The sequence below is a fragment of the Hyla sarda genome, chromosome 13 (genome assembly GCF_029499605.1).
Source record: "Hyla sarda isolate aHylSar1 chromosome 13, aHylSar1.hap1, whole genome shotgun sequence".
NCBI lineage: Eukaryota > Metazoa > Chordata > Amphibia > Anura > Hylidae > Hyla > Hyla sarda.
This window is the reverse complement of record NC_079201.1, coordinates 26,957,848-27,021,405: the sequence shown is the minus strand read 5'-3', so window position 1 is coordinate 27,021,405 and position 63,558 is coordinate 26,957,848. Positions and strand designations below refer to the sequence as shown.

The 63,558-nt window shown below is 44.5% G+C and overlaps 2 protein-coding genes across 2 annotated transcripts; both read left to right on the top strand.

Moving 5' to 3' along the window:
- Nucleotides 1–4,652: 4,652 nt before the first annotated feature.
- On the top strand, nt 4,653–5,558 carry MYADML2 (myeloid associated differentiation marker like 2). The gene has a single exon (XM_056550133.1). It carries the CDS (start codon nt 4,653–4,655, stop codon nt 5,556–5,558), a length of 906 nt encoding a protein of 301 aa, XP_056406108.1.
- Nucleotides 5,559–18,972: 13,414 nt separating this feature from the next.
- On the top strand, nt 18,973–32,735 carry PYCR1 (pyrroline-5-carboxylate reductase 1). Its single transcript, XM_056550588.1, has 8 exons — nt 18,973–19,286; nt 21,484–21,593; nt 25,541–25,611; nt 27,901–28,080; nt 28,724–28,945; nt 29,842–29,934; nt 30,496–30,659; nt 31,894–32,735. The coding sequence occupies exons 2-8, from the start codon at nt 21,527–21,529 to the stop codon at nt 32,054–32,056; spliced, it is 960 nt and encodes a 319-aa protein (XP_056406563.1). The 5' UTR covers nt 18,973–19,286; nt 21,484–21,526; the 3' UTR covers nt 32,057–32,735.
- The last annotated feature ends 30,823 nt before the right edge of the window (nt 32,736–63,558 follow it).

Genomic DNA, 63,558 nt, shown 5'->3' with positions numbered 1-63,558 from the left:
TTTTTTCCTGGATAACCCCTTTAAAGAGGTTATCCAGCCCAAAAAAAAAAAAGTATCTCCTATCCACAGGACAATTTTTAGAACAGGACCCCAGTGCGTTCTGGTGCTGCAGATGGCACGTTATTAATTCATTTCTATGGAAGTGCTGGACATAACCAAGTAGGGGTCCTAATTGATATTTTTACACCATAATTAATAACATGAAAACACATGGATATCCAATCACAATCAAGGCTCCAACCCCCAAAGAAACCTATTTAACCATTAAGAATAGAGTAATGTGACTTTAACTGATACAATAAACCGCAAAACATTCCATGACCTTTAGATAGACAAGCTCCTGACATAAATCTTACAGTGCATGGAGGAAATAAAGTAAACCACAAGCCACAAACAGAGGTCAAGATAAGCATAACCATCTATGTCTGCAGATGTTCTAACAGAAGAGACAATTGTTTGCTTCCCCTAGTTGCTTCCAATAGGCTCTAAATAATCCCTGCATGGTAAAACTTTTGCTAATAGATAGCAGCCTCAACACCAATGACGTGCGGCTTTGACTATGCACAGAACCTGTGAATCACGGCGGCGCAGAGGGGAAGGGAAGCCTGCGTGCGCTCCATCCGGCCTGCGGTCACCACCCTTCTGACCACCCCCCAATCTACACCCCTATAACCAATGTCCAACCCCCACTATTTACCCCTCTGTCCCTTTCCACCCCTCTTTCACCCCCTACGCCCCCTGTCACCCATGTACACTCTTCTACACCCCTCTGTCACCCATGTACACCCCCAATACCCCTCGTCACTCATGTGCACCCCTCTTTCACCCATGCACACTCCTTTACACCCCCAACACCCTTCTTATACCCATGCACACCCCTCTGTCAACCATGTACACCCCTCGGTCAACCATGTACACCCCTCGGTCACTCCTCTACACCCCGAACACCCATCTGTCACCCATGTGCACCCCATCTGTCACTCATGTATACCCATCTGTCACTCATGTATACCCATCTGTCACCCATGTACACCCCTCTGTAACTCATGTACACCCATGTATACTCCTCTACACCCCCAACACCCATCTGTCACCCATGTACACCACATCTGTCACTCATGTATACCCATCTGTCACCCATGTACACCCATCTGTCACCCATGTACACCCCTCTGTCACTCATGTACACCCCTCTGTCACGCATGTACACCCCTCTGTCACTCATGTACACCCATCTGTTACCCATGTACACCCCTCTACATCCTTCTGTTACCCATGTACACCCCTCTACACACCTGTCACCCATGTACACCCCTCTACACACCTGTCACCCATGTACAACTTTCTGCACCCCTCTGTTACCCCTGTACACCTATACGCCCCTGTATTCCTCCTCACTTGTAAAAGGGGAATCTGGAGGCTGATGCTTTAAAAGTGCTGAGCCTAATAGGTTTATTTTGCATGTTTAAAGGGGTACTCCGGTGAAAACCTTTTTTCTTTTAAATCAACTGGTGCCAGAAAGTTAAACATATTTGTAAATTACTTCTATTAAAAAATCTTAATCCCTCCTGTACTTAATAGCTGCTGAATACTACAGAGGAAATTCTTTTCTTTTTGGAATGCTCTCTGATGACATCACGAGCACAGTTCTCTGTGCTGACATTATTATAATAAAAATAACGCCTTATTTATTGTTGTCCTTAGTGGGATTTGAACTCAAGTTCCCAGCCCTGCAAGGCAGCAGTGCTAACCACTGAGCCAGCATGCTGCCATTAGCATATATCTGCTATGCATCTGCTATGCATCTGCTATGCATGGTTGCTAACATGGACAGAGATGTCAGCAGAGAGCACTGTGCTCGTGATGTCATCAGTGTTCCAAAAAGAAAGGAATTTCCTCTGTAGCATTCAGCAGCTAATAAGTACTGGAAGCATTAAGATTTTTTTAATAGAAGTAATTTACAATTATGTTTAACTTTCTGCCACCAGTTGATTTAAAAGAAAAAAGGTTTTCACCGGAGTACAACTTTAACAGAGAAGTATTGTGGCTGGAAGATATTGTCATGATGTCCCGGACCAGATGGAGAAGAGAAGGGAACAACGCAGATTATTTATTCATTCATTTATTTATTTTTGCTCGTCAACTTCGGTAGGGGTTCCCCGCAAACTTTTTTTTTTTTTTACAAGGGGTTCCCCGAGCCCGAAAAAGGTTGGGAAACATTGTCCTAGAGTCTGTGAAGATCTTTTTTTATATTATATTTCATGTTTTTTTTGAGTATTAAGTACCAAATGCCGCTCCACAGAGAATTTCAGTCACTAAAAATGTTAGGGCTAGAATAAGGTGGCGCAGGTCTCCCATGCAGCTGGGCTCCCATGGTAATTATGTGATGTCATTTAGTTTTGTGCTGCCCTAGGCCAACATGTACCTGATTGCCCACCCCCGCTTTCTCTGTGGAATGCACGACTGATGTACAGTATATGTACTGTATGCATGTATGTTAGATGTGTATGTGACTGATGTATGATAGATGTGTATATGACTGATGTGTGATAGATGTGTATATGACTGATGTGTGATAGATGTGTATATGACTGATGTGTGATAGATGTGTATATGACTGATGTATGATAGATGCGTATATGACTGATGTATGATAGATGCGTATATGACTGATGTATGATAGATGCGTATATGACTGATGTATGATAGATGCGTATATGACTGATGTATGATAGATGCGTATATGACTGATATAGGATAGATGTGTATATTGCTGATGTATGAGAGATGTGTATATGGCTGATGTAGGATAAATATGCATATGGGTGATGTATGATAGATGTGCATTTAAATGATGTATGATAGATGTGAATATGAATAGTGTGTGATAAATGTATAAAAATTGTGTGATAGATGTGTGTATGACTGGTGTATGATAGATGTATGATAGAGGTGTGTATTATACACACCTCTATCATACATACACACATTTATCATACATCGATCATACATGCATACATATACTGTACATCAGTCATGCATCCAACATACATACATATACTGTACATCAGTCATGCATCCAACATACATACATACATATACTGTACATCAGTAATACACAGTGTATGACTAATGTACAGTATACCTATGTATGATGAATGTATGACTGCTGTTCATGTACGGCAGTGAGGATGGAGCCTCCATGGCAGTGGTGACAATGAGGAGCACTGTATGGCAGCCATATACACAGCCAGAAGATAGCTGCACTGCCCCTGACGTGCCCTCATTGGGTGCCTGACCAGCTACACTGTTAGGCTATGTTCACACGGTGGAATGTCCACATGGATAATTTCTGTGCGGACATTCCACAGACAGCAAGCAGGGCACTGGCAAAACATGCCGGCGGTAGGACCGCTTGGAAAAGCACCGTCTCATAGACGGCAATGCATTTCTCAGCGGAATCCGCAAAAGCATTGAACAAGTTCATGGGCAGATGCTGCTGTCGCAGAAATTCTGCTGTGCGCACAGTGCAGCAGAATCCCATTGAAATCAATGGGACTCTGCTGCAGCGGAATGTCCATACAAAATTTTACTGCGGAATTCTGTACGGATATTCTGCCGTGTGAACATTCTTTTACATGGCATTTTTCTCCTTCCATGTCGTGATTATTTGACCAAGTGATTTAAGGAATGTGAGGAAAAAAATGCCAGAAAAAACTCTAACATACATTTACACATGTGTTTTTCTCCACATTTTATTTTTTATATTTTATCCTGTAGAGCTGTGTTTTCCGAACAATGGGAGAGATTTATCAAAACCTGTGTAGAGGAAAAGTGGTACAGTTGCCCATGGCAACCAATCATATCGCTTATTTGATTTTTCACAGGTCTTCTTAAAAATGAAAGAAGCGAGCTGATTGGTTGCCATGGGCAACTGCACCACTCTTTCTCTACACTGGTTTTGATAAATCTCCCCCAGTGTGTCTCCAGCTGTTGCAAAACTACAACTCCCAGTAGAGGTCTAGGGGGGGGGGGGGGGGGAAACACCCCAATCAGAGTGAACAAAACACTGTGGCCAAAGCATACTACGTTTCTTTAAATAAATAAAAAATACTTCTTACCCAAAAAGTGACAAAAAATTCCCAAACCAAAACTTCAGTGTAGGAATGGTGTTAGATATTTTCCACTTAACTCCCAGCTAACAATTGGCCTCAGGGTTTGTGCCACACAAAAAAATTCCACATAAAAAAAAGTAATGACTGGCAGGTAAAAAAAAAATTTTAACTGAAAAATTTGTGATGTCCCGGATTACAAGCGTTAATACAAAAACAATAAAATATTAGATTGCCTTTGTGATCATCTCTTACCCGCGGTGTAGACCTCATTGCTCAGTATTTGCGAGCAGTGACAGGTGGACCTCTGGAATGTATCTGTCTGTAAGCAAAACCATCTCATCCCATCAGAGCTGCACTTGGTCCAAAACTATAAATACTGCCTCCTATTTATACCCAGGACATGCCCGTCACTCTGAGCCACTGTCGAGGCTGAAAGAAGAGTCAGGACTACTCAGAGACGACTGACTACACGAGCGGTGACTGGTTTGTTGGTTCTGCAGCTGACACTCTACAGCTGATCTGCTGCTGCTCCAAGTCATGGATAACTCTGGAGGACCCTATCTGAACGTGAAGGCTCTGTGGTCGAAAGTGGGGATTGTACGCTTGTTCCAGCTTCTCTTTGGTTGTACCACTTTCAGCCTGGTTCTCCACAGAGCTGGGTTCAGCGCCGCCTATGGAACCTTCTGCGTCTTTGTTTGGAGCTTCTGTTTTGCTGTCACTGTACTTATAGTTGTGTGCGACCTGACTCGACTGCAGTCTTGCCTACAAAACCTGTCCTGGGGAAACTTCACGGCAGCCTTTGCAATGCTGGCATCCCTTATGACCCTCACCGCTGGTGTCATCTACCCCCTGTACTTCGTGAACTTGAACTGTTCACCGGACTGCATTACAAGGAACCACCGGTTGGCTGTCAGCGTCTGTGCGGGGCTTTTGTTCCTGGCCTATTCTTTGGAGGTGTTCCTGACACGTGCCAGGCCTGGGATGCCTTGTAGCTACATGGCAACAGCCGCCGGGCTGCTGAAGGTTGTCCAAGCCTTTGTTGCATGTATTATATTTGGAGCTCTGGCAACAGAAAGCCAATATAAGAAATATGTGGCCACTCAGTGGTGTGTGGCTGTGTACAGCTTCTGCTTTGTGGTGACCGTGCTGGTGATAGTGCTGAACATCACCGGACGGGCAGTCACCTTACGTTGCCCCTTTGAACGTTTTGTGGTCATCTACACAGTGGTGGCAATATTAATGTATATAAGCGCTTCTGTCATCTGGCCTGTATTTTGTTTCGATACAAAATATGGTTCACCCACAAGACCAACGCGTTGCTCATGGGGACGATGCCCATGGGACAGTCAACTGGTTGTCACCATTTTTACTCATGTCAACCTGTTGCTTTACATTGCAGACTTGGTGTACACTCAGAGACTGCGATTTGTGACTCAACGATAAGTTGGAATATTTATTTTTATGTCATGGACCTGGGGACCAGAGGGATTATTATATGTATTGTGTGCAAAAATGACACTATGTCAAACCCATAGCACCTAGTAATGTTATAATTATGTTGCATTATATTATAATGTTATTTCATTAATCTACCTATTTATACATAATATTGTTGTTGTATATGGGAAGTGCAAAATGAGCTGTCAATCATAACTTATATACAGAGTCTATTTTTAATAAATTGTGTCTGTCACTTCTACAAGTAAATGTACAATATTAAATAGAATAAAGAAATTGAGTGGCTGCACACTAAAATGAGTAATATTCGTGTCTGTACCGAGATACTGAGTTACACTATACCCAATAGTGCCATAAACATGTGTAATCAAAAATAGCTAAAAATCTGACCTCAGGGTACAGACAGAAATTATATATTATTTAGCCTATGTGGAATAAGACATAAAAAAGAATAGGATGTAGCTGGCTTCTCTATAAATGTATGTGTTTTTATTAAAAGTATAACCATATATAAAAAGCTGGAATCTGAGCAGGGCCCTTACTACAGATTCATTATGCATAGAATGACAATAAAACGATACAATTGGCCACTGTTATATTAACAAGAAATACAGTAATATTCACTGAACAGTATGGAATGCCACCTTGCTGCACTATAAGTAGCCTCTATTGGAATTGCATAGGAATGAATACAGGCAGTGTATAAGACTGCATAGTGAATGTCTCAGATAAGATCAAGTTCAGATAGTAACAGTCTTGGATTGTAAATAAGTTATAGAACCAAAGAATGAGTCTTAGTGGAAGAAATACCGCTGGGACAAAAACTAGTGTCCGTGACGTGAGTTCCCACGGGATGGCATGGGTGGCTCCCGGCCAATGGAAGCGTAATACCTGTGGTTCCAGAAGGTCAGCGGAGATCGTTGCTGTGAATCAGCGATATTGGAGATTGTTGCTAGCAGTAAGTATCGCTAGGTTGCGCTGGCTGTAAGTGCAGTGAGAAAGTGCCGGCTCTCTCGGCTGCTCGCTGGCACGGATCGGCGTCTGGCTGGAGGTGACGGAAGTCGGGCAGCTGAGGTAGCGCTGGCAATGATGTTCTAAGGCGTCCTCGTGCGGCAGTTAGAACTGTAAGCGCTCAAACACAGTGGTCCTGGTTAGCGGAGCCTGCAGCGCTTGCGAGGGATGGACTCAAAGGTGAGTATATGCAGTAAGGTGCAATACTGATCAAGGTAATAGGGTGAATAATTCCAGACGCGTTTCGGGGAGGTCCCCCTTTTGTCAATGGATTATTTTAAATTGGAATATATTAAAGGGTTACTCCGCTCCTCAGCGTCCGGAACATTGAGTTCCTTAATGCTGTGTGCGGGATTCCGTGTTCACGCCCGCCCCCTCGTGACGTCACGGCCTGCCCCCTCAATGAAAGTCTATGGTAAGGGGGCGCAATGTCCGTCACGCCCCCTCCCATAGACTTGCATTGAGGGGGCAGGAGGTCACGTCACATGACGGGGCGCGACGTCACGAGGGGGCGGGCGTGCACACGGAAGCCCGCACACAGCGTTCAGGAACTCAATGTTCTGGACGCTGGGGAGCGGAGTAACCCTTTAAGCTATTTATAAAGGGGGACCTCCCCGAAACACGTCTGGCATTATTCCCCCTATTACCTTGATCAGTATTGCGACCTACCTGCATATACTCACCTTTGAGTCCATTCCTCTCAAGCGCTGCAGGCTCCGCTTATCAGGACCACTGCCGGGTGTTTGAACGCTTACAGTTCTAACTGCCGAGCAGCCGAGAGAGCCGGCACTTTCTCGCTGCACTTACAGCCAGCGCAACCTAGCGATACTTACTGCTAGCAACAATCTCCAATATCGCTGATTCACAGCATCGATCTCCGCTGACCTTCTGGAACCACAGGTATTACGCTTCCATTGGCCGGGAGCCACCCGTGCCATCCCGTGGGAACTCACGTCACGGACACTAGTTTTTGTCCCAGCGGTATTTCTTCCACTAAGACTCATTCTTTGGTTCTATAACTTAAATACAATCCAAGACTGTTACTATCTGAACTTGATCTTATCTGAGACATTCACTATGCAGTCTTATACACTGCCTGTATTCATTCCTATGCAATTCCAATTGAGGCTACTTATAGTGCAGCAAGGTGGCATTCTATACTGTTCAGTGAATATTACTGTATTTCTTGTCACTATAACAGTGGCCAATTGTATCGTTTTATTGTCATTCTATGCATAATGAATCTGTAGTAAGGGCCCTGCTCAGATTCCAGCTTTTTATATATGGTTATACTTTTAATAAAAACACATAAATTTATAGAGAAACCAGCTATATCCTATTCTTTTTTATGTCTTATTCCACATAGGCAAATTAATATATCATTTCTGTCTGTACCCTGAGGTCAGATTTTTAGCTATTTTTGATTACACATGTTTATGGCACTATTGGCGCAATTTTTTATTACAAATGTACAGTACAGTGACCCCCGACCTACGATGGCCCGACATACGATAATTTCAACATGCGATGGCCTCTCAGTTGAAGGCAGCATCAACATACGATGCTTTTGTATGTCGGGGCCATCGCATAAACGGCTATCCGTTTACAGTGCCCCGTGTGCTCCGGTGATGGTCTCCTACCTGTCCTCGGGGCTCCGGCGCGTCCTCTTCGGGATCCCCTCCATCGCCGGCGCTCTTCATCGTCGTCATCATGTTGCGCGCACGCCATCCCGTCATCCAATAGGAGCGGCGTGCATGCGTAGTGACGTGATGACGGCGATGGAGAACGGAGAGCGAGGATCCCGGGGAAGCAGAGACGTCCGGAGCGTCGGGGACACCACAAGGACGCGGCGACAGCGATGGAGCGCAACATCCAGGGCAGCGGTGACGGTCCGGAGCGGTGGGGACAGGTGAGTACAACTTCCTATACTTTACATTGCACGGATCCCTCAACATACAATGGTTTTAACAAACGATGGTTCATTTGGAACGGATTACCATCGTATGTTGAGGGACCACTGTATTGCTGATTTATGTACAGGCGAATAACTAGTGTTCTACAGATGAGGGAAATCACAGATGATTGTGTATTTTTGTTGAACGTCATTACAATCGCCTTGACTTGTCAATGATCACATACAGGAGGGTCCTGAAGAAATGAGTCCTGACATTATTATTAGAGGATAGCCCTTCTGCAGCTCCAGTAGATTTCAGTCAGGAGAAATCTGCCAAAACCTACAATGTTTTCGAGCTGACATTTTGAGGTTATTCACAAAAATTGTTACTAGAAAAAGATGTTCTTGTTACATCAATGTTCAGAAAATGTATGAAGCTCCAGGTTATTACACATAATAGAACCATTTCCCTGTTGTCCTGTACAAAATCGATTTCAAGGGAATCTCTACTCAAATTTATTTCTAGAATTATATTCAAATAAAAAAAAAATGCTGAATGTTTGCTCATATTTTGTAATATATCTACCTTTTAGCCCCTAATAATGGACGATGTGTGGTTAGTGTATCCAAGACAAGGTCTGTGCTTATGGATCTCTGTAAATGCAAAAAGATGAAGAGTTAAAGGGGTTATCCAGGAAAAAAAAAAAAAAAAAAAAAAAAAATATATATATATATATATATATATATATATATATATAAATTCTAATTTTATATATATATATATATATATATATATATATATATATATATATAAAAATTCTAATTTTATATATATATATATATATATATATATATATATATATATATATATATATATAATCTAAACTGGCTCCAGAAAGTTAAACAGATTTGTAAATTACTTCTAATAAAAAAAATCTTAATACTTTCAGTACTTATGAGCTGCTGAAGTTGAGTTGTTATTTTCTGTCTAAGTGCTCTCTGATGACACCTATCTCAGGAACTGTCCAGAGTAGAAGCAAATTCTAATAGCAAACCTCATCAGTTCCCGAGACAAACAGAGATGTCAGCAGAGAGCACTGTTACCAGACAGAAATGAACAACTCAACTTCAGCAACTGATAATTATTGGAAGGATTAAGATTTTTTAATAGAAGTAATTTACAAATCTGTTTAACTTTCTGGAGCCAGTTGATATATATATATATATAAAATTTTTCCTGGAATACCCCTTTAAAGTGCAAATCCAATATTGCTTAGGGTCTTGTGCTGGGTACGGTTTAACAGGTGACCAGCGCGGGGCTGCAACACAGATCGCGCCTATAAGATACACCAGGACCGGCCGTAACAGCCACTACGAATAGGTATATAGAGTGTCATAAAAAAGACATTGTTATTGTGCTAAGAGCTACAAGATTGTTAAAAAAATGGATTTGGATTTGGCCATAGTTGATGCACAGAATTTGAAGCTGCAGATTTGAAGCTGTGTTCGGTCATTTAGTTGAATATGCAGCACAAAATCTACAGCTTTAATTCCTGCGTAGGATACTGTATGTGTGAATACATCCTAAGGGTACATTTACACGGGCGGATTACCTGCATAATTTCCGCCGTGTATTTGCTGCGGAAAATCCTCAGCGGATTTTGCTACTATTGACTTCAATGGGTCAGCAGAAAGGTAAAGGCAGATTTGCTGATTTTTCTTTGGACCCACTGGAGTCCACGTTAGCAAAATCCACAGGCAATCCGCCTGGGAGGACGTACCCTTAGGGTAGGGTCACATGTGCAGTATTTTGCTGCGTATATGCTGTTGCGCATTTTCCTACCCACTGAAGTCAATGGGGAGCAAAACCAGCTGCAGAAAATATGCAGCAAAATACTGCACATGTGACTGTACCCTAAAGGTATTTTGTGGCATAATAATGTTCTTGTATATTTTGCTGGCCCTGTTGTAAAAAAAAACAAAAAAAAAAACTAATGATATGATACCCTGGTGCTTCACAGCTCCCTCTCCAAGGACTTCTGGTCCCCTGTTACTCATGTCTTCTCCCTGCTGGGAATCCAGGAGTTGAAGTGGGAACCACAGGGGTGTCCCTTCTTGAAGCAGGGAGAAGAGACAAGCAGAAGGAGACCAGAAGTCCCTGAAACAGGATTTGTTGGGCAACAGGGTAGGTAAGTATCACCTGTTTTTTTTTTTTTTTTTTTTTTGTTTTTTTTTATACTGTACATGCCCAGCAACATACAAAACATTTATGATGTCAGATTACCCCTTTAGAGCTTCACATTTTTGTCTGCTCTGTTGGGAGCAGAAAAAGAAAATTACACTAATGTTAGATCTGGCAGCTTCATGGGAGCAAGCAAGGTAAGTGTGTGTTTTTTATAACTTTCAAAACGTTTCCTTCTTGGTGGCTGAATTTCAATTTATATCAGATAGACAGATATTAGATACAAAAGGATAGTATACCTACTAATATTACTTCTAGGAAATCTCAGTCTCATTCCTTTTATACTCATCTTTTACATCTTAAAGAGGCACTGTCATTGTTAAAAACTTTTCATATATTGCAGGACTCATTATAATATGACATTTCACAATATACACCTGTTAAAATTTTTTTACATTTTCACCTGAAATTCAAGCTCAAAATAGCCACCACTAGGGGTCGCCTGTCTTTTAGCCAGACACACTAGTCTAGATTTTACAGCATACTGGATACCGGCTGTTAAGCATACCGGTATCCAGTATAGGAGATTTCTATTGTGTATGCAAAACTACAGATAAAGGATGTGTGGACATGCTGGGAGCTATAGTTTTAAAACAGCTGGAGGCAACACTGCTCTAACACAGCTATTTACAAACATTGCAGCTTCAGTTGTTACTAAACTACAACTCCCAGCATGCTGAAATAGTCAAAGCTTTCTCGGACTCCTGAATGACAAAGAAGTTGATCAGACATTCAGGAGTCTGTGAAAGATTAATGACACACATAGTGACAGCTATGTGACACATAGTGACAGCTGATTAGCATCCAGCTTTACTAGGAGAAGATAAAACAGATAGAACATGTATTCATAAGAATACTGTACTTTTATCTAAAAAATCCTTGCACTAATTTTATAATGATATATTCTTATATTTATACATTATATCCTGTTATGAATTCACCATAATGTCTTCTGATTACTGCAGGCAAGCTCCAAGTATCTTCCTCCGACACATGACCCAGCATAAAACCAGAGAGGAAAGGGTTACAGAGTAGAGAGTACTGATTGGCTGACTGCACAGGCTTGCTCCTGTGAGGGAGACAGACTGACACGCCCCCTCCAGCCTGCACAATGAAAAAGTAACTCACCAGCAGATAAATGCTTATATCTCTGGATATATAGGTCCGAGACACATAAAAATTATATGCACATGATCAGGATTGGGTCCTGAGTAACATATTACTTTTTTCTTTTTTGCACTATGACAGGTACGCTTTAAGGTCTGTTCACACATACAGTATTCTGCCTATATGTGATGCTGCCTATTTAAAGGGGTACTCCGCTGCTCAGCGTTTGGAACAAACTGTTCCGAACGCTGGAGCCGGTGCCGGGAGATTGTGATATCATATCATGAGGGGGCGGTGCTATGACGCCACGAGCTCCCGGTGCCGGCTCCAGAATTTGGAACAGTTTGTTCCAAACACTGAGCTGCGGAGTACCCCTTTAATGCTGCTAACACTGAAGTCTGCATAAAATCTGCATCTTCAAATATGCGCAGTATGCTGTATGTGTGAATACACCCTTAGGGTAAGGTCACATGTGCCGTATTTTGCAGTGTATTTTGCTGCATATTTTCTGAAGCTGATTTTGTTACCCATTGACACAGCAAATACATGGCAAAATACAGCACATGTGACCCTACCCTTAGGATATATATATATATATATATATATATATATATATATTTCCTTTACTTTTATCTTTGTTGCATTACAGCACATTGTACGTTTTAAGGCAGGTCTATCAGTGGTGCTAAGTAATGCTATGTATCTATGGAATGTGGAGTGATATTTCTCCCAAATCACATCTCTTTAGACTATGAAGATATTGGCTAGAGAACACAACATGTCCTAGAATGTGATGTCCAGTCCGCAGCTGCCTCAGAAGCCCTTGAGGAATGCTTGGAATGGGCATCTGCCAAAAAAAAAGGAATGCCGTGTTTTCAATGGTGGGAGTGGGACACATTTTGTAATAGACATTCTAGCTCATAATTTTCTATACCCTACCATAACAGAGAACTGATAAATGGACTATATTTCAGGTTATTACAGAGGATATGCTGTATAATCACTATATACCCTTGGATTCTAACTCATAATAGTAGCATGTTTGGTGCAGATTTGCCCAAGGTTCTTGCCGCATTAGTCACATTCAAACGTACCCATTCTACCCGATACAGAATCTGTATGGATTCCAAAGAAGTGAAATGTCACTATGTCACTACTGCTTTACAGATTTCAAATCTGCATTGGAAAAAAATCTGTGCCAAAATTCACACCTCTTCCCCCTGCCTATCTGTGTGTCAGTCTTCATTGTAGTTCTGGAATTCTATTTATCATTTGGGAGGATCCAGATGTAAAACATTGTTACAAAGCGCAAAATAAGGTAAAATGAAAATGGTAAAATTAAGATTTTTTTTTAATATAAAATATAATTATTGCTAACAAGCAATACTGTAATGTAAGTGATCTCCTGGAATAGATCTTTGAGTCAGTAACTAAGACACATGACTCAGGGAATGAAGTACTAAAACTTATTCTGGGAATCAGCTGTGACTAAGAGATGGAAACAGAATATGTACAGTACAGTTTGCTATGTGACTGTATTATAATGTCTATGCTGATAACATACATGCACTTATTACTAGAATCGTCTTCCTTTAGGGACAGTTTTAAAGCGACTGCTGCCAAGGCACATAAAATCATGGGATGCATCAAAAGAGAGATACAATGGCCCTCATTTACTATTCTAAACCCGACTTCTTTTGTCGGGTTTTTTTGTCGCATCTTTGTCTGCGACATGTCGCAGACATCGTGCGCCAGTCTGCGACACGATGTGACATTTTTTCCCGACGGACCCGATGTGGATTCTCCCAAACCCGAAAAAGGGGCGTAACCCGACATTTCTGAGCTTTCCCACGTATTTATAAAGGTTTCCAACCCGAATTTGTTGAATTGTTGTGGATTTTTTCCCGACAACACAGAGGAGTTGGAAACCAAAACCAACAAAACCCTCGTGCGACAAACAGGATGCGACATAATAATAAATACCAGGGGAAAAAAGCAGTCGGGTAAGAAAGCAACATAGACTTACAACCCGATTTTCTAAGTAAATGAGGGCCAATGTGTTTGAAAGCTTTAAAGAACATTTTAGTTTGCTTAAAATTTTATTATTTTGCAGCCCTGTGCTAAAAAAAATAAAGTAAAGTTTCCCCCCGCATCATTTAGAGGTTTGCTTCTAAACTGGGCGTTTCCCGAGACAGGTGTCATCAGAGAGGATTTAGACAGAAAAGAACAACCTTAACTTCAGAAGCTCATAAGTAAGATTTTTTAATAGAAGTAATTTACAAATCTGTTTAACTTTCTGGAGCCAGTTGATATATAAAAAAAAGTTTTTTCCTGGAATACCCCTTTAAGGCTTAGGAGATTGTCTCTGTGTCTGTATTAATCGGTACTTACACCGAATGTTGCATCTCTACCCAGCAGAAGTAGAATTTGTGCACTTGTGGCCAGGGCTGGTATTTTGTTGGCCAAAGCCCTTACATAAGGATGATAAAGAGCAGCCTCTGGTGTAGGGATCTCCTCTCTCCATGTGGGCAATGGCATCTCCTGATTGCCCTTGAGAGAGGCTGCTATGAGTCCACTGGCGCTTCTCCCTGAGACCTCTGTAATGCCGCTACAAGACAGACATATGGAGCTGGAGAAGGTTCCAAGACAGGCAATACAGAGATATCTCCCATGACAATTTATACCCAAGGGGTTTCATCTACGTCTAGAGGAAAGAAGACAGAAAGGGATTCTTTACTGTAAGAGCAGTGAGACTATGGAACTCTTTGCCAGAGGAAGTGGTCATGGTGAAATCAATAAAAGAGATTATAAGGGGCCTGGATGCATTTTTGTAGGGTTATGATATTACAAGTCAAAGATGCTCGAATTATGAGAATAGAATGTTGATCCAGGAACTTCTTCTGATGCCATATTGTAGTTGGGAAATAATTTTTCCTCTTTTAAGAGGCAATTGGCAACAGCCTCATAAGGTGTATTTTTTTTTTTTTTTTTTTTTTACTTCTCTGGATATAGGTTGAACTTGATGGACTCTTGTCTTTTTTCAACCTTATAAACTATTGTATGTTTGTAATGCCGAGTTGACAAGTTGTGGCTCTGTAGTTTTGGTTGTCAAACCCTGTGAGTCCATTCTTAGTATGATCTCATCGGATGTCTCAGACATGGCTGTTCTCTCTAACATTAGATGGGAAATTGCTGGCTAAGTAGTGGTGATCACTTTATTTAAGGTGAACTGGTTAAGAGACATAAGTCTCATAGCACCACACAGGTATTCAGCCCAGGAGCTGGCCTAAACTTCATAGGTTTAGCCATGTGTATGTAAGGAGCTGTGACATCTTGCGCTCCGGCCGCACGTCCGGGCCGTGAGCGCATTGTCCCCTCTCCTCTGGCTGGCGGGGCTGGGATTCGCACTGCTGGATGCACCCGCATGTGAATCCCAGCCCGTCACTCACCTCGGTCCCCTGCTGTCTCCTCACAGCTCCGGCGCGTGTGTCCCCACCTCCCAGGGCGCGCGTGCGCCGAAGCTCTCAGATTTAAAGGGTCAGTGTGCCCGTACTTCTGTTTTGCACCTCCCCCCACTCTCTGCCGGATCTTTGTTTGCCTTTGTGCCTGAGAGAAAGCTGTATTCCGTGTTTCCCTGCTGTGTACCAGACCTTGTATTCCGTGACCTGACTGTGATTCCAGCCGCCTGCCTATTGACCTTCTGCTACCCTACTGTCTACGCTCCTGTGTCGCCAGCCCTGACCTCCCGCTAGCCTGACTTAGTCTTACTTCATCCCTTCTGTTCCACGCTTCTTCACCTCAGCCGCCTGTGTGGTCGAGTCGTACCAGGGGTAGCGACCTGGGTGCCGCCTTCCGCAGCAAATCCATCCAGCCTTGCGGCAGGCTCTGGTGAAAACCAGCGGCACCTTAGACTCCGCTCCCTGGTACGGCCCGCGTCATCTGCCACACAGGTCAAGCGGATCCACTACATCTCCAGCTCCAGACCACCATGGTGTCACGGATCTACTGAATGCCAGTCGACTACGGTGAGTCTTACAGGAGCTTTGCCGTTGTCAGGGGTCTTCAGGCTTGTTGGCATTTACAATTGAACCCGTGTACCTGTGTTTTGAGCTGGCTGAGTTGTAGGGGCTTGTAGGAAGAAGGATCAGGATAATGAGTGTTGTACTGACCTTGCATACGGGGTGCTGCCCTTAAATGTGCAATGAAAATAGTAGCTTCATGTTATGTCAGCCAGTCATATTGGGTGAGAATGTATTTAGCATCAAAAATTAGAAAAGAGGGACAGGGGAAAACGTGGGGTAAGAAAGGTGGGTCCCAGCATCCTCTTACCCTAATACAAGCTGTCTTCTAGATAACTGCTGGTAGGCTGGGGCAGTAATTCAAAAATGTCCAGTCAGCTCAGCCGTATTATCAGAACGCCACTAAATTTAACAATTACATGAATAACAATATCAGGTGTCTAATGTACTTCAGTTTGGAAAATTATATAAAAATATGCTTGCAAAAATGAGTTTTCTACAATTATTTCAAGATCACAGCAATTCCTGACGTCATCATATGGTAAGTGATAGGATAATAGAACTATTTCATATATGTCAGGAATGTGTCCCTATGGTCTGGACATAGATGCGTCTCCCCTTCACCCTATCTAAGGCAGACTTACAGCCTTCACTTACACTAGGGGCACATTCCAGCCGGCTTCAGCTGACTGCGTCTACAAGGGAGGCTCATAAGAATGGCTGGAATGGGACATCTGCCGCAGGAGGGAATGTGTGATTCCTGAAAGTTGGTAAACATTGCTGTCAATGGTCAGGGACAGCTCGAATTCTACCTCTATTTATATATATTTAGTAGCAGGGCCAGAGTAAGGGTGGTGGAGGTGTCTGGGAAAAAAAATCTAACATGGATCCTCCATAATTTACATTTAGGGTGTATTCACTCGAACAGTATCCTGAACATATTTGATGCACTGTATTTAAAGCTGCAGATTTAAAGCAGTGTTCAGTCAATTTACTAACATTGAAATCTGCAGCTTCAAATCCTGCACATCAAATATGCAGAGGATACGGTTTGTGTGAAAACACCCTTAAAGGTGTACTCCATCCCAAAACATTGTATCCCCTATCCAAAGGATGATTGGGGTGCCGGAGCGGAGATCGCTGCTGCAGCACCCCAGTCATCCGGTGCACAGAGCAAACTACGCTCCATGTTGGGTGACTGGTGGCTACAGCCGCCACGCCCCCCTACCTAATAGCCGTCACGCTGCCTCTCATAAGACATGAATGGAGAGGGCATGGCATGACGAACACGGAAGCTTGGAGCTGCCGTTGCCGGCTCGGAGACCGCGAGGGTCCCCTTTGGATAGGGGATAAGATATTTTCCGGCGGAGTACCCTTTTAAAGGTAGGGTGACACATGGCGTATTTTGCTGCGTATTTGCTGCCGTCTATTTTCTACTCATTTAAGTCAATGAATGTCAAAATCAGCTGCAGAAAATACACAGCAAAATATGGTACATGTGACCCTACCCTTATAAGGTTAATTTCAAAACATTTTACCAGTTTCCATAGGGGCTATTCTATGTAGAAATGCACAGACGTTGTAGAGAATGCCTTTGGCTCTACATAGTAGTAATAGTACCAACCTATGTGCCCCCACACAATATTAGTACTCCTTTGTGCCCCATATTTTGTCAAAGCCCTCTATTTATGTGGCATACAATTAAAATATGGATGAGTTCTTAGTGCTTCTGACAGAGAAAGGATGCTCCTCAGTACCTCCACACGGTAATGATGCCCCCTTTGTGCCTCCACACACCGGGCCGGAGTATCGTGATGTCACGGCTCCGCCCCCATGTGACGTCATGTTCAGCCCCTTATTGTAAGTCTATGGCAGGGGGCAAGACAGCTGTCTCGCCCCCTGCCATAGACTTGCATTGAGGGGCGGAGCGTGACGTCACACGGGGCAGAGCTGTGACGTCATGATCACCGGCCCCGTCATCAGACCCGGAGCGGATGTTCACTTCGGGGCCTGATGAGAGCGGGGTGCTGCGTGTGAGATCGCGGGGGTCCCCGGCGGCGGGACCCCGTGCGATCAGGCAACTTATCCCCTATCCTTTAGATAGGGTATAAGTTGTCAGCACGGTAGTACCCCTTTAAGGTACCCTTAGTGCTCCGCTTGCAGCAGCCTCCCATTATTTTCAGTCAGGCTATGCCCAGAGATTCTGCTGCAGCAGAGTTCCGTTGAATTCAACAGGATTCTGCTGCTCTGTGCATTCTTGGAAAATTCCATTTTCCGTGTCCGCACAAAGAATGAACACATTCATTCTTTGTGCGAAGTCCGCACGGAATGCATAGCCCCGCAGTGTCTGGAATGTCTGCACTGACATTCTCCGTGCGGACATTCCGATGTGTGAACATAGCCTTAGAGTTCCACTGCTCTGCTCACGGGAGTTCTTCAGCGCAATTTCTGACAAGGAATTGCATTCTGCCAGAAATTGAACACGTGAAATTTGTCAATTGGACAGATCCAGATGTCTATGGCAGATCCAGGCCACCTTCGAGGCAGGCAGGTCAAGTCCGTCCAACATCCTGACATTGTGTGCATCTCCATACATCGGGAGGAGCCAATAGGTGTGGTCTAGGGGCGGCAAAATAAGCTTACGTCTGAGATCCAGGCTTAAGCAATCGACCACAGAATATGAAGATAGAACCGGCACTGCTAGCTCTGTGAGAAAAGAATGTCTTTTACCATGTAAGAGTACTATTCACACAGTGTGATGTGGTGGTGCTCTAGCGTGGCAAGCAGATGTAAACAATTATCTAAGGAAACAAGACGAAGCACGTAACCCGTGCGAAACATCGGCTGCTGCTGTTGCTTTTGTACCCCCCCCCCGCATGTGAGTATAATGCGTCAATAAAGAAGACTTGAGAAGGATCGGTGAGTTGCCAGCAATTCTTGTTTCCTTAAGCAATCTACCGCTGATAACACTGATCAATGCAATGCTATGGCATAGCATTGAACAGTGCTGGCAATAAATGTACTGCATGTTATAGCCCCCTATAACATTGCAAAAAAATTGTTTTTATTTTTCTGCAGATCTGCTGCAGAATTGTCCCATACCACGTGTCCAGCAGACAGAGAAGCGCAGGCGGAAAACACATGGCAAGGCCCTGCGCGGACGCGTCAAGATGGTGAAATACGGTAAAGGGGCGGGGATAATAGAGGCCATGCTGCATGTGGGCGGTGGGCTGGACACTGGGCGTGTCTATGAAGATTTCCAGTAGGTAACTACTATGAGGGCGTGGTTTGAATAATCTAGCGACTGGGGGCGTGGCTGGTGCTGGCACCCGGTAATTCGGTACCGGCATTGTATTCTGCAGACGTGAAGGGAGGCAGCGGGGAAGACAAAGAACGTGGAGCTGACGGTGAAGGCAAGAACCGGAAATTATAGAGCGGAGGTAACGGGGAGAAGGGGCTGATGGGAGGACACGTGTCATGGAGTTGCATCAGACACGTCGCATATACACACTGGGATTTCTGACTGTGATGTCACCGCCGCCACGTCTTTAACGCTCCGTGTGACGTCAACAGATTGCGTCATCACTTACAAAGGGGCTTTGTGGTTACACCAGTGTTTCTCAACCAGTGTGCCTCCAGCTGTTGCAAAACTACAACTCCCAGCCTTCGGCTGTCTGGGCATGCTGGGAGTTGTAGTTACAGCTGGAGGCACCCTGGTTGGGAAACACTGGCTTACACTAGAATGACAGAACTAGACACATTAGTTAAAAGCAACCAGTGGCTCTCACACTTCTGTGAAACTACAACCCCCAGCATTCTCTGCAAGTTGTACAACGCTAAGTGTGGGGGTTGCAGGTCATTGGTGTAAGCTGCTGAATCTACTGTTCTCTAGTTTGCCTGTCCAGGGTATGTCTACAGGTTGTGCTGCTGAGTTTCCCAATTCATTTCAATAAGGAAGATAAAATCTGCAACAAATCCACAACGTGTAAAAATAGCCTAAATCAGGAAATACAGTAAAGGGCAGCTCTGCCTACAGGGTATGGAGGGGTTAATGAAGGAAACCTGCACCAGGGTATCAATGCTGTCTTAGATGCTGTGCACAGAGACCAAACCCTCCACACCTGGGAGAGGTAGGTAATCCAAGCTCCCATTAGGTAGAAGCCTCCAGTAAGTAGTAAGGGTATCCCCCCATATTAGGTAGAAGCCCCCAGTAGGCAGGTAGGTAGGTAATCCGATAATGAAACAAAAGAATTACAGTCCTCAAGAGCTACCTATATAAGATAATCTAGAAGCATAAGGAAGAATGGAAGGGGGAGAAATAGGTAGGTAACCCCACCTCCCATTAGGTAGAGGCCCCCAGTAAATGGTAAGGGTATCTCCGCCCCTCCCCCTATTAGGTAGAAGCCCCCAGTAAATAGTAAGGGTATCTCCGCGCCCCCCCACATTAGGTAGAAGCCTGTAGTAAGGGTATCTTCCCCCCCCCCCCCCCCCCCCCCCCCCCCCATTAGGTAGGTAATCCAAAAATGAAACCAAGAATTACAGTCTTTAAGAGCTACCTCTTTCAGATAATCTAGAAGAATGGAAGGGGGAGAAATAGGTAGGTAGTGCCCCCTCACATTAGGTAGAAGCCCCAGTAGGTTGGTACGTTGGGACATTCCACCGAGAGCGGCGTGCCGGCTCCATTACCTGGAGAAGTTTAGGACTTAGAAAAGGGTTCTTTACAGTAAGGCTGGGTCCACACTACGTTTTGTCCCATACGGGAGCGCATACGGCAGGGGGGAGCTAAAAGCTCGCGCTCCCGTATGTGACCGTATGCGCTCCCGTATGTCATTTCAATGAGCCGACCGGAGTGAAACGTTCGGTCCGGTCGGCTCATTTTTGCGCCGTATGCGCTTTTACAACCGGACCTAAAACTGTGGTCAACCATGAGCCGACCGGACCGAACGTTTCACTCCGGTCGGCTCATTGAAATGAATGACATACGGGAGCGCATACGGTCACATACGGGAGCGCGAGCTTTTAGCTCCCCCCTGCCGTATGCGCTCCCGTATGGGACAAAACGTAGTGTGGACCCAGCCTAAGAGTGGTTTAGGCAATGTTCACAATGCTATTGTGGTCTGTCCTGTTCTGTGTCCGTTCAGCTTTTTTTTTTTCTTTTGCACTGAATGGCCCCAAAATGTGTCAGTGCACAACTTACTTCATCGGTCCTGACTTTACAAAACTACAGCCGTTGGCTGTCTGGGCATGCTGGGAGTTGTAGTTTTGCAACAGCTGGAGGCACCCTGGTTGGGAAACACTGCTGTACACCATTGCACATGCCTGTGATGTAGCGGTCATCTATATACACAAGTATAGTCAGTGACAAGAACTTTCACAGCGTTTCTCTCTGCTGGCAAATACATTTAGATCATTGACCTCAGTTGCACTCGCCAGTAAAGTGCTGTGTCTGCAGTTTCCATTGGAGATGCATGCACAGTGCTCGTCTGCGTGTACATGTCATGCTGCAGGATCAGATTCGGGTGCGACATGCCAGGCTACGTGGTGGTAAGGTCACTGGTTGGGGTCAGTTGTGTACCTTTGCTGGTGTTTGCACAATGAATGTGTGTACTAAGCACATACTACGTGTCCACTTTACAGGGTCTGATCTGTACTCGCTGCATTCATCGTACCAGGGATCAACATGAGTGTGGGATTCATTGGTGCTGGACAGCTGACCTATGCCCTAGTCAGGGGCTTCACAGCCGCAGGTAAGCAGAAGTCTTCTTATCTGAGGTGGTGTCATAAATTCATAGCATCTAGTGTCCACTGTTTGCCTACATTAAAAATAAAAACAAAATATATACACATACAGTCATGGTCGTAAATGTTGGCACTAGAGATGAGCGAACTTACAGTAAATTCGATTCGTCACGAACTTCTCGGCTCGGCAGTTGACTTTTCCTGCATAAATTAGTTCAGCTTTCAGGTGCTTCGGTGGGCTGGAAAAGGTGGATACAGTCCTAGGAGACTCTTTCCTAGGAATGTATCCACCTTTTCCAGCCCACCGGAGCACCTGAAGGCTGAACTAATTTACGCAGGATAAGTCAAACTGCCGAGCCGAGAAGTTCGTGACGAGTCGAATTTACTGTAAGTTAGCTCATCTCTAGTTGGCACCCCTGAAATTTTTCTAGAAAATGAAGTATTTCTCACAGAAGAGGATTGTAGTAACATGTTTTGCTATACACATGTTTATTCCCTTTGTGTGTATTGGAACTAAACCAAAAAAAGGGAGGAAAAAAGCAAATTGGACATAATGTCACAAAAACTACAAAAATGGGCTGAACAAAATTATTGGCACCCTTAACTTAATATTTGGTTGCACACCCTTTGGAAAAAATAACTGAAATCAGTTGCTTCCTATAACCATCAATAAGCTTCTTACACCTCTCAGCCGGAATGTTGGCCCACTCTTCCTTTACAAACTGCTCCAGGTCTCTTATTCGAAGGCGCCTTTTCCCAATAGCAATTTTAAGATCTCTCCACAGGTGTTCAATGGGATTAAGATCTGGACTCATTGCTGCCACTTAAGAACTCTCCAGCGCTTTGCCATCCACTATGTACTTGCAAACTAAAAAGAAAGTCAGGTGCTTGACTATGATAAAGGTTCAACTATAAGCAATGTTTAACCCCTTAAGGACCAAGGGCGTACCTGTACGCCCGTGGGAATTTCGGTCCCTGCCGCGCGCCGGGCAGGGACCGGACCGGGGTGGCTGCTGATATCGATCAGCAGGCACCCCGCGCCAATGCCCAGGGGGGTCATCAGACCCCCCCCCCCCCCCATGTAGGCATGAATTCACACTTGCGATTTTCGGCTATTCCGTTGATGCAGGTCACGTGTGACCCGCTTACCCGGAGATACAAGATGATCGGGGGTGTAGGATACACCCCCCTATCACCCTATGTATCTTTGTGGAGGTGGCGATGTCTTCACCCCTCCAGGATCGCTGCTATTGGCCGGACGATCGTCCGGCCAATAGCAGCCGGCAGGGCAGGGGAGGGGAGGGGTTAACGGCCCCTTCTCGCGGCTCTGCTTGCTCCCTGAGTTCATTCAGCGGCCAGAGCTGCGAGAAGGAGCCAGGAAACACCCCTCTGTGAAGATCGGAGCCCCTCACAGAGGAAGACCCCCCTTAGAGCAGGGAGAGAGTACAGCCCCAGGGACAGGTAGGGTTAACCAGTAAAAAAAGCAAAAAGTAAAGTAAAAAAAAGTTTAAAATTTTTTTTTTTTCCCCTGACCCCCTAATAGGACCTAAAGGGTCCGCAACAATTTTTTTAGTGTGACCCGGGCCCTATTAGGGATTCAGGGCGCTGCATTTGGCCATTTTTTTTATTTTTTTTTTGGCTGCAGCGCTTTTTCCCCTCCCATACAGTTAGTTACACCAATCACACACACTACATACTCACTACACACACTACATAAAATTGGGTCTACAAGAACATGCAAGTGTAAAAAATGAAGATTGTGAATTTTCTCCTTCACTTTGCTGCTATTCCTGTGAAACACCTAAAGGGTTAACAAACTTACTGAATGTCATTTTGAATACTTTGGGGGGTGTAGTTTTTATAATGGGGTCATTTATGGGGTATTTCTAATATGAAGACCCTTCAAATCCACTTCAAACCTGAACTGGTCCCTGAAAAATAGTGAGTTTGAAAATGTTGTCAAAAATTGAAAAATTGCTGCTGAACTTTGAAGCCCTCTGGTGTCTTCCAAAAGTAAAAACACGTCAATTTTATGATGCAAACATAAAATAGACATATTGGAAATGTGAATACATTTTTTTTTTATTTGGAGTATCCATTTTCCTTACAAGCAGAGAGCTTCAAAGTTAGAAAAAAGCTAAATTTTCTATTTTTTCATCAAATTTTGGGATTTTTCACCAAGAAAGGATGCAAGTTACCAAAAAAATTTACCACCATGTTAAAGTAGAATATGTCACGAAAAAACAATCTCAGAATCAGATTGATAAGTAAAAGCATTCCAGAGTTATTAATGTTTAAAGTGACAGTGGTCAGATGTGCAAAAAACGCTCTGGTCCTAAGGTGTAAAATGGCCTGGTCCTTAAGGGGTTAAGGGATACTCCACTCAAAAACATTTTCTTTGAAATCAACTGGTGCCAGTAAGTTAAACAGATTTGTAAATTACTTCAACTAAAAAAATCCCAATCCTTCCAGTACTTATCAGCTGCTGTATAATACGCAGGTTCTTTTCTTTTTGAATTTCCTTTCTGTCTGACCACAAGTGCTCTCTGCTGACACCTCGGTCCATGTCAGGAACTGTTGAGAGCAGGAACAAATTCCCATAGCAAACCTCTTTTGCTCAGGACAATTCCTGATGTGGACAGAGGTGTCAGCAGAGAGCACTGTGGTCAGACAGAAAGGAAATTCAAAAAGAAAAGAACTTCCTGTGTACTATACAGCAGCTGATGAGCGCTGAAAGGATTAGGATCTTTTAATAGAAGTAATTTACAAATCTGTTTAACTTTCTGGCACCAGTTGATTTAAAAGAAAATGTTTTCCAGTGGAGTACCCCTTTAAGGTTATTGGTATACATATATAGTATCTAAAAAAATAAGGGGTACTCCGCTGCCCCATCATTGGGAACATTTTGGTCTGAACGCTTGGAGCGGGTGACGGGGGGTCATGATGTCACGACCACGCCATTTGTGACGTCACACCATGCCCCCCCAATGCAAGTCTGTGGGAGAGGGTGTGGCGACCGCCACGCCCCCTCCCATAAACTTGCATTGAGGGGGTGTAATGTGACGTCACGACCCCCGCGGCAGTCACCCAGTGTTCTAAACTAACACTGGGTGCGCAACAGAGATTGCGGGGGTCCCAGCTGCGGGACCCTCACGATCAGACATCTTATCCCCTATCCTTTGGATAGGGGATAAGATGTCTAGGGATGGAGTACCCCTTTAACAGTAGCACAAAATAGTGGAACAATTTCTAGGATACTAATGTGTTAGATTCTGTATGCCACTGCCCTAGCCAACTTAATGAAAAACATTAGATTTCTATGGCTTTGGTCAGCTTTTATTTGCCAGATTTAGAGGTCATTTCAGAGACTCATCCCCCTCTTATATACCCTCTTAGGGTGTATCATCATACAGGGGGTCCTCACACTTGGCACTCTTCCTTAAAGGGGTACTCCACTGCTCAGTGTTTGGAACAAACTGTTCCGAACGCTGGAGCTGGGAGCTTGTGATGTCAAAGCCCCGCCCCTTATGCTGCCTGGGGCGTGACGTCGTGAGGGGGCTCTGACGTCATGAGCTCCCGGCTCCATCGTTCGGAACAGTTTGTTCCAAACACTGAGCAGTGGAGTACCCCTTTAAGAGCAATAGAGGAGAGCTGCTGGTACCTTGCTGCTCCTGGATGCAAATATATATATTTTTTCCTAATATCAGCCAATGTACCCAGTTATATTGGTGTCCAATTTTAGTGCCATCCACACTGTCCTTGGTCTGACATAGTCCTCAAATATAGTACTAGTCAATCCACTGCTCTGTCTGGCTGCACCAGTCATTGGTACTTTGCCTTGTTTCCAAGGTGCAGTGTTTTGAGGAATAAGGAGCATAGACTAACAGCAAAGCTCCCTAGTAATGGTATTTAAATGGTGTTATAACCACAGTTGTAATTATGTTTCTTGTCACAGGGGTGTTGGCAGCACACAAGATCATTGCAAGCTCCCCGGATACTGATCTACCTACGGTGGCTGGACTGAGGGTGAGAGAAATCATCATATTCTTCTGAAGAGTTAGGAATTGGGCCGTTCTAGATCTTAGTCTAATGGAGAACCATACAGCCCCAGAACTTTGATAGCCGCATCTAAAGGGTTAACACCGCAATTGATGATGTCCGGTATTAGCCACGGGTCCCGGCTACCGTTAGCCGCTGGGACAGACCTGATATAACGCAGGGTCACCGTGTGACCCCGCGTTATATTGCAGGCACAGGGCGTACAGGTACACCCTGCGTCCTTAAGAGGTAACGCTGCGGATCTTCTGACGATGTGTGACCCCTACAGTGCTTCGGAGCTCGGAGCTACAAGCAGACACACTATGTGTGAGTAGACGCGCGTATGCACAGTATACTCTCACACATGGCGGCTACTCTCAGCCTAGCTCAGGGAGCGGCCGCGATGTGTGTGAGTACACCACGCGTGTGGCAACTCGCACATTATAGTAGTGATCTGCTCGTAGCGGCTGATTGCCACTCAGGAGAGGCACACTTTAGGAGGTACATAGTCGGCGGATCCGCAGCCTAAAATACGCAGTGGATCCTCCCATGTGAATGAGCCCTTAGTATACATTCACACATGCATATTTCTTGCTGCAGATTTGCTTTAGCAGATTTTGCTGCCCATTGAAATCTATGGGCAGCAAAATCTGCAGCAGATCTGCAGCAAAAATACGCACGTATGAACTGACCGTTAAACATTGTAGGGATTTCCCTCTGGGGTTAGCGCTAGGATCGTCCTTGACACAGCCACAGGACACGTTTCTACTTAGTTCAGCAGCAAACAACAGCTCCTATGCAAGTCTGGCTCCACGCCACCTTTATTAGACAGGTTGCCAGATAAATAAAAACATACAACACAGGAACAAACTAAATCCTAGTCCATCCAGTCACTAACTACACAACCCAACATGCCCTGACTATCAGCTGGTAAGCTAGTCTCCACCAGCGTAAAACACAACTTTACTGCACCTTTTACTCACTGTTCACACACAGCGTTTGCAGGGGTGGGGGGGGGGGGGGGGGGAATCACTCAGCTCCTGACTGTGTGCTCCTCACAAGGACCCCTGCCTATCAGACGCCCCCCCCCCCCCCATCTAGGGAAAGCCCAGACTATTGCGTTTCCTTTCCTTATATGCACTTTCCACAGTTTTACTGGCCTCATTAATTAGGCACCTGATGAGCACCTCTGCCAGCTCACCTAGGATAAAGGACTGGGAAAAACACCCTTTCATTGCCCTCAAACCTGCCTCAATGCCACAACATATTTTTACAACGTTAGATAAATCCTTTAACACTGTGATTACTCACCTTTCACTTATAACCGATAAGCTTCAGACAGGGTTATTTCCAGGTTAATCCAGATTTATTGGTGCAATACACCTAGTAGATAACATAGCAGTGCAGAAGTTGGAGTCATGTCTGGTCACATGTCCATAAAGAGTCATTTTATCATTTATTTAATGTTTAGTATATTTCAGATTTGACTAGTTCTAAAAAACTGAATTTAATGTATACCATAATTTACCATAAATACAAGTTAATTTCACCAGACTATATCACAATTTACCATAAATACAAGTTAATTTCACCAGACTATATCACTGGTTTATAACTTTACTGTTGTTACCTGAACAGCCAACTGAACACTGAGTCCGGTTTTGTGACCGGACCTAAAACCGTAGTATACTACTGTTTTAGGTCCGGTCAGGACTCCGGTCGGCTCATTAAAGTACATGGATTTCAGCGCTGGTCCAGCTGGGGTACGCGAGAGCCCGGTTTGCTCCTCCCCCAGTCGGATCCGGCACCTGTAACGTAAAAACGAGATGTGAATGCAGCCTAAGACAAAGTGGCTGAAAGGATGATGTAGAGCCCTCACTTCTTGCAAGTAAGTGATAGCTGTAACAGGGAAACTACACTTTATAGATAATGAATGATATTTAGACAAATACTTAGGTTGGGGAGAAGGAAAGAATGATCTATGGGTTTAGTTCCCCAGAGTACCCCTTTAATAAGATGGGAATACATCTTTTATATCTTTGTATCATATTGTTGGGGGGGGGTAGAGAAATCCATTTTTTTGGCTGTAGGCTTAAAATTGGAATAGCTGGTTTTAGGCATATGCTTACTGTTTGACCAAGACTTTTCAAGCAGTGAAGCAGGCAAAGGGTACATAGGTGAAAATTTACGTTGCACACTGGATTATATAAGGGCTTGTATATATTTTAAGTTATGTTAGTAAGTCTTTATATTCAATTTATTCTTTTGTATTCCTAGAAAATTGGTATAAATTTCACCACCAGCAATAAGGATGCAGTGAAGAACAGCGATGTCCTTTTCCTGGCTGTGAAACCTCCAATCATTCCCTTTGTGTTGGATGAGATCGCCTGTGACATTGAGGATCGTCACATGGTTGTGTCCTGCGCTGCTGGTGTCACTATCAGCTCCATTGAAAAGGTAGCATCATTCTGATAAGCATCATCCATGTGTCATATATTAAATGCACTGGCTAGTAAAGCGTGTGATGTATGTATACACCATTTGTATTGTGCTATACAGATAGTAATTTAGTAACATATACTACTTTCACAGCTGCAGATACCCCTTCTTGTATTCTATGCCCAGTTGTTGTTTACACCCCCTTGTATTCTCTGCCTAGTTGTTGTTTACACCCCTTGTATTCTATCCCCTTGTTGTTGTTTACTCCCTCTTGTATTCTATCCCCTTGTTGTTGTTTACACCCCTTGTATTCTATCCCCTTGTTGTTGTTTACACCCCTTGTTGTTGTTTACACTCCTTGTATTCTATCCCCTTGTTGTTGTTTACACCCCTTGTATTCTATCCCCTTGTTGTTTACTCCCTCTTGTATTCTATCCCCTTGTTGTTGTTTACTCCCTCTTGTATTCTATCCCCTTGTTGTTGTTTACCCCCTTGTATTCTATGCCCAGTTGTTGTTTACCCCCTTGTATTCTATGCCCAGTTGTTGTTTACCCCCATGTATTCTATGCCCTGTTGTTGATACCTCCCTCTATTCTTATCGGTAGCATAAGTTCTCAGTTGCCTGTCTCATCTCCTTTTAAACCTCCTACAACTTTTACAGAAATTGAGTGCCTTCCATCCAGCTCCCAAAGTCATCCGCTGCATGACCAATACTCCTGTGATCGTAAGAGAGGGGGCCACAGTGTACGCCACAGGGACCCACGCGGAGGTGGAGGATGGGAAACTTTTGGAACAATTGATGCAGAGCGTTGGCTTCTGTACCGAGGTCGAGGAAGACTTGATTGATGCTGTAACAGGACTGAGTGGAAGTGGGCCTGCTTATGTAAGTGCAAAAAAAATAAGGATGGAGATGTCTTATTACTTACTTTATAATTTAGTTGGATCATCTTAACAATTTAGTGTTCATGGGTACTTTTGTCCATTGTTTTACTACACCTTGGACTAATATATTGTGTTTAACAATACCTCTTTGGTGCTTCTCTGTATTTACAACCCCACTCGCTGGAAGTGATTTATATAGCAATGACCTCTGCACCGTGGTTTCTCCATGCACTAATTCTCTGTCTGGGTGACTATACCTGATATTTAATTAGATAGATATCATGAGGTACCCCATCCCCCTTCCTCTCAGACTCCCCACACCCCCTTAACCTCTTTACTCACAGAGATTGGGTGGTTTCAAAACTCAGGAAGTGCGTGGGGGGGGGGGGCATGGTGAAGCACAGCTCTCGCAGGCTTCAGTGACGTCACGCCTGCTGGGGAACGCCCACTTTCTCTTGCTGGAAGCTCACACAATGTGAGCAAGGGGAAAGGTATGATAGGAGTACTTAGGGAATATAATCTGAGTTAGTTTAGAAAATATGGTTTAATGACAGGTACTCTTTAACATCTTCACTGCCCTAAACCATCAGGGAAGTAGACATTTACCCCTTCTCTTCCCTAAGCCTGCCCTAGTATGGTACCATAAACCAGTTAAGTATTCTAGCTAACTGCTGTAAATTATTTGGCACTATGCAATATTGTTTGTTTGCCTCTGTTTTGGATCATCAAGTTTAGAAGCAACAACGCCTAAGTCCTGAACTGCCCTGCTTACTAGTTACACAGGTTTAGAGAAAACTTTGCAGCCCGAGAGAAACTGCATGAAAATAAAATGGAGTGTTATCTGTAGCACTAATAATATGGACAAGCACGTTTTGTCCTCTTGGTTTTCTTTTTTAGGCCTTCACAGCTCTGGATGCTCTTGCAGATGGAGGAGTAAAGATGGGTCTTCCCAGGCGGCTTGCGGTTCGTCTAGGAGCTCAGGCCATGCTGGTTAGTGGAGTGATCTGCATTTTCCTGTTCAGTTTCTTTCTCTACTAATAGTACTTTAGTTAAGCCGGATTGAGCTATATGTTGCAGGTGTACATTTCTGCATTTAATAAAACTGTTCAGAAACGTATGCTCCAGCGGATTTTAAGGTCTTATTGCACCTAGAGTATGCTTACAAAAAGTTTACGCAATGGTCAATTTTTTTATCGTTGTTTTCAGTGGGCAACGTGCTAATGCAGGCACCTGCATTAATTTTTTTCCCTGCAGTTTTCAAACCTTTTTACCACACCTATGTACGTTTTTTCCTCCATCTTTACCCCTTGACTTTTTTTTTTTCAAAAAACATTTCTTTGCACATCCTAAAAATGCATGTGCTGTTTTGAAAAACAAAAGGCATACAAACAAAAAAATTTAAAGAAAATGTAGACTTTAAAAGATGCAAGCAGGTGACAGAACATGCACACATTTATGGATATTTTTTTTTTTTCAACCACATGTTTTTTTTTAGCAACAACTGTATGGCAGATATGTGATGTGAACCGAGCCTTATTTGATTTTACGCAGGGAGCAGCTAAGATGCTTTTGGAATCAGAACAACATCCAGGACAGTTGAAGGACAATGTGTGCTCACCAGGGGGCGCTACCATTCATGCTCTGCATTTTCTGGAGAGTGGAGGATTCCGTTCCCTTCTCATTAATGCTGTGGAGGCATCTTGCATCAGAACCAGGTAGGCCTTCAGCTACCAATGTGTGTTTTGTGCTAGCTGTCTTGCAGGATTTTCCATCTATTATTCATTCATATTATCCTCTCCCTCCCTTTAAAGGGGTACTCTGCTGTCCCAGTGTTCGGAACATTTTGTTCCGAACACTTGGAGCGGGCAACGGGGGTCGTGATGTCATGGCCACGTCCCTCGGGATGTCACGTCATGCCACGCCCCCTCAATGCAAGTCTATGGGAGGGGGCGTGGCATCCGCCACCCACCCTCCTATAGAATTGCATTGAGGGGGCGTAGCCGTGATGTCACGACCCCTGCACACAGCGTTCTAAATCAACGCTGGGTGCTGCACAGAGATCGCGGGGGTCCCAGCTGCGGGACCCCCGCGATTAGACATCTTATTCCCTATCTTTTCGATAGGGGATAAGATGTCTAGGGGCAGAGTACCCCTTTAAGGACTTTATATGAGATATGGGAGCCTAGGACAGTTTCATTTGCTTGGCTGTTTCTGTTACTCTTATAGAAGTGGATGGAGAGAGGACACCAGCATGGCCACATTAATTCCCTACATGGAGGTAACAGCCGGTGGCCACCTCACCAGGGTGGTCAGGGAACCTTGTTCTGGAATTAGGAGGACGGAACTTGCATCTGTCAGACATTTATGGCATATCCTGGGACTACAACTTTAGAGTAGCTGTCTGCATTTGATAACACAGACAATACATCAATATTCTCAATTAGAACCATTTGGTGGCAGTGTAACGCAGCTGTAAATACACATAAAAAATAATCATATTTGCAAAGTTAGGATCTGTTCACACTGCCATTTAGAGGCTCCATTGACTTCTATGGAGATGACCGAGTACAGCACTTGGGTCTCTTCGGCGCTCCGATAGAGAATGAATAGAGTGCCTCCTGTCTGTAGCACGTGCTCCTCTCAGTCGGGGTCCCATTCATTGGTCGGACCCCCCCGCCACCAGACACCTATCCTGTGCTTAGGGGATAAGTTGTTTTTCGTTGGACCACTCCTATTGCATGCAATATTTTGCTGTCACAAATTTTGGTCCTCATCTGATCTGCAGCTGAGCAGTAAATTTTTTTTTATCTAAAAAAAAAATGTTTTATTAAACATTTTTAATCATTAGTCAGGAAACAATTCCAAGTCAGCAAGTCCTATGTGAAGACTTAAAGGAGTACTCCAGCGTAAGTAACCTGTTTAACCTCTTCTGTCTCTCGCATATCATAGGGAGCTCCAGTATTACGCAGACCAGGAAAAAATCCCTGCAGCTGCCATCAAAAAGACGACTCTAAGCAAAGTACAGCAGGAATCGCCATCACTTTCCACCGCCTCTCAAGGGGTGAAAGTCAGTCTCTTCAACAACAGGACACCAGGAGTAAAGAAGTTCTGAAATAGTCCGGAAATCCTGATTGACCAAAGCCCTAGATAAGCTATACAGAGATAGATGACCGGCATTGGAGAATGTTGGTCTGCATGGAAGGCGGCATTCCGGTCCTTCCCGCTTAAAGTGACTTCTTAATGTCTTAGCTAATTTTATCCTGATGATTTTCCAAAAAATTGGTAACTAATAACTTTCTGAAAAGACTAATGTAAGGTTGTCCATTGCCTTCATGTACACCTTGTACTGTCTGTATGCATTTCACAAGGCCCATTGAAGTAGGGAATGCTGTGAGAAGCCTTTCCATATCATTTCCCCTTGGTTTTTAAAATTGATGGCTTATCCATAGAATAGTCAACCAAATTATGCTTTAACATTAAAGGAGTACTCCACTGGAAAACTTTTTTTTTTTTTAAATCAACTGTTTCCAGTAAGTTAAACAGATTTCTAAATTACTTCTATTCAAAAATCTTAATCCTTCCAGTACTTATCAGATGCTGTATGCTCCACAGGAAGTTCTTTTCTTTTTGAATTTCCTTTCTGTCTGACCACAGTGTTCTCTGCTGACACATTTGTCCATTTTAGGAACTGTCCAGAATACAAGCAAATCCCCAAAGCAAACCTATCCTGCCCTGGACAGTTCCTAAAATGGACAGAGGTGTCAGCAGAGAGCACTGTGGTCAGACAGAAAAGAAATTCAAAAAGAAAATAACTTCCTGTGGAGCATACAGCAGCTAAGTACTGGAAGGATTAAGAATTTTAAATAGAAGTAATTTTACAAATCTGTTTACTGTTTACTTTCTGGCACCAGTTGAGTTAAAAAAAAAAGTTTTCCAGTGGAGTACCCCTTTTAAGACCTTAATGATTTTGTGCTAATATCTTAACTAATGAGTGAATGTGGTTGTGCAGGAATCTATCGAGTTTGGATTTCCGTAGATTGTGTTGCAGTAACTAGCAGGTCACAATGCAACCTCATACCTTAAAGGGGTACTCCAGTGCCACATTTTGTTCAGAACGCTTGGAGCCAGAGGCCGTGATTGTGACATCATGGCCATGCCCCTCATAATGTCACACCAAGCCCCCTCCATTTAGGTCTATGGGAGGGGGAGTGTCGGCAGACATGCCCCCTCCCATAGACATGAATGGAGGGGGCATGACCGTGACATCACGAGGGGCATGGCCGTGATGTCACAACTACTGACGCAGGAAGCCAACGTTTGTTTAGAATGCCATGTGCTGGCATTCTGGATAAGGGGTATAAGATGTCTAGCAGCAGAGTACCCCTTTAACATTACTTGCAGTGCGACATTGTGACCACAAGCTTATGTGTAGCCTTAGAGTATTGAGGGTGCAACCAACGCTGTATGGACAAATGCGAAAAAATGCAAAGTCCACCGTTACCTTCTCCATATAGCTGATCAGCCGAGGTGCTTGGGGGGTCAGAAGGCCATCAGTTTTATAACCTGGATTACTGCTATAAAAAATGTCTTTCCTCACTGAAATGATCGAACGGTTTATTTTTATTGTTCTGCTCATGAAGTCCGAGTCTCTGTTTTTACTCATAATTTTGTTTATTGAAAAAGTATTGACCAGTGTTGGTCTTCCACCAGTTCTGCAAAAATTGGTGCAGAGAGACTCAGTTTACGCTGGGCGGGCGACCACACGATGCCTGCAAGTTCCATGCACGAGTCCCATTCATCAGAAAGGGCACCGCTCTTTGCAGAATGGGTGGGGGACCAACGCTGGACTTACACTTTAATAAAACCTACTTTTTTCAAAAAAGAAAAAAACAAAGACGTCTTGCTCTTCTTTCTATACAAAGACGGAATTGAGATGTAAATGATTCACAGTGCAATTTTTTTTATTTTCTTTTATATTTTATTTGGATACTGTACATTTGCCATCAAACGGTCCTCAAAACAATAAAGCTCTTTAATTCTCCTGTGTAAGTGGGGCACTCATTCAGTGACCTATATTCAAAAAATACTGAATATTTTTTTTTTTTAGAGATGGCCATACAGTAAAACTGACGTGCGAAATTTTATTCTGTGGGTCATAATGACTTCAACTATACCATAGCTGGATCATTTTTACTTTGCTATGTTCTGACCTCTATGCTTGTATTCATTTTTTGTGCCGTGATCTGTAGTTTTCATTGGTGCCAGTTTTGCATAGTCCTGACTTTTTGATCACTTTTTTTCTTTTTTATTATAAAATAAAACGTTGGACAATTATATTTTTTTATTTGGTAAGTGGGAAAAGGTAAGTTATTTTATTTTTTTAAACACATTTTTAGCTCCCTCCCCAGGGGCCTTTTATAGAACACTGTGATACATGTACCTTACATTGATCTAATAAATCAGAGCTCTATTGATACAGCCAATTCTAGGCAGGTGCCTTGACACCCGTTCAGTACGTTGCAATTACTAAGGCTGGACTGCCCTACCGAGATATTGGGAGAATTCCTGGTAGGCGGCTCACCATTTAGGTCGGCCAACCCAACCAGCAGGGCTAAGAAGAGGTCCCATATAGTATTGGGAGACAGAGGGTACAGACGCTCCTGCTCTCACTGACTTGGCTCACCTTCCCAGACTTGTGTAGGTAGTACCTGTAGCTGCTGGGCAGAGGCCTCTTTCATAGAAGTTATTAAAGGGGTTATCCACAAAAAAAATAAACTTATATAGACATACAGTACAGACCAAAAGTTTGGACACACCTTCTCATTCAAAGAGTTTTCTTTATTTTCAGGACTATGAAAATTGTAGATTCACACTGAAGGCATTAAAACTATGAAGTAACACATGTGGAATTATAGACATAACAAAAAAGTGTGAAACTATGTCATATTGTAGGTTCTAGCCACCTTTTGCTTTGATTACTGCTTTGCACACTCTTGGCATTCTCTTGATGAGCTTCAAGAGGTAGTCACCTGAAATGGTCTTCCAACAGTCTTGAAGGAGTTCCCAGAGATGCTTAGCACTTGTTGGCCCCTTTTGCCTTCACTCTGCAGTCCAGCTCACCCCAAACCATCTCGATTGGGTTCAGGTCCGGTGACTGTGGAGGCCAGGTCATCTGGTGCAGCACACCATCACTCTCCTTCTTGGTCAAATAGCCCTTACACAGCCTGGAGGTGTTTGGGGTCATTGTCCTGTTGAAAAATAAATGATGGTCCAACTAAACGCAAACCGGATGGAATAGCAGCCGCTGCAAGATGCTGTGGTAGCCATGCTGGTTCAGTATGCCTTCAATTTTGAATAAATCCCCAACAGTGTCACCAGCAAAGCCCCCCACACCATCACACCTCCTCCTCGATGCTTCACGGTGGGAACCAGGCATGTAGAGTCCATCCGTTCACCTTTTCTGCATCGCACAAAGACACGGTGGTTGGAACCAAAGATCTCAAATTTGGACTCAGACCAAAGCACAGATTTCCACTGGTCTAATGTCCATTCCTTGTATTCTTTAGCCCAAACAAGTCTCTTCTGCTTGTTGCCTGTCCTTAGCAGTGGTTTCCTAGCAGATATTTTACCATAAAGGCCTGATTCACACAGTCTCCTCTTAACAGTTGTTCTAGAGATGTGTCTGCTGCAGAGTTCTACTCTGTGTGGCATTGACCTGGTCTCTAATCCGAGCTGCTATTAACCTGCGATTTCTGAGGCTGGTGACTGGGATGAGCTTATCCTCCGCAGCAGAGGTGACTCTTGGTCTTCCTTTCCTGGGGCGGTCGGCATGTAAGCCAGTTTCTTTGTAGCTCTTGATGGTTTTTGTGACTGCACTTGGGGACACTTTTTACCTAGAATATTACATTTTCAATTGTTTCACCCTTTTTTCTTATGTATATAATTCCACGTGTTAAAGGGGTATTCCAGGAAAAAACTTTTTTTATTTATTTATTTATTTATATATATATATCAACTGGCTCCAGATTTATAAATTACTTCTATTGAAAAATCTTAATCCTTTCAGTACTTATGAGCTTCTGAAGTTAAGGTTGTTCTTTTCTGTCTAAATCCTCTCTGATGACACCTGTCTCCGGAAAAGCCCAGTTTAGAAGCAAATCCCCATAGCAAACCTCTTCTAAACTGGGCGTTTCCCGAGACAGGTGTCATCAGCAAGGATTTAGAAAGAAAAGAACAACCTTAACTTCAGAAGCTCATAAGTACTGAAAGGATTAAGATTTTTTAATAGAAGTAATTTACAAATCTGTTTAACTTTCTGGAGCCAGTTGATATTTATAATTTTTTTTTCCTGGAATACTCCTTTAATTCATAGTTGATGCCTTCAGTGTGAATCTACAATATTCATAGTCATGAAAATAAAGAAAACTCTTTGAATGAGAAGGTGTGTCCAAACTTTTGGTCTGTACTGTATGTGTGTATATATATATATCAACATGATCCAGAAAGTTAAACAGATTTGTAAATTACTTCTATTAAAAAAATCTTAATCCTTTCAGTACTTAAGAGCTGCTGAAGTTGAGTTGTTCTTTTCTGTCTAAGTTCTCTCTCATGACACCTGTCTTGGGAACTGTCCAGAGTAGATAGCAAACCTCTTCTACTCTGTGCAGTTCCCGAGCCAAGCAGAGATGTCAGCAGAGAGCACTGTTTCCAGACAGAAAAGAACAACTCAACTTCAGCAACTGATAATTATTGGAAGGATTAAGATTTTTTTAATAGAAGTAATTTACAAATCTGTTTAACTTTCTGGAGCCAGTTGATATAAAAAACAAAGTCAGAGTAGAGGCAGGCTGGGGCACTGTGGTGGGGGCCTGTACTATAAGGGGGCACTGTGGTAGGGGCCTGTACTATATGGGGGCACTGTGGTGGGGGCCTGTACTCTTAGGGGGCACTGTGGTGGGGGCCTGTACTCTTAGGGGGCACTGTGGTGGGGGCCTGTACTCTTAGGGGGCACTGTGGTGGGGGCCTGTACTCTTAGGGGGCACTGTGGTGGGGGCCTGTACTCTTAGGGGGCACTGTGGTGGGGGCCTGTACTCTTAGGGGGCACTGTGGTGGGGGCCTGTACTCTTAGGGGGCACTGTGGTGGGGGCCTGTACTCTTAGGGGGCACTGTGGTGGGGGCCTGTACTCTTAGGGGGCACTGTGGTGGGGGCCTGTACTCTTAGGGGGCACTGTGGTGGGGGCCTGTACTCTATGGGGGCACTGTGGTGGGGGCCTGTACTCTATGGGGGCACTGTGGTGGGGGCCTGTACTCTAAGGGGGCACTGTGGTGGGGGCCTGTCACTGGATGTAACTAATCACCTATCTGGTCTGCAGAGCGCTCACATACAGCTGATATCTACACTATATGTTCATTGGTCTGTATATAGTGGATTTTATTCAGTACCAGTGTGGTGGTAATATATGGTCATGGTGTGGCGATATGATTGTCCCATAGTGTGGGTGTGGATTGGACCACTAGACACTAAAAACTGATTAAATAAAGCATTTGTGGTATTTAAACAGTTAAATCACAGGCATCAGCATGATCCGCAATGTCGGTTATTACCGGCTGGGTTATACCGTATACGGTTTGCATTCTATAGGGATTATGTATTCTATTATTCTATATGTATTATATTACCATCAGCTTATATGTAATACCTACACACACATGCCTCTGAATAAATCACTGTCTAGGGCACTGTTTCCCAACCAGGGTGCCTCCAGCTGTTGGCTGTCCGGGCATGCTAGGAGTTGTAGTTTTGCAACAGCTGGAGGCACATTGGTCTAGAGCCTAGTGCCCTACTTCCTACGGTAATCCTTCTCATTCACCTACCAGTCTCCTAAGCGGGGCGGATGACGTCATCCAGGCGGAGGGCGCAAGCTCCGCCCACACGGTCACACGCGGAGGAGCGCCCCCCCCCCATCTCCTCCCGCCGTATGAGTGACCGCGCTGTCTTACACGCGCCTCAAGAAACACTGCTTGGTGAAGTGACGCCCTGGACCGGGAGCCGCCTTCACCGTCATGGAGCAGGGGTCTGTACCGCGAAAAGAGGACAGCGCGGAGACCGGGGGAGGAGCCGTTCGGTTTCTGCATGGGTTCGGAAATGTCACCTCACACCGGCCCTACCTTCCCGGTGAGTCGTGGGTTGGGGGAGGGGGTTGTGACGTTTTGTGGGCGCTCGGTGTCTGCACGTTATCAGAGGATAAACTGTGTTTTAAACGACCTGTGGGGGGCGTGAGAGACACCTCCTCTCCTGCAGTCGGGTCAGGGAGAGGGGTGGAGGTGTGTCACGTGATGTTACCCGTATTCACATCCTCATCACTCTCTGTTCCCGCCATCCTGGTCCTGCTCAAGCCAAATACCGTCTACTTACTTTACCCACACTGGTGTCAACTCTACCCTCAATATAATGTTATGTGAGGGGCCGAGATGTATGGACAATAGACCCTCAATATAATGTTATGTGAGGGGCCGAGATGTATGGACAATAGACCCTCAATATGATCTTATGGGAGGGGCCAGAGATGTATGGGCAGTAGACCCTCAATATAATCTTATGGGAGGGGCCAGAGATGTATGGGCAATAGACCCTCAATATGATCTTATGGGAGGGGCCAGAGATGTATGGGCAATAGACCCTCAATATAATGTTATGGGAAGGGCCGGAGGTGTATGGACAATAGACCCTCAATATGATCTTATAGGAGGGGCCGAGATGTATGGACAATAGACCCTCAATATGATCTTATGAGAGGGGCCCGAGATGTATGGGCAATAGATCCTCAATATAATCTTATAGGAGGGGCCGAGATGTATGGACAATAGATCCTCAATATGATCTTATGGGAGGGGCCCGAGATGTATGGACAATAGACCCTCAATATGATCTTATGGGAGGGGCCGAGATGTATGGGCAATAGGCCCTCAATATAATGTTATGTGAGGGGCCGAGATGTATGGGCAATAGACCCTCAATATGATCTTACGGGAGGGGCCGGAGATGTATGGGCAATAGACCCTCAATATGATCTTATGGGAGGGGCCGGAGATGTATGGGCAATAGATCCTCAATATAATCTTATAGGAGGGGCCGAGATGTATGGACAATAGACCCTCAATATGATCTTATAGGAGGGGCCGAGATGTATGGACAATAGACCCTCAATATGATCTTATAGGAGGGGCCGAGATGTATGGACAATAGACCCTCAATATGATATTATAGGAAGGGCCGAGATGTATGGACAATTGACCCTCAATATGATCTTATAGGAGGGGCCGAGATGTATGGACAATAGACCCTCAATATGATCTTATGGGAGGGGCCCGAGATGTATGGGCAATAGGCCCTATGATCTTATGGGAGGGACCGGAGATGTATGGGCAATAGACCCTCAATATGATCTTATGGGAGGGGCCGGAGATGTGTGGGCAATAGACCCTCAATATGATCTTATGGGAGGGGCCGGAGATGGATGGACAATAGACCCTCAATATAATCTTATGGGAGAGTCCGGAGATGTATGGACAATAGACCCTCAATATGATCTTATGGGAGGGGCCAGAGATGTATGGGCAGTAGACCCTCAATATAATCTTATGGGAGGGGCCAGAGATGTATGGGCAATAGACCCTCAATATGATCTTATGGGAGGGGCCAGAGATGTATGGGCAATAGACCCTCAATATAATGTTATAGGAGGGGCCGAGATGTATGGACAATAGATCCTCAATATGATCTTATGGGAGGGGCCCGAGATGTATGGACAATAGACCCTCAATATGATCTTATGGGAGGGGCCGAGATGTATGGGCAATAGGCCCTCAATATAATGTTATGTGAGGGGCCGAGATGTATGGGCAATAGACCCTCAATATGATCTTACGGGAGGGGCCGGAGATGTATGGGCAATAGACCCTCAATATGATCTTATGGGAGGGGCCGGAGATGTATGGGCAATAGATCCTCAATATAATCTTATAGGAGGGGCCGAGATGTATGGACAATAGACCCTCAATATGATCTTATAGGAGGGGCCGAGATGTATGGACAATAGACCCTCAATATGATCTTATAGGAGGGGCCGAGATGTATGGACAATAGACCCTCAATATGATCTTATAGGAGGGGCCGAGATGTATGGACAATAGACCCTCAATATGATATTATAGGAAGGGCCGAGATGTATGGACAATTGACCCTCAATATGATCTTATAGGAGGGGCCGAGATGTATGGACAATAGACCCTCAATATGATCTTATGGGAGGGGCCCGAGATGTATGGGCAATAGGCCCTATGATCTTATGGGAGGGACCGGAGATGTATGGGCAATAGACCCTCAATATGATCTTATGGGAGGGGCCGGAGATGTGTGGGCAATAGACCCTCAATATGATCTTATGGGAGGGGCCGGAGATGGATGGACAATAGACCCTCAATATAATCTTATGGGAGAGTCCGGAGATGTATGGACAATAGACCCTCAATATGATCTTATGGGAGGGGCCAGAGATGTATGGGCAGTAGACCCTCAATATAATCTTATGGGAGGGGCCAGAGATGTATGGGCAATAGACCCTCAATATGATCTTATGGGAGGGGCCAGAGATGTATGGGCAATAGACCCTCAATATAATGTTATGGGAAGGGCCGGAGATGTATGGACAATAGACCCTCAATATGATCTTATAGGAGGGGCCGAGATGTATGGACAATAGACCCTCAATATGATCTTATGAGAGGGGCCCGAGATGTATGGGCAATAGATCCTCAATATAATCTTATAGGAGGGGCCGAGATGTATGGACAATAGATCCTCAATATGATCTTATGGGAGGGGCCCGAGATGTATGGACAATAGACCCTCAATATGATCTTATGGGAGGGGCCGAGATGTATGGGCAATAGGCCCTCAATATAATGTTATGTGAGGGGCCGAGATGTATGGGCAATAGACCCTCAATATGATCTTACGGGAGGGGCCGGAGATGTATGGGCAATAGACCCTCAATATGATCTTATGGGAGGGGCCGGAGATGTATGGGCAATAGATCCTCAATATAATCTTATAGGAGGGGCCGAGATGTATGGACAATAGACCCTCAATATGATCTTATAGGAGGGGCCGAGATGTATGGACAATAGACCCTCAATATGATCTTATAGGAGGGGCCGAGATGTATGGACAATAGACCCTCAATATGATATTATAGGAAGGGCCGAGATGTATGGACAATTGACCCTCAATATGATCTTATAGGAGGGGCCGAGATGTATGGACAATAGACCCTCAATATGATCTTATGGGAGGGGCCCGAGATGTATGGGCAATAGGCCCTATGATCTTATGGGAGGGACCGGAGATGTATGGGCAATAGACCCTCAATATGATCTTATGGGAGGGGCCGGAGATGTGTGGGCAATAGACCCTCAATATGATCTTATGGGAGGGGCCGGAGATGGATGGACAATAGACCCTCAATATAATCTTATGGGAGAGTCCGGAGATGTATGGACAATAGACCCTCAATATGATCTTATGGGAGGGGCCCGAGATGTATGGGCAATAGACCCTCAATATGATCTTATGGAAGGGGCCCGAGATGTATGGGCAATAGACCCTCAATATGATCTTATGAGAGGGGCCCGAGATGTATGGGCAATAGACCCTCAATATGATCTTATGGGAGGGTCCGGAGATGTATGGGCAATAGGCCCTCAATATGATCTTATGGGAGGGGCTGGAGATGTATGGACAATAGACCCTCAATATGATCTTATGGGAGGGGCTGGAGATGTATGGGCAATAGACCCTCAATATGATCTTATGGGAGGGGCCAGAGATGTATGGACAATAGACCCTCAATATGATCTTATGGGAGGGTCCGGAAATGTATGGGCAATAGACCCTCAATATAATATTATGGGAGGGGCCGTAGATGTATGGGCAATAGACCCTCAATATAATGTTATGGGAGGGGCCCGAGATGTATGGGCAATAGACCCTCAATATAATGTTATGGGAGGGGCCCGAGATGTATGGGCAATAGACCCTCAATATGATCTTATGGGAGGGGCCAGAGATGTATGGACAATAGGCCCTCAATATGATCTTATGGGAGGGGCCGGAGATGTATGGGCAATAGACCCTCAATGTGATCCTTTAAAAGTCTGTTCACACATATGGTATCCTTGGCAGATTTGAAGCTGTATTTAAAGGGGTACTCCACCCCTGGACATCTTATCCCCTATCCAAAGGATAGGGGATAAGATGTCTGATCGCAGGGGTCCCGCCGCTTTGGACCCCCGCAAATATAGCATGTGGTACCCACCTGTTTCTTGTCCGGAAGCGCTGGAGGGTCCATTCCCTTGGTCGCAACCCAGACCATCCAGCGCTTCCGGACAGGTGGGTGCCGCATGCTATATTGCGGGGGTCCCCAGCGGCAGGACCCCCGCGGTCAGACATCTTATCCCCAATCCTTTGGATAGGGGATAAGATGTCTAGGGGTGGAGTACCCCTTTAATCATTTAGTTGATATTGAAATCTACAGCAGATCCAGATCCTGTACATGTGAATACACACTAAGGACCAGTTCACATATTTTTATTTTTGCTGCTGATATGCTGCAGCAAATGTTGCTGCCCATTGACTTCAATAAGCAGAAAAATCATTTGTAGCAAAAATAAGGACATGTAAACTGACCCTGATGGTGTATTCACACAGAATTCTGGGCATATTTGATGCTGCAGATTTCAATTAAAGTAAATGACTCTGCACAGCTTTACATCTACAGCATCACACGTGCATAGTTTGCTGCAGTTTTTCTGCTGCTTATTTTCCTTGAAGTCAAGGTGAGTTGCACTACAGTTACCCATCTTACTGCTAACATTGTACAGAGCCAAGGCTTGCTGCACCCCTAATAAACAATTCTCAATGGCCAATCCTGGGCATAGCCCATCAATAAAGGGTATAGAGTTCCTTTAATAAAGGGTATATTTTTCTCATTGATGAGAGTATCCGGCTGGCATGTGTACTCTTGGGCCCATGCATACTTCGGATATTCCTCTCTGAATTATTCAAAATGGGACTTTGCTTGTGGCAGCCTCCTGTTGTGTTTTTTAATAGGATTCTGCTGCTGTGTTTACAATGCAGAATTTCCACCACAGAAATTCTGGACACTGCCAAAAGAATGAACATACAAGGACTGCATTAATAAGTATTATCAATGAAAATCGATAATAAAATGCCGTAAATAGTCACCCAGGACCTGGTTAATTCTTTCTACTTGCCCATTGGATTGAGGATGATAAGCAGAAGAGAAGTTTAATTTAATCTTGAGTTGTTTACAGAGAGCCCTCCAGAATTTTGACACGAATTGGACGCCTCTATCCGAGACGATCTGCGTGGGCAAACCGTGAAGACGAAAAATGTGTACAAAAAATTGTTTTGCCAACTGAGGCGCTGAAGGAAGACCAGGAAGAGGAATAAAATGTGCCATCTTGGAAAATCGATCAATGACCACCCAAACAACAGTGTTGCCACGGGATGGGGGTAAGTCTGTAATAAAGTCCATACCAATCAGAGACCAAGGCTGTTCGGGGACAGGCAGAGGATGAAGGAGACCAGCAGGCTTCTGGCGAGGAGTCTTATCCCGGGCACAGACAGTACAGGCCCGCACAAAATCAACAACATCCGTCTCCAGAGTCGGCCACCAATAGAAACGAGAGATGAGTTGCAAGGACTTTTTGATGCCCGCATGGCCTGCGAGGTGGGAGGAGTGACCCCATTTGAGAATCCCGAGACGTTGGCGTGGAGAAACGAAGGTCTTCCCTGGAGGAGTTTGCCTGATGGAGACTGGAGAAGTGGAGATCAGACAGTCAGAAGGAATGATGTGTTGCGGAGAGACCTCTACTTCCGAGGCATCCGAGGAAAGAGAGAGAGCATCGGCCCTAATGTTCTTGTCGGCAGGGCGAAAATGAATTTCAAAGTTAAAACGGGCAAAGAACAACGACCACCTGGCCTGGCGAGGATTCAGCCGTTGGGCAGACTGGAGATAGGAGAGATTCTTGTGATCGGTGTAAATGATAACTGGAAATTTTGATCCCTCCAGCAGATGCCTCCATTCCTCAAGTGCCAATTTAATGGCCAGTAGTAAATGCGTCTTCCGCTTGGGGAGACCAGGACTTAGGATTGGCATTCTTCTTGGTTAAAGCCACGATAGGAGCCACAATAGTGGAAAAATGTGGAAAAAATTGTCTGTAATAATTGGCGAACCCCAAAAAACGTTGGATAGCACGGAGTCCGGAGGGGCGTGGCCAATCTAAGACGGCAGAGAGTTTATCTGGGTCCATTTGTAGTCCCTGGCCAGAGACCAAGTATCCTAGGAAAGGAAGAGATTGACATTCAAACAGACATTTCTCCATTTTGGCATAAAGTTGATTGTCTCGAAGTCTCTGAAGAACCATGCGGACATGCTGGCGATGTTCTTCTAAGTTGGCAGAAAAAATCAGAATATCGTCCAGATACACAACAACACAGGAATATAAGAGATCACGAAAAATTTCATTAACAAAGACGGCAGGGGCGTTGCACAGGCCAAAGGGCATGACTAGATACTCAAAGTGTCCATCTCTGGTGTTAAATGCAGTTTTCCATTCGTCCCCCTCCCTGATGCGGATGAGATTATAAGCACCTCTTAAGTCCAGTTTGGTAAAGATGTGGGCACCTTGAAGGCGATCAAAGAGTTCTGAGATAAGAGGTAGGGGGTAGCGGTTCTTTACCGTGATTTTATTAAGTCCGCGGTAATCAATGCAAGGACGTAGGGAGCCATCTTTTTTGGACACAAAGAAAAATCCAGCTCCGGCAGGAGAGGAGGATTTGCGGATAAACCCCTTTTTTAAATTTTCCTGGATGTATTCAGACATAGCAAGAGTCTCTGGGGCGGACAGAGGATAAATTCTGCCCCGGGGTGGAGTAGTGCCCGGGAGGAGGTCAATAGGACAGTCATAAGGCCTGTGAGGAGGTAAAGTCTCAGCTTGTTTTTTGCAAAATACGTCAGCATAGTCCATATAAGCCTTAGGGAGACCGGTTACAGGGTGACCCACAGGGTCACGGCAGGGAGTACTGGGAACCGGTTTAAGACAGTCCTTGAAACAAGAAGTACCCCAGCTCTTGATCTCTCCTGTGGACCAATCAAGGGTTGGGGAATGGCGTTGAAGCCACGGTAGTCCAAGGAGAATTTCGGAAGTGCAATTGGAGAGGACCAAAAACTCAATTTTTTCGTGATGAGGTCCGATGCACATTAGGAGGGGCTCCGTGCGGTAACGCACGGTACAGTCCAATATTTCATTGTTAACACAATTGATGTAGAGGGGTCTGGCGAGACTGGTCACCGGGATGTTGAACCTGTTGATGAGAGAGGCCAAAATAAAATTTCCTGCAGATCCGGAATCCAAGAAGGCCATAGTAGAGAAGGAGAAGGTAGAGGCAGATATCCGCACAGGCACAGTAAGGCGTGGAGAAGCAGAGTTGACATCAAGAACTGTCTCACCCTTGTGCGGAGTCAGCGTACGTCTTTCCAGGCGGGGAGGACGGATAGGACAATCCTTCAGGAAGTGTTCGGTACCGGCACAGTACAGGCAAAGATTCTCCATGCGGCGTCGTGTCCTCTCTTGAGGTGTCAAGCGAGACCGGTCAACTTGCATAGCCTCCACGGCGGGAGGCACAGGAACGGATTGCAGAGGACCAGAGGAGAGAGGAGCCGGGGAGAAAAAAACGCCTCGTGCGAACAAAGTCCATATCCTGGCGGAGCTCCTGACGCCTTTCGGAAAAACGCATGTCAATGCGAGTGGCTAGATGAATGAGTTCATGCAGGTTAGCAGGAATTTCTCGTGCGGCCAGAACATCTTTAATGTTGCTGGATAGGCCTTTTTTAAAGGTCGCGCAGAGGGCCTCATTATTCCAGGATAATTCGGAAGCAAGAGTACGGAATTGGATGGCGTACTCGCCAACGGAAGAATTACCCTGGACCAGGTTCAGCAGGGCAGTCTCAGCAGAAGAGGCTCGGGCAGGTTCCTCAAAGACACTTCGAATTTCCGAGAAGGAGGAGTGTACAGAGGCAGTGACGGGGTCATTGCGGTCCCAGAGCGGTGTGGCCCATGACAGAGCTTTCCCAGACAGAAGGCTGACTACGAAAGCCACCTTAGACCTTTCAGTAGGAAACTGGTCCGACATCATCTCCAAGTGCAGGGAACATTGCGAAAGAAAGCCACGGCAAAACTTAGAGTCCCCATCAAATTTATCCGGCAAGGATAGTCGTAGGCCGGAAGCGGCCACTCGCTGCGGAGGAGGTGCAGGAGCTGGCGGAGGAGATGATTGCTGAAGCTGTGGTAGTAGCTGCTGTAGCATCACGGTCAGTTGAGACAGCTGGTGGCCTTGTTGTGCTATCTGTTGCGACTGCTGGGTGACCACCGTGGTGAGGTCGGCGACAACTGGCAGTGGAACTTCAGCGGGATCCATGGCCGGATCTACTGTCACGATTCGGCTGGCAGGAGGTGGATCCTCTGTGCCAGAGAGGGATTGGCGTGGACCGTGCTAGTGGACCGGTTCTAAGTTACTACTGGTATTCACCAGAGCCCGCCGCAAAGCGGGATGGTCTTGCAGCGGCAGTAGTAACCAGGTCGTATCCACTAGCAACGGCTCAACCTCTCTGACTGCTGAAGATAGGCGCGGTACAAGGGAGTAGACAAGAGCAAGGTCGGACGTAGCAGAAGGTCGGGGCAGGCAGCAAGGATCGTAGTCAGGGGCAACGGCAGGAGGTCTGGAACACAGGCTAGGAACACACAAGGAAACGCTTTCACTGGCACAATGGCAACAAGATCCGGCGAGGGAGTGCAGGGGAAGTGAGGTATACATAGGGAGTGCACAGGTGAACACACTAATTAGACCAACTGCGCCAATCAGTGGCGCAGTGGCCCTTTAAATCGCAGAGACCCGGCGCGCGCGCGCCCTAGGGAGCGGGGCCGCGCGCGCCGGGACAGGACCGACGGAGAGCGAGTCAGGTACGGGAGCCGGGGTGCGCATCGCGAGCGGGCGCCACCCGCATCGCGAATCGCATCCCGGCTGGGGGCGGTATCGCAGCACACCCGGTCAGTAGATCTGACCGGGGCGCTGCAGTAGCGAGGATATTGCGAGCGCTCCGGGGAGGAGCGGGGACCCGGAGCGCTCGGCGTAACAGCAGGCCACAAGCCCCACGGCAGTAGTTTAAGGACTGCATGACACTATTATAGGGGCATTTTATGTCTTGCACCGTAACTTTGGCAACAACAGCACTGTTTTGGGGACTGCATGGCACTATTAGTAGGACACATACTTAGACTGTAACCACGGTTTTGACTCCGGTTTAAAAACCGTACTGCAACCGGATACGTTTTTTTTTTTTAGCATGGACGTCAATGGGAAACGCATATGTATACAGTTCCATACGGGAAACAGTATACGGTTTTTACTTTGTACATGTGCATTTGCATCCGAAAGTCCCCACCCAACACTCCTCCCATTAAAAATGGACAAATTTATCAAACAAGTATGTTTTTTTAATTTTTTTTTTTTTTTTTTTTATAAAAACGAATGGAACTGTATGCACTTTTAAAAACAGTATACAGTTTAAAACGCCTACGGTTTACTTTTTCCCATACTGTTCCATCCGTTTTTTTGCCATACGGTTTTCTTTAGAAAAACGGATTGAAAAACGTGATGTGAACCCAGCCTAACTGGTATAACAGTGCTAGTTAAGTACTTATTGGCACTATGTAGATTTCGAGACTGGATTCTTGAGTATGCCAGGTGCTTGTAATAGCATTGATCTTTTATGACTGTAATGGCATGATACTAAAACAGACCCCTCTATATAAAACAAAGACCTCTACAGCATCTGATTGAATAAGGAAGGAGAAGGAAAAGCAATTGTCCCAGAGCTGGAGCTGTCAGGCTTTACTGGAGCGGAGTTTTCCCAATAATCTTTAAGTTACAAAACTATTTTATGTTTATGATGATGATCCATGTTTTAAAATGTTCAGCTATTGCATAATGTAAGATACACCAGAGCTAGAAAAAAAAGTGTATTATGCTGTGTCCCTAACATCAAAGCACCACTAGGGGCCCCTAAAGATCCATTACGAGTTGTGCACAGAGCAGGAATCCATTATTAATATTGAAAGCGATATAATAAAAATACTGATTATATTGTGGCCATAGCACCTTTTAGGGGGTGGAATATGTTAAGCAGTGACTTATCAGTTCTTTGGGTTGGGGGAATGAAAAATTAGCCAGTGTAAGAATATGAGCGACTGTGACAAGGACCAAATTATGATGTATAGATGACTGGGTTAGTATCTCCCAAAGGTGCTACAAGGAGGAACATCTAGGGACTGGGAACAAGGTCAGGGAGGCCCAAGGCTCATTAACTGCGTACTGAGGACCGTACATGCTTGGAGTTGTAGTTTTGCCACAGCTGGAGGCACACTGGTTGCGAAACACTGAGTTAAGTAACAAACTCTGTGTTTTGCAACCAGTGTGCCTCCAGCTGTTGCGTAACTACAACTACCAGCATGTATGGTCTGTCAATGCATGCTGGGAGTTGTAGTTTTGCAACAGCTGGAGGTCCCCCCCCCCTCACCATGTGAATTTACAGGGTACATTCACAGATGTGGCAAATTTGTTGCCACAGCTCAATCTCCCAGTGGGAAACTCGCTGTAAACTCCCACCTGTGTGAATGTTCCTTAAAAACACTACACTACACAAAATAAAGAGTAAAACACTACATACAATCATGGCTGTAAATGTTGGCACCCCTGAAATTTTTTCTAGAAAATGAAATATTTCTCACAGAAAAGGATTGCAGTAACACATGTTTTGCTATACACATGTTTATTCCCTTTGTGTGTATTGGAATTAAACCAAAATTGGACATAATGTCACACCAAACTCCAAAAATGGGCTGGACAACATTATTGGCGCCTTAACTTAAAATTTGGTTGCACACCCTTTGGAAAAAATAACTGAAATCAGTCACTTCCTATAACCATCAATAAGCTTCTTCCACCTCTCAGCCGGAATGTTGGACCACTCTTCCTTTCCAAACTTCTCCAGGTCTCTCTTATTGGAAGGGTGCCTTTTCCCAACAGCAATTTTAAGATCTCTCCACAGGTGTTCAATGGGATTTAGATCTGGACTCCTTGCTGCCACTTCAGAACTCTCCAGCACTTTGTTGCCATCCATTTCTGGGTGCTTTTTGACATGTTTGGGGTCATTGTCCTGCTGGAAGATCCAAGATCTCAGACACAAACCCAGCTTTCTGACACTAGGCTGTACAGTGCGACCTAAAATCCATTGGTAATCCTCAGATTTCAAGATGCCTTGCAAAATTGAAGGCACCAAGTGCCAGAGGCAGGAAAACAACCCCAAAACATCATTGACCCTCCACCATATTTCACTGTAGGTACTGTGTTCTTTTCTTTGTAGGCCTCATTCCGTTTTCGGTAAACAGTAGAATGATGTGCTTTACCAAAAAGGTCTATCTTGGTCTCATCTGTCCACAAGATGTTTTCCCAGAAGGATTTTGGCTTACTCAAGTTAATTTTGGCAAAATGTAGTCTTGCTTTTTTATGTCTCTGTGTCAGCAGTGGGGTCCTCCTGGGTCTCCTGCCATAGCGTTTCATTTCATTTAAATGTCTACGGATAGTTTTCGCTGACACTGATGCTCCCTGAGCCTGCAGGATAGCTTGAATATCCTTAGAACTTGTTTGGGGCTGCTTATCCACGATCTGGACTATCCTGCGTTGACACCTTTCATAAATTTTTCTGTTCCGACCAAGCCCAGGGAGATTAGTTACAGTGCCATGGGTCGCAAACTTCTTGATAATGTTGTTCACTGTGGACAAAGGCAAATCTAGATCTCTGGAGATGGACTAGTAGCCTTGAGATTGTTGATATTTTTCCACAATTTTGGTTTTCAGACAGTTCTCTTCTCCTCTTTCGGTTGTCCATGCTTAGTGTGGCACACACAGACACACAATGCAAAGACTAAGGTGGGATTTTGATATTGCCCACACCTGTTACTTGCCCCAGGTGAGTTTAAAGGAGCATGCTTGGAACAATCTTATTTTTCCACAATTTGGAAAGGATGCCAATAATTTTGTCCAGCCCATTTTTGGAGTTTGGTGTGACATTATGTCCAATTTGCTTTTTTTCCTCCCAGTGTTTCCAAAACGTAGCCTCCAGCTGTTGCAAAACAACAACTCCCAGTGTTGCTTGACACCCACGGACTCTCCAGACATGCTGGGAGTTTTGCAACAGCTGGAGGCACCCTGTTTGGGAAACACCGCTGTAGGGTATTTTTGTGGTGGAGGGTCTGTCCCTATGCAAATCCCTAATTTTGGCCTCAAATGTGCAGGGTGGTATCTCACTTTGGAGCCTTGTCGTATTTCATGGCAACAGTTTAGAGCCACATATGGGGTATTTACCTATTCAAGAGAAATTGCGTTACAAATTTTGGGAGACTTTTTCTCCTTTTACCCCTTATGAAAAGGTAATTTGAGGTCTACACCAGCCTGTTAGTGTAAATAAATACATTTTTTACACTAACATGCTGGTGTTGCCCCATACTTTTCATTTTCACAAGAGGTAAAAGGAAAAAAAGACCCCCAAAATTTGTAACACAAGTTCTCCTGAATACGGGAATACCCTATATGTGGACGTAAAGTGCTCTGCGGGCGCACAACAGGACTCTGGAGAGAGAGGCCACCATGTACATTTGAGGTCTAGATCTGGACAGGGGTGACTGACATAAACACAAAAAAACCCTACCCACGTTATGACCCCATTTTGGAAACTGCACCCCTCACGGAACGTAACAAGGGGTATAGTGAGCCTTAACAGGTGTTTGGCGAATTTTCGTTAAAGTTGGATGTGAAAATGAAATTATTATTTATTAATTTTTTCACTAAAATGCTGGTGTTACCCCAAATTTTTGTTTTTCACAAGGGGTAATAGGGGGAAAAAAAACTAAAATTTGTAACACCATTTCTTCGGAGTAAGGAAATACCTCATGTGGATGTTAAGTGCTCTGCGGGCGCTCTACAGGGCTCAGAAGGGAAGGAGCAAAATTAGTTTTTTGGAGAGAGAATTTGGCTGGGTTTGAAGGCCATGTGCGAAAACAAAGCCCCCATGGTGCCAGAACAGTGGAACCCCCCCCCACATGTGACCCCATTTTGGAAACTAGACCCCTCATGTAATGTAATAAGGGGTGCAGTGAGCATTTACACCCCACAGGTGTCTGACAGATTTTTGAACAGTGATCCATAAAAATGAAAAATAAAATTTTTCATTTGCACAGCACACTGTTCCAAAGATCTGTGAAATGCCAGTGGGGTTTTAATGCTCACTGCACCCCTTGTTACATTCTGTGAGGGTGGTAGTTTCCGAAATAGGGTCACATGTGGGGGCATCCACTGTTCTGGTAACATGGGGGCTTTGTAAACGCACATGGTCCCCCAACTTCTAGACCAACCAAATTCTCTCTCCAAAAGCCCACTGGCGCTTCTTCTCTTCTGAGCCCTGTAGTGTGCCCGCAGAGCACTTATCAACATATGGGGTATTTCCATACTCAGAAGAAATGTGGTTACAAATTTTGGGGCGCTTTTTCTCATCACCCCTTGTGAAAATTAAATATTTGGGGTAACACCAGCTTTTTAGTGAAAAAAATCAAATTTTTCATTTTCACGTCCAACTTTGGCAAAGATTTGTCAATCACCTGTGAGGTGTAAAGGCTCATTATACCACTTGTTACCTTCCTTGATGGGTGTAGTTTCTCAAATAGTGTGCCTTGTAGGTTTTTTTTTTTTTTGCTGTTCTGGCATCATAGGGGCTTCCTAAATGTGACATGCCCCCCAATAACCATTTCAACAAAATTCGCTCCCCAAACGCCCAATAGTGCATCCACAGAGCACTTTACATCTACATATGAGTTATTTTCTTTCTCGAGAAAAATTGAGTTACAAATTTGGGGGACATTTCCTTCTATTACCCCTTGTGCCCCCCCAAAAAAAAAAAATTTCAGCAAAATGTGCTCTCCAAAATGCCATTGTTGCTCCTTCCCTTCTGAGCCCTATAGTTCGTTTGCAGAACACTTTAAATCCACATATGAGGTATTTCCTTACTCAAGAGGAATTAGGTTACACATTTTGGTGGCGTTTTCTCCTTTTACCCCTTGTAAAAATGAAAAAAAAAATTATAAATAAAGGTCTAAGAAAAAATGAAGATTTAGAATTTTCACCTCCACTTTGCTGCTATTCCTGTGAAACACCTAAAGAATTAACAAACTTTCTGAATGTCATTTTGAATACTTTGAGGGGTGCAGTTTTCATAATGTGGTCCATTATGGGGTATTTCAAACATAAAGACACTCAAATTCACTTCAAAACTGAACTGGTCCCTAAAAAAATTCAGATTTTCCAATTTTTGTGAAAAATTGGAAAATTGCTGCTAAACTTTGAAGCACTCTGATGTCTTCAAAAAGTAAAAACATGTCAACTTTATGATGCAAACATAAAGTAGATATATTGTATATGTGAATCAATACATAATTTATTTTCCTTACAAGTAGAGAGCTTCAAAGTTAGAAAAATGCTAATTTTCCAAATTTTTCATGAAATTTAGGAATTTTTCATCAAAAAATTATGCAAGTATTGCACAAAAATGTACCACTAACATAAAGTAGAATATGTCACGAAAAAAAAATCTCGGAATCAAATTCAGAGCATCTCAGTTATTAAAGTGACAGTGGTCATATTTGCAAAAAATGGTTAATATAACCACTCATTCTCACTCAATCCGTATATTTCCTTTAAGTGCTGAAACTCATACAGATTCCCATTTTCAAACATCTGTCCTATTCCCCTCACCCCCTTTCTCTTCCAAGAAGATCACACTGTAACAACTCTACTATATTTCTATTGCTCCACAAAGGCGCGGATTCCATATTATCTGTTAAGTGAAGCATTTCCTTTAATTTCTTTCAAGTTTTATCTAATTTTATAAATTGCAATTTTATTTGACCCTCATTATTCCCCAGTGCTCCCATCTCTAATAATTCAAATATATTGTCTATTTTATTTTCCTTAAAGGGTAGCTCCCACCATCATGTTTTTTTTTTCTGTCCCTGCCTATTGCCCTTCTATCCCTAACCCCCTCCCTGCCTATATTTTTTTTACTATTTTAAAATAGCTCACTACCAGGCAGACTTCCCCAGCATGCACCACGTCACTGATGCCTGCTGGGGGCCAACTTCCGCCCTTAGTTCTCCTAACAGGGTTCCTCCAGCTGTTTCACCACTACAACTCCCAGCATGCCCTGACATCTACTGGCTGTCAGGGCATCCTGGGAGTTGTAGTGGGGAAACAACTGGAGGCACACCGTGATGGCCGCACAACCCTCTCCCCGCCGCGCAGCCCGCAACCCTTGCTTCCATTTTGCTTTACCATATATTTCCTATCCACATCGGTGCTGCACTAAAAAAAAAAAAAAAAAATTTAGGTAAAACTGCCATTTTTACTATTGCCACCTGTCTGACATAGTGAGAGGCATTTTAGTCCAAACTTTTATCCTTAAGTTAGTCTCACTATACAAGGTCAAATATTATTTTTAACAAACTAGTCCACTCTTGAGGATATTTTTACACCCACATCCTACATCCACATATATCTAGAAAACATCCAGGCCCCCCCCCCCCCTTGAACTTGTTTGTTGAGTCAGATAGCGTAACATCATGTGGCAGAGAGTTCCATAGTCTAACTGCTTTTACAGTAAAGAATACGTAGAGAATGCCCCCATTGTTATGCTTTCTGGCCTATCTATCAATCTATCTATCTTTCTTTCTATCTCTAATATATCTTTGTCCTTACCTACCTAATTAAATTCTTACTTTTTTTTTACTTATATCTGTCTGTCTGTTTATCCCAAGCTGTGTATCCTATGTGTATTTTTTTTTATTATTATTATTTTTATTATAAGACACTTTAGCCCCTGATTTATCAAAATGTATGGTTCAAAAACTGACCAGATTTTGCCCCCAGCAACCAATCACAGCTCAGCTTTCACTTTACCAGAGCTCATTAAGATATTAAATCTGAGCTGTGATTGGTCACTGTAGGTAAAATCTCTCCACTTTTTCTCACACATTTTGATAATCAGGGCCCTCATGTTATTGTGTAATGGCTGTCGTTGGCGTTTTCCCTATCATGATCACTCCTCTCAGGGATATCAGCAGACCTAATTCTAACATAAGTAGATGAAATCCATTTTCTTTCTATGAAGACAGTAGCACCTACCATAGAAGAGGGACATTTGACTACTGTTGGACCCATGGAAGAAGGGTGCCTGCTGGTAATAAACTGCTCTACCTGTTTGCTGTGATACTGTCATGGTAATACTTGCAGCCACCACTAAAGGGCGCTCACTGCATACAGATTTATGCCGATCCCAATGGAGTTTAAAACCAGCTGTTAAATCACCAAGCAGCTAGATAGAATCCCTAGTGATGGTGTCAGGTAGCCGGATTGATATATCATTCAGCTACAGTATATTCGATTATGTGAGTCAGCACAGAATTGGGATCTGAGAACAAATTGGTGGACATAAGTAATGACAGAGGAGATTTTCTCCAGGATTTGTATAGGGCTCTTTGATTTCTGTGCACAATCCATAATACAGAATAGATACCCTATTTTTCGTCATATAAGACGCTCCGGCATATAAGACGCACCCAATTTTAACCCCTTCCCGCAGAATGTCATATATAAACGCCGGGTTGTGCAGTGCGTTCGCGCATCCCGGCGTTTATAAATGACATGCAGTTAACCCGGCGATGCGCAGCATCGCACGGGTTAACTGGCAGAAGTCCCGCTGTTTCCAGCAGGGGACAACTTCTGCTTCACCCCCAGGACCATCAATTGATGGTCCTGGTCAGCGATCACTGTGATTGGTCCCTGTGGACCAATCACAGTGATCTGGGGTGAAAGTTCAGATCCCCCGCACTGCCCGCCCCTGGAAGTCTGGCAGAACGGGGGACGAAGGCTGCGGGGGCTCGCGGGGACCTGCGGCACACGGGGGGGAACAGGAGGGGACCGGCGGACTTACCTGATCCAGCGGCGGGACCGAGGAGCAGCGCGGGACCGGCCACGTGGACGAGCAGCGACGGGTAAGTATGTGGTCCTCAGAGGCAGCAGTGAAGATCTTCACTGCTGCTTCTAGGAGTCTGAAAACTACAACTCCCAGCATGTCTAGACAGCCTTTGGCTGTCTGGGCATGCTGGGAGTTGTAGTTTTGCAACATCTGGAGGGCCTCAGTTTGGAGACCATTGTATAATGGTCTCCAATCTGTGCTCTTCCAGCTGTTGCAAAACTACAACTCCCAGCATGCACTGACTGTCCAGGCATGCTGGGAGTTTTAGTTCAGCAACATCTGGCCCTTCAGATGTTGCCGAACTACAACTCCCAGCATGCCCTTCAGCTGTCTGGGCATGCTGGGAGTTGTAGTTTTGCAACAGCTGGAGACACACTGGTTGGGAAACATTGTTTCTAACTCAGTGTTTCCTAACCTGTGTGCCTCCAGCTGTTGCAAAACTATAACTCCCAGCATGCACTAAAAGACCATGCATGCTGGGAGTTGTAGTTTTGCAACATCTGGAGGGCCCCAGTTTGGAGACCATTGTATAATGGTCTCCAATCTGTGCTCTTCCAGCTGTTGCAAAACTACAACTCCCAGTATGCACTGACTGTCCAGGCATGCTGGGAGTTTTAGTTCAGCAACATCTGGCCCTTCAGATGTTGCCGAACTACAACTCCCAGCATGCCCTTCAGCTGTCTGGGCATGCTGGGAGTTGTAGTTTTGCAACAACTGGAGACACACTGGTTGGGAAACATTGTCTGTTTCTAACTCAGTGTTCCCTAACCTGTGTGCCTCCAGCTGTTGCAAAACTATGACTCCCAGCATGCACTAACAGACCATGCATGCTGGGAGTTGTGGTTTTGCAACAGCTGATGCACCCCCCCCTGTGAATGTACAGGGTACATTCACATGGGCGAGGCTTTTACAGTGGGTTTCTCGCATCTTGAGATGCAGCAAATTTTGCGCTGGGAAACTCGCTGTAATCCCCCGCCCATGTGACTGTACCCTAAAAACACTACACTACACTAACACAAAATAAAATAAAAAGTTAAAAACACTACATATACACATACCCTTACACAGCCCCCCTCCCCCAATAAGAACGTCCGGTACACCACTGTTTCCAAAGCAGAGCCTCCAGCTGTTGAAAAACAACAACTCCCAGTATTGTCGGACAGCCGTTGACTGTCCAGGCATGCTGGGAGTTTTGCAACAGCTGGAGGCACCCTGTTTGGGAATCACTGGCGTAGAATACCCCTATGTCCACCCCTATGCAAATCCCTAATTTAGGCCTCAAATGCACATGGCGCTCTCACTTTGGAGCCCTGTCGTATTTCAAGGCAACAGTTTAGGGCGACATATGGGGTATCGCCGTACTCGGGAGAAATTGCGTTACAAGGTTTGGGGGGCTTTTTCTTCTTTAACCCTTCATGAAAAGGAAATGTTGGGGTCTACACCAGAATGTTAGTGTAAACATTTTTTATTTTTTACACTAACATGCTGATGTTGCCCTATACTTTACATTTTCACAAGAGGTAAAAGGGAAAAAAGCCCCCCAAAATTTGTAACGTAATTTCTCCCGACTACAGAGATACCCCATATGTGAGCGCAAAGTGCTCTGGGGGCGCACAACAAGGCCCAGAAGGGAGAGCGCACCATGTACATTTGAGGTGATTTGCACAGGGGTGGCTGATTGTTACAGCGGTTTTGACAAACGCAAAAAAAACAAAACCCCACATGTGACCCCATTTCGAAAACGACACCCCTCATGGAATGTAATGAGGGGTGCAGTGTGAATTTACCCCCCACAGGTGTCTGACTGATCTTTGGAACAGTGGTCCATGAAAATGAAAACTTGTACAGCCCACTGTTCCAAAGATCTGTCAGACACCAGTGGGGGGCAAATGCTCACTGTACCCCTTGTTACGTTCCTCAAGGGGTCTAGTTTCCAAAATGGTATGCCATGTGGTTTTTTTTTTGCTGTTCTGGCACCTTAGGGGCTTCCTAAATGCGACATGCCCCCCGAGCAAAATTTGCTCTCAAAAAGCCAAATATGACTCCTTCTCTTCTGAGCATTGTAGTTCGCCCATAGTGCACTTCAGGTCAACTTATGGGGTACCTCTATACTCAGAAGAGATGGGGTTACAAATTTTGGGGGGTATTTTCTGCTATTAACCCTTGCAAAAAGGTGAAATTAGGGGGGAAACACACATTTTAGTGGAAATTTTTTTTTTTTTTTTACATATGCAAAAGTCATGAAACACCTGTGGGGTAATAAGGCTCACTTTATTCCTTATTACATTCCTCAAGGGGTCTAGTTTCCAAAATGGTATGCCATGTGGGTATTTTTTGCTGTTCTGGCACCATAGGGGCTTCCTAAATGCGACATGCCCCCCGAGCAAAATTTGCTCTCAAAAAGCCAAATATGACTCCTTCTCTTCTGAGCATTGTAGTTCACCCATAGTGCACTTCAGGTCAACTTATGGGGTACCTCCATACTCAGAAGAGAAGGGGTTACAAATATTGGGGGGTATTTCCTGCTATTGACCCTTGGAAAAATGTGAAATTTGGGGGGAAACACACATTTTAGTGAAAAAAAATAATTTTTTTTTACATATGCAAAAGTCGTGAAACACCTGTGGGGTATTAAGGCTCACTTTATTCCTTGTTACGTACCTCAAGGGGTCTAGTTTCCAAAATGGTATGCCATGTGAGGGTTTTTTGCTGTTCTGGCACCATAAGGGCTTCCTAAATGCAACATGCCCCCAAAAACCATTTCAGAAAAACGTACTCTCCAAAATCCCCTTATCGCTCTTTCCCTTCTGAGCCCTCTACTGCGCCCGCCGAACACTTTACATAGACATATGAGGTATGTGCTTACTCGAGAGAAATTGGGCTACAAATATAAGTATACATTTTCTCCTTTTACCCCTTGTAAAAATTTAAAATTTGGGTCTACAAGAACATGCGAGTGTAAAAAATGAAGATTGTGAATTTTCTCCTTCACTTTGCTTCTATTCCTGTGAAACACCTAAAGGGTTAAAATGATGACTGAATGTCATTTTGAATACTTTGGGGGGTGCAGTTTTTATAATGGGGTCTTTTGTGGGGTATTTCTAATAAGAAGACCCTTCAAATCCACTTCAAACCTGAACTGGTCCCTGAAAAATAGTGAGTTTGAAAATTTTGTGAAAAATTGGAAAATTGCTGCTGAACTTTGAAGCCCTCTGGTGTCTTCCAAAAGTAAAAACTCATCAATTTTATGATGCAGACATAAAGTAGACATATTGTATATGTGAATAAAAAATTTTTTTATTTGTAATATACATTTTCCTTACAAACAGAGAGCTTCAAAGTTAGAAAAATGCAAAATTTTCAAATTTTTCATCAAATTTTAGGATTTTTCACAAGGAAAGGATGCAAGTTACCACAAAAATTTACCACCATGTTAAAGTAGAATATGTCACGAAAAAACAATCTCAGAATCAGAATGATAACTAAAAGCATCCCAGAGTTATTAATGTTTAAAGTGACAGTGGTCAGATGTGCAAAAAACGCTCTGGTCCTTAAGGCCAAAATGGGCTTGGTCCTGAAGGGGTTAAAGGATAAAAATCTAGAAAATAAAGATTCTGAATCAAATACAATGTAAAGTATAGGACAGTGATCTTCAACCTGCGGACCTTCAGATGTTGCAAAACTACAACTCCCAGCATGCCCGGCAGGCATCCTGGGAGTTGTAGTTTTGCAACATCTGGAGGTCCGCAGGTTGAAGACCACTGGTATAGGAGGTAGTACTCACGTGTCCCCGCCGCTGCGGACCTGTCACTGCTCGTCACCGCTGCCCTGGATGTCTCCTCCATCGCTGTCGCTGCGTCCCCGTGGTGTCCCCGTCACTCCGGAACGTCTCTGCTGCCTGATATCCACGCTCTCTGTCGCTGCCATGACGTCACTACGCACGCCGCTCCTATTGGATGATGGGGCAGCGTGTGCAACGATGTGATGACAATGAAAGAGAGCGCCGACCATGCAGGGGATCCCAACACAGAGCAGACACCGAGGAGGCAGGTAAGGTCCTTCCCGGTGTCCTGTAAGCTGTTCGGGACCTCGCGATTTCACCGCAGCGGTCCCGAACAGCCTGACTGAGCAGCCGGGTTAGTGTCACTTTCGTTTCAGACGCGGCGGTCAGCTTTGATCGCCGCGTCTGAAGGGTTAATACAGGGCATCACCGTGATCGATGATGTCCTGTATTAGCCGCAGGTCCCGGCCATTGATGGCCGCAGGGACCGCCGCGATAGGATAGGGTTTTAATGTGTATTTGCCATATAAGATGCACCAACTTATAAGAAGGGATATGCTGATCCCGAAACGCGTCATTGCTTGCATGCATTTGGAAATTAGTTTTATATACTAATTTTAAATAAACTATTTTAACCTCCACCACGTCTTCCACTGAACCTTCTTTCTTTCCACACTCCTAAACCAAAAAAGGGAGGAAAAAAAGCAAATTGGACATAATGTCACACCAAACTCCAAAAATGGGCTGGACAAAATTATTATTGGCACCCTTTCAAAATTGCTGATAACTAAGATTGTTTCAAGTATATGATGCTCCTTTAACCCGTACAGAACCCAGGGCATATGGATACGCCCTGTGTACCTGGGTCTTAAGGACCCAGGGCGTACCTGTACGCCCGCGGGAATTTCGGTCCTCGCCGGGCGGGGACCGGACGGGGGTGACTGCTGATATCGATCAGCAGGCACCCCGCGCAAATGCCCAGGGGGGTCATCCAGTCCCCCCCATGTCGGCGATCAGCACAAATCGCAAGTGAATTCACACTTGCGATTTGCGCCGATTCCGGGTCATACGGATCTATGGTGACCCGGAATATAAGGGAGATCACGGTTTGTCCATGAAACCCTACGATCCCCCTGAAGGGATAGGAGTGAGGTGGCAGGGGTGCCACCTCTCCTATCCCTGCTATTGGGTGTCAAAAGTGATGACCAATAGCAGATCGGGGGGGGGGGTTAACTTTCATTTTACCCGTTCTGCCCACCCACAATATGCCGGGCAGAACGGGGAACCGAAGGGGACCGGGTGCTGAAGATCCACTTACCCGTTGGTGGAGGCTGCAGGACGGGATCGGCTGCGGTGATCGGTGCGGGCGGCATGTCATGCGGCAGAAGAGGACGGCTCCCTGGATCCGACGGAAGCCGGTAAGTTGCCTAGCAACATCTGGAGGGTTACAGTCTGAGACCACTATACAGTGGTCTCTACACTGTAGCCCTCCAGATGTTGCAAAACTACAACTCCCAGCATGCCCAGACAGCTGTTTGGGCATGTTGGGATTTGCAGTTTTGCAACAGCTGGAGGTCTACAGTTTAGAGACCACTGCACAGTGATCTCTATACTGCCCTCTAGATCTTGCAAAACTACAACTCCTAGCATGCCCACACAGCAGTTTGCTGTCTGTGCATGCTGGGATTTGTAGTTGTGCAACATCTGGAGGTCCACAGTTTGGAGATCACTGTGCAGTGGTCTCTAACTGTAGCCCTCCAGAAGTTGCAAAACTGAAAATCCCAGCATCCCCAAACAGCAAACGGCTGTCTCGGCATGCTGGGAGTTGTAGTTGCGTACCTCCAGCTATTGCATAACTACATCTCCCAGCACCAGTACCTGCCGGGAGTTGTAGTTTTGCAACAGCTATAAGAAACTGGTTGGAAAATACTGAGTTAGGTAACAGAACCTAACTGAAGGTTTTCCAACCAGTGTGCCTCCAGCCCAGTGCATGCTGGGAGTTGTAGTTTTGAAACAGCTGGATGTTTGTCCCCCCATGTGAACATACAGGGTACATTCTCACAGGCAGGTTTACAGTAAGTTTCCTGCTTCAAGTATGAGCTGCGGCAAATTTTTTGCCGCAGCGCAAATTTCTAACGGGAAGCTCACTGTAAACCTCCGCCAGTGCGAATGTACCCTAAAAACACTACACTACACTAACACAAAATAAAGGGTAAAACACTACATATACACCCCCTTACACTGTCCCCCCAATAAAAATGAAAAACTTATTGTACAGCAGTGTTTCCAAAACGGAGCCTCCAGCTGTTGCAAAACAACAACTCCCAGCATTTCCGGACAGCCACTGACTGTCCAGGCATGCTGAGAGTTTAGCAACAGATGGAGGCACTCTGTTTGGGAATCACTGGCGTAGAATACCCCTATGTCCACCCCTATGCAACCCCTAATTTAGTCCTCAAATGCGCATGGTGCTCTCTCACTTCGGAGCCCTGTCGTATTTCAAGGAAACAGTTTAGGGCCACATATAGGGTATTTCCATACTCGGGAGAAATTGCACTACAAATTTTGGGGGGCTTTTTCTCCTTTTACCCCTTATGAAAAGGAAAAGTTGCGGGCTACACCAGCCTGTTAGTGTAAAAAAAATAAAAAATTTTACACTGACATGCTAGTGTTGCCCCATACTTTTTATTTTCACAAGTGTTAAAAGGAAAAAAAGACCCCCAAAATTTTTAACGCAATTTCTCCTGAGTACGGAAATACCCCAGATGTGGGTGTAAAATGCTCTGCAGGCGCACAACAAGGCTCAGGAGTGAGAGCGCACCATGTACATTTGAAGCCTAAATTGGTGATTTGCACAGGAGTGGCTGATTTTACATCGGTTCTGCCATAAACGCAAAAAAAGAAATACCCACATGTGACCCCATTTTGAAACTACACCCCTCACGGAACATAACAAGGGGTATAATGAGCCGGAACGCCCCACAGGTGTTTAATGAAAATTCTTCAAAGTTGGATGGAAAAAAAAACAAAAAACTAAAAATTACCCTAAATTTTTCATTTTAACACGGAAAAATAGGAAAAAAGCCCCCCAAAATTTGTAACCCCATTTCTTCTGAGTAAGAACATACCCCAAATGCGGATGTAAAGTGCCCTTCTGGCGCACTACAATGCTCAGAAGAGAAGGAGTGCCATTGGGATTTTGAAGAGAAAATATGTCCGGAATTGAAGGCCACGTGTGTTAACAAAGCCCCCATAGTGCCAGAACAATATACCCCCCCCTCCACATGTGACCCATTTTGGAAACTACACCCCTCACGTAATGTAATAAGGTTTATAGTGAGCTTTTACGCCCCACTGGTGTCTGACAGATTTTTGGAACTGTGCTCCGTGAAAATGAAAAGTCTGTCAAACGCCAATGCACCCCTTAATGAATTCTGTGAGGGGTGTAGTTTCCAAAATGGGGTCACATGTGGGGGGGGGGTTCCACTGTTCTGGCACCAATGTAAAAGCACATGGCCCCCGACTTCTATTCCAACCAAATTCTGTCTCCAAAAGCTCAATGGCGCTCCTCCTCTTCTGAGCATTGTAGTGCGCCAGCAGAGCACTTGACATCCATACTCAAAAGAAATGGGGTTACAAATTTTGGGGGTCATTTTCTTCTATTACCCCTTGTAAACATTTTAAATTTGGGGGAAAACCAGCATTTTAGTGAAAAATAATAAAAAAATCATTTACACATCCAACTTTAACAAAAAGTTGTGAAACACCTGTGGGGTATTAAGGCTCACTGGATCCCTTGTTACGTGCCTTGAGGGGTGTATTTTCCAAAATAGTATGCCATGTGGTTTTTTTGTTCTGACACCATAGGGGCTTCCTAAATGCGACATGCCCCACAAAAACCATTTCAGAAAAACTCACTCTCCAAAATCCCACTGTCGCTCCTTCCCTTCTGAGACCTCTACTGCGCCCGCCGAACACTTGACATACACATATGAGGTATTTCCTTACTTGAGAGAAATTGGGTTACACATTTTAGGAAAATTTCTCTCCTTTTACCCCTTGTAAAAATTCAAAAACTGGGTCTACAAGAACATGCAAGTGTAAAAAATTAAGATTTTGAATTTTCTCCTTCAATTTGCTGCTATTCCTGTGACACACCTAAAGGGTTAACAAACCTTTTGAATGTCATTTTGAATACTTTGAGGGGTGCAGTTTTTATAATGGAGTCATTTATTGGGTATTTCTAATATGAAGGCCCTTCAAATCCACTTCAAAACAGAACTGGTTCCTGAAAAATTTTGATTTAGAAAATTTTGTGAAAAATTGGAAAATTGCTGCTGAACTTTGAAGCCCTCTGATGTCTTCCAAAAGTAAAAACATTTCAACTTTATGATGCAATCATAAAGTAGACATGTTGTATATGTGAATCAATATATAATTTAATTGGAATATTAATTTATCTTGTAAGCAGAGAGCGTCAAAATTAAAAAAAATTCTAAATTTTAAATTTTTTCATCAAATTTTTGAATTTTTCACCAAGAAACGATG

Bases quoted from the DNA above. Each gene is read 5' to 3' on its own strand.
- MYADML2 (XM_056550133.1), top strand. From the start codon at position 4,653: ATGGATAACTCTGGAGGACCCTATCTGAACGTGAAGGCTCTGTGGTCG.
- PYCR1 (XM_056550588.1), top strand. From the start codon at position 21,527: ATGAGTGTGGGATTCATTGGTGCTGGACAGCTGACCTATGCCCTAGTC. The intron at 21,594-25,540 runs GTAAGCAGAAGT...TTCTTGTCACAG, and splicing joins CAGGGGCTTCACAGCCGCAG to GGGTGTTGGCAGCACACAAG. The intron at 29,935-30,495 runs GTTAGTGGAGTG...GATTTTACGCAG, and splicing joins TAGGAGCTCAGGCCATGCTG to GGAGCAGCTAAGATGCTTTT.